This window comes from Poromitra crassiceps (assembly GCF_964638095.1).
Source record: "Poromitra crassiceps genome assembly, chromosome: 6".
In the NCBI taxonomy this organism is placed as follows: domain Eukaryota; kingdom Metazoa; phylum Chordata; class Actinopteri; order Beryciformes; family Melamphaidae; genus Poromitra; species Poromitra crassiceps.
Window position 1 is genome coordinate 45,389,428 of NC_139627.1, and position 72,089 is coordinate 45,461,516.

At 44.3% G+C, this 72,089-nt stretch overlaps 3 protein-coding genes across 3 annotated transcripts; 2 read left to right on the plus strand and 1 right to left on the minus strand.

Annotated features, from left to right (window-relative positions):
• The first annotated feature begins 16,166 nt into the window (after window positions 1-16,166).
• Window positions 16,167-22,245, plus strand: fkbp7 (FKBP prolyl isomerase 7). The gene is made up of 4 exons (XM_083638590.1): window positions 16,167-16,398; window positions 17,396-17,547; window positions 20,288-20,415; window positions 20,884-22,245. Exons 1-4 carry the CDS (start codon window positions 16,181-16,183, stop codon window positions 21,043-21,045), a joined length of 660 nt encoding a protein of 219 aa, XP_083494716.1. The 5' UTR covers window positions 16,167-16,180; the 3' UTR covers window positions 21,046-22,245.
• A 796-nt stretch (window positions 22,246-23,041) lies between these two features.
• On the plus strand, window positions 23,042-50,834 carry wdr75 (WD repeat domain 75). The gene is made up of 21 exons (XM_083638464.1): window positions 23,042-23,151; window positions 23,509-23,638; window positions 24,603-24,668; window positions 24,853-24,952; window positions 26,122-26,246; window positions 28,398-28,468; window positions 28,877-28,993; window positions 29,655-29,743; window positions 31,255-31,413; window positions 34,835-34,894; window positions 36,158-36,273; window positions 37,025-37,209; window positions 37,519-37,676; window positions 41,375-41,555; window positions 44,533-44,627; window positions 44,779-44,874; window positions 45,090-45,259; window positions 46,721-46,780; window positions 47,808-47,948; window positions 48,201-48,292; window positions 50,564-50,834. The coding sequence occupies exons 1-21, from the start codon at window positions 23,066-23,068 to the stop codon at window positions 50,763-50,765; spliced, it is 2,499 nt and encodes an 832-aa protein (XP_083494590.1). The 5' UTR covers window positions 23,042-23,065; the 3' UTR covers window positions 50,766-50,834.
• A 6,907-nt stretch (window positions 50,835-57,741) lies between these two features.
• slc40a1 (solute carrier family 40 member 1) lies at window positions 57,742-68,950 on the minus strand. The gene is made up of 8 exons (XM_083638902.1): window positions 68,638-68,950; window positions 68,427-68,494; window positions 67,648-67,807; window positions 66,755-66,870; window positions 64,502-64,628; window positions 63,751-63,996; window positions 62,844-63,491; window positions 57,742-61,167 (listed from the first exon to the last, which is right to left on the minus strand). Exons 1-8 carry the CDS (start codon window positions 68,666-68,668, stop codon window positions 60,851-60,853), a joined length of 1,713 nt encoding a protein of 570 aa, XP_083495028.1. The 5' UTR covers window positions 68,669-68,950; the 3' UTR covers window positions 57,742-60,850.
• Between the last annotated feature and the right edge of the window lie 3,139 nt (window positions 68,951-72,089).

Consider the following 72,089-nt stretch of genomic DNA (forward strand, 5'->3'; position numbering starts at 1 on the left):
CAAGGCACACTCAGCCAGTCCAGTATTGTAACACAAGGCACACTCAGCCAGTCCAGTGTAACACAAGGCACACTCAGCCAGTCCAGTGTAACACAAGGCACACTCAGCCACTCCAGTATTGTAACACAAGGCACACTCAGACTCAGCCAGTCCAGTATTGTAACACAAGGCACACTCAGCCAGTCCAGTGTAACACAAGGTACACTCAGCCAGTCCAGTATTGTAACACAAGGCACACTCAGCCAGTCCAGTATTGTAACACAAGGCACACTCAGCCAGTCCAGTGTAACACAAGGCACACTCAGCCAGTCCAGTGTAACACAAGGCACACTCAGCCACTCCAGTATTGTAACACAAGGCACACTCAGCCAGTCCAGTATTGTAACACAAGGCACACTCAGCCAGTCCAGTGTAACACAAGGCACACTCAGCCAGTCCAGTGTAACACAAGGCACACTCAGCCAGTCCAGTATTGTAACACAAGGCACACTCAGCCAGTCCAGTATTGTAACACAAGGCACACTCAGCCAGTCCAGTATTGTAACACAAGGCACACTCAGCCAGTCCAGTGTAACACAAGGCACAATCAGCCACTCCAGTATTGTAACACAAGGCACACTCAGCCAGTCCAGTGTAACACAAGGCACACTCAGCCAGTCCAGTATTGTAACACAAGGCACACTCAGCCAGTCCAGTATTGTAACACAAGGCACACTTAGCCAGTCCAGTATTGTAACACAAGGCACACTCAGCCAGTCCAGTGTAACACAAGGCACACTCAGCCAGTCCAGTATTGTAACACAAGGTACACTCAGCCAGTCCAGTATTGTAACACAAGGCACACTCAGCCAGTCCAGTATTGTAACACAAGGCACACTCAGCCAGTCCAGTGTAACACAAGGCACACTCAGCCAGTCCAGTATTGTAACACAAGGTACACTCAGCCAGTCCAGTATTGTAACACAAGGCACACTCAGCCAGTCCAGTATTGTAACACAAGGCACACTCAGCCAGTCCAGTGTAACACAAGGCACACTCAGCCAGTCCAGTATTGTAACACAAGGCACACTCAGCCAGTCCAGTATTGTAACACAAGGCACACTCAGCCAGTCCAGTGTAACACAAGGCACACTCAGCCACTCCAGTATTGTAACACAAGGCACACTCAGCCAGTCCAGTATTGTAACACAAGGCACACTCAGCCAGTCCAGTGTAACACAAGGCACACTCAGCCAGTCCAGTGTAACACAAGGCACACTCAGCCAGTCCAGTATTGTAACACAAGGCACACTCAGCCAGTCCAGTATTGTAACACAAGGCACACTCAGCCAGTCCAGTGTAACACAAGGCACACTCAGCCACTCCAGTATTGTAACACAAGGCACACTCAGCCAGTCCAGTGTAACACAAGGCACACTCAGCCAGTCCAGTATTGTAACACAAGGCACACTCAGCCAGTCCAGTATTGTAACACAAGGCACACTCAGCCAGTCCAGTATAGTATTGTAACACAAGGCACACTCAGCCAGTCCAGTGTAACACAAGGCACACAGTATTGTAACACAAGGTACACTCAGCCAGTCCCGTATTGTAACACAAGGCACACTCAGCCAGTCCAGTATTGTAACACAAGGCACACTCAGCCAGTCCAGTGTAACACAAGGCACACTCAGCCAGTCCAGTATTGTAACACAAGGTACACTCAGCCAGTCCAGTATTGTAACACAAGGCACACTCAGCCAGTCCAGTATTGTAACACAAGGTACACTCAGCCAGTCCAGTATTGTAACACAAGGCACACTCAGCCAGTCCAGTATTGTAACACAAGGCACACTCAGCCAGTCCAGTGTAACACAAGGCACACTCAGCCAGTCCAGTATTGTAACACAAGGCACACTCAGCCAGTCCAGTATTGTAACACAAGGCACACTCAGCCAGTCCAGTGTAACACAAGGCACACTCAGCCACTCCAGTATTGTAACACAAGGCACACTCAGCCAGTCCAGTGTAACACAAGGCACACTCAGCCAGTCCAGTATTGTAACACAAGGCACACTCAGCCAGTCCAGTATTGTAACACAAGGCACACTCAGCCAGTCCAGTATAGTATTGTAACACAAGGCACACTCAGCCAGTCCAGTGTAACACAAGGCACACAGTATTGTAACACAAGGTACACTCAGCCAGTCCCGTATTGTAACACAAGGCACACTCAGCCAGTCCAGTATTGTAACACAAGGTACACTCAGCCAGTCCAGTATTGTAACACAAGGCACACTCAGCCAGTCCAGTATTGTAACACAAGGCACACTCAGCCAGTCCAGTGTAACACAAGGCACACTCAGCCAGTCCAGTATTGTAACACAAGGCACACTCAGCCAGTCCAGTATTGTAACACAAGGCACACTCAGCCAGTCCAGTGTAACACAAGGCACACTCAGCCACTCCAGTATTGTAACACAAGGCACACTCAGCCAGTCCAGTGTAACACAAGGCACACTCAGCCAGTCCAGTATTGTAACACAAGGCACACTCAGCCAGTCCAGTATTGTAACACAAGGCACACTCAGCCAGTCCAGTATAGTATTGTAACACAAGGCACACTCAGCCAGTCCAGTGTAACACAAGGCACACAGTATTGTAACACAAGGTACACTCAGCCAGTCCCGTATTGTAACACAAGGCACACTCAGCCAGTCCAGTATTGTAACACAAGGCACACTCAGCCAGTCCAGTGTAACACAAGGCACACTCAGCCAGTCCAGTATTGTAACACAAGGTACACTCAGCCAGTCCAGTATTGTAACACAAGGCACACTCAGCCAGTCCAGTATTGTAACACAAGGTACACTCAGCCAGTCCAGTATTGTAACACAAGGCACACTCAGCCAGTCCAGTATTGTAACACAAGGCACACTCAGCCAGTCCAGTGTAACACAAGGCACACTCAGCCAGTCCAGTATTGTAACACAAGGCACACTCAGCCAGTCCAGTATTGTAACACAAGGCACACTCAGCCAGTCCAGTATTGTAACACAAGGCACACTCACCCACTCCAGTATTGTAACACAAGGCACACTCAGCCAGTCCAGTATTGTAACACAAGGTACACTCAGCCAGTCCAGTGTAACACAAGGCACACTCAGCCAGTCCAGTATTGTAACACAAGGCACACTCAGCCAGTCCAGTATTGTAACACAAGGCACACTCAGCCAGTCCAGTGTAACACAAGGCACACTCAGCCAGTCCAGTATTGTAACACAAGGCACACTCAGCCAGTCCAGTATTGTAACACAAGGTACACTCAGCCAGTCCAGTATTGTAACACAAGGCACACTCAGCCAGTCCAGTATTGTAACACAAGGTACACTCAGCCAGTCCAGTGTAACACAAGGCACACTCAGTCAGTCCAGTATTGTAACACAAGGCACACTCAGCCAGTCCAGTATTGTAACACAAGGCACACTCAGCCAGTCCAGTATTGTAACACAAGGCACACTCACCCACTCCAGTATTGTAACACAAGGCACACTCAGCCAGTCCAGTATTGTAACACAAGGTACACTCAGCCAGTCCAGTGTAACACAAGGCACACTCAGCCAGTCCAGTATTGTAACACAAGGCACACTCAGCCAGTCCAGTATTGTAACACAAGGCACACTCAGCCAGTCCAGTGTAACACAAGGCACACTCAGCCAGTCCAGTATTGTAACACAAGGTACACTCAGCCAGTCCAGTATTGTAACACAAGGCACACTCAGCCAGTCCAGTATTGTAACACAAGGCACACTCAGCCAGTCCAGTGTAACACAAGGCACACTCAGCCAGTCCAGTATTGTAACACAAGGTACACTCAGCCAGTCCAGTATTGTAACACAAGGCACACTCAGCCAGTCCAGTATTGTAACACAAGGCACACTCAGCCAGTCCAGTGTAACACAAGGCACACTCAGCCAGTCCAGTATTGTAACACAAGGCACACTCAGCCAGTCCAGTGTAACACAAGGCACACTCAGCCAGTCCAGTATTGTAACACAAGGCACACTCAGCCAGTCCAGTATTGTAACACAAGGCACACTCAGCCAGTCCAGTATTATAACACAAGGCACACTCACCCACTCCAGTATTGTAACACAAGGCACACTCAGCCAGTCCAGTGTAACACAAGGCACACTCAGCCAGTCCAGTGTAACACAAGGCACATTTAGCCACTCCAGTGTAACACAAGGCACATTTAGCCACTCCAGTATTGTAACACAAGGCACATTCAGCCAGTCCAGTATTGTAACACAAGGCACATTCAGCCAGTCAGTGTAACACAAGGCACACTCAGCCAGTCCAGTGTAACACAAGGCACACTCCGCCAGTGCGTAACCGTAACCCTTTTCAAAATGAAGACCAAACACAAAGTTGTCACTTCCTGGAAAAGTCTTTACTTCAACATTTCAAAACAGTCCTCACAAGTGTAGTAACACAAGTAGGCAAATACAAGGTCATGTTTTACTGGAGCCTCTTATTTGGTCCCTGTGTTGTCTTGTCAACCTGGACCCGGGCAAAGTATGCTGAACCATTTGAAACGTAGTCAATTATTTGACAACTCGCGGAAGGCTTGATTTATTTATCCAGGCGCTCACATAGCTTTCTGTGTCAATGCCATCATGTGAAGCAAAGTCAACAAACTTGAACCGTTAAGTCCCAAGTCTTTAGTTAAGTCCCAAGTCTTGGTAGTGCGTTCTTTTGGATGCTGGATATTGGAGTTTGTAAGTGCCTTGACATTTGAAGGTCATGGATGCTTTATGGGGAAATTCATCCTCTGCATTTGACCCATCCTCCACTAGGTAGCTACCTACCTAGAACCTAGGAAACAGTGGGGCAGCCGCAGTACAATTTTGCCAGTGTCAGTGAGTATGAACCCTAACACATGTCTTTGATGGTGAGAGGAAACCGGAGAACCCCCGGAAGAAACCCACACAAAAACCCACACAGGGAGAGCATGCAAACTCCACACAGAAAGGACCCATGGGACGGAACCCGGGTTCGAGCCTTCTTGCTGTGAGGCAGCAGTGAGCCACCGTGCCATCCCATCTCATGAATGAGATATCTCCTGTCTCTTCACAGATTTTTGGTTTTGCTTTTTCTTTCCTGATGCAGTTCAGTTTTTAAAATGCCGTTTTCGATAATCGATCCACTATTTGGTTTGGGATCTTCCTTCAGTGAGCTGTATTTTGCCCATAATCTGTTTCCTCCTATTAATAGATGTCATTGAATCAAACTGAATTTAAAATGATTTGAATTGAACTTAATTGTTTTGACTTGACTTGAAACAAGCCCTCGTTCTGTATAGATATCATCCTTACTTGCTTGTGCTGAGCCAAAGAATAATCGACAATACTCACAATACTCACAATACTCACTCACTCATCTCACAGAATTTTACCCACATCTAATTTGATACAATCCAGGACATAACAGTTACATGTAGTTATGATTCATTATAACTGAAGTTCGGGAACAAGACCACGCCTCAAGCACACATTCAATTTCCAGCTCCACCCTACTTATACACGCCTAACCACGACCTCTCCCTCTCTCACGTCTCAGTTCTCTCATTCCACCCTCCCAACCCCTTGCTCTTCTCCTTCAGTACAGGAACCAGGGGGTTAGGATGGGGTCAAGAAGAGTCCCCATCTGCAACGATGGAGTCGAGAAGAGACCCCATCAGCGAGACAGTACCCCCACCCTGAGTCTCCATTCCCTGGTTCCTCGAGAACAACCATCGACCCAGACTCATTCAACCCCCCTCGATCATCGCCTAGTCTATCCATCCCTCCCCCTCGGTCATCGTTACCATCCCACTATCGATCCCTATCATCCCTCCACCCTCCACCCCCTTTTCCGGCAATAAATAATTTAAATATATTTGATTGTGCCATGGTCTTTGTTAGTGAAATGGTACACGCTTTTAGACCACTGAGCCACCAGGACGTCCCCATCAAATCTGATACTTTTGGCATCTTCTCGTCACCAGCACACCACTGATTTGTCAGCTCAGCTTTGGTCTCAGATGGAGATATCTTTTTTCATGTCGCATAATCCGTTTCGGATGGGCCCGGCCTGGCTGTGGAAAATCGACCTCTGGTTATCTCGTGGTCAGGGCCATTGTGAATCCGCCCTGTTGTGTTCCAGTTTCCCCCACACTTCAGAGGTGAAATATGGAGTGTCTCCAGGTGCGTCCAGCCTACTGCAGTCCTCCGGCGGAGCTGGATTTATTTGGGGTTTTATGACAACGATATTTCTTTTTTACGTGTTTAATCCCAAGGAATTCTCCATCTCACAACTTGCATGACAAGCAATGTAAAAAGTGGATACAATATATACCGTCAAAAAAAAATCTATTTCCTCTCCATAATGCTTATTGATCCAGTGTGCGCTTTAAGCTGTGTATTTGGTTCATTTCAAACTGGAAATATTTACACCTCATGTTATATATTCTCTGTCTGTTTCTCTCCCCTGCATTTCTCTATTTCTGTGGAATCACAGCAAACGTAAGTTGTAAATTAGACATACACATACAGAACACACTGCTATATTTTGTCAGAGTTAAATTCCATGTAGAGGGGCTCTATTGATAGGTGAAGCAGGGCCTGCCCGTAACAAAATGAGAAAGTCATGAAAATTGAGTTATCACTCATTGATCTATAAATAACTGCGGCATAGTTGTGAACATGACGATGACAACACTACTACTCTTTGTACTGCACATCCCTCTATTTCTCTATGTCTCTCAAACACCTCTCTCTCTCCCCATCTCTCCCTCTATATGTCTCTCTCTCTCTCTCTCTCTCTCTCTCTCTCTCTGTCTCTCTCTCTCTCTCTCTCTCTCTCCGCCGGGTGGGTGAGTGTGTTTTTTTAGGGAGGGCTGATTCTTCATACTTGGCCGAGGGTTTATGGACAATAAAGATCTGATTTCAAAGTCCGGCAGGGTGTTGGGCCTGGGGGCTTGGCTCACAGCTATAGTTGCCTGCTGGGAGGAGACACTGCACAGCCCCTAACCAGATGGCTATCAGCCTGCATACAGTAGATACATATTGTCCTGTATGTGTATGGTTCATCCACCGTTACTTCACCAGCACATCAGTCATCATGGCCAGAGACAGACACACTGACCTGCTCAGGGCCGGATTGACCATATGGGCAACCTGGGCATGTGCCCAGGGGCCCTTAGTATTAAATAAATGTTTTTTGTTTTGTTTTTTGTTTTTTTGTCAGGTTCATGTCGGGCTCCACAGAACTATGACACAAATAAGACCAATCAGAATGAAATAAAAAATAGTTTCCAAGAAGATTAAATCACATGATTGAGTGTCATTGGATGGCTGTGGTGAGTGACGGGTAAGCCATTCATTTTTCCATAGAAACTTTGTAAAATGCTTATGAAAAATAGTTTTACTTGGTCAAACAAAGCGAATCAGTTCTATGTAGAATCAGGTGAGACCATACGCCATTTTACTCTCCAAACCCCCTCCAGTATACTGTTATGGGGCGGGTGGGTTGGGGGTAGGAGGCCCTCTGGGAGCCTCAGTGCTCAGGGGGTGGAGGGGGAAGGAGAAGGGGGGGTGCTAATCTGGCCCGCACTGACTTTCTCCAAATGACTGTGGCGTGAGCCTCAATACAGTCACACGTTCACATTGCATTCTGTATGTAGCATCGCAGCAGAGCCACGGCTGGAAACATTCAGAGGACTATCAGCATGCAAAGAGGGCCACGTGTAATGCTGTGTGTGCCTGCCGGGGGTTTGAATCCCATGCAGTCCACATGCAGATCTCTGCTTCTCTGCTCTGACTGACTGGGAGGTTTTTCAGTAGCTACATAAGACAGACGAAAAGATACAATTCATATAAAAGAAAAGCTAAATGCATTGCATTAAAATAATCAAATCAAATCAACTGCCACGTTTAGATGCACTGTGAGTTGACAACCACAATGGAAACAAGTCATGGACTGTATTGTATTTTATTCCTTGGCAATTTGGATTTTATCTGTTCATTTGCATTTTATAACAACTGTCGAAATAAGTGCATTCATTCGATCCAACCCAAATGTTTTTCTTTAATTTGTCCTTTTCCTCTGTCCTTCCTGATTCTACTCGAGCTGATATGTACATCAGATCTCACTGCCATCCACAGATGCAACTGATGAGAAAAGAGGAGTACACAGGATGAGAATCCCTCATACTCTTGGTCCGACAATAATATTAATAAATAAATACTATTGATCCTCGCGGGGACACTTTGTTTTCACTTGTTTTCCTCATTGCAAATTGACTGAATTGAAAATGAACTTAACCCAGTCATTATGCGTTGTTTTGATGTTGAGCAGATTAGAGGTGATCTTGAACAGAGCAGGGGAGCTGGGGGACTGGAGAGTGTCTTGCGGTGGCAGCAGGGCACATACAGGGTTTAAGTGCGGTCTCCCTGCTCTCCTCTCCCTCCCATGCCTTCCTGTGCCACCCTGCTGGACGGATGCGTATTCCCCTGACTGTGGCATCTTACGCACACATGCTCATGGCTGAGATATGTCACATATGTGCTGCATGGGTGTTCCAGCCTGCACACTACATCTGCTGCGGGGACTTCATTCATTGTTGTAAGGAAAACGCCCTGATAGATACAACTGCATGCCTCTGTCTTAAATTGCTGTGTACAAATTCATATACCGCGTTAGCCCGAGGGTTCAAATCTCAACACCTCTTGGCTAGGAGCTATCAGCAGTTATTTAAAAAGATTGTCCGGCCATTAAATTAAAAATATAAGAAATGTATTTAGCTTGATATGATATTGTTTAGTGGAGACAGACAGGAGAGACGGGGGAGAAAGAGGGATTTAGTTATGATATGAAGTGGAGACAGCGTGACTTGAACTCACAGAATAGCCGCGATGCATCTTAGCGCCGTGACACAACAGACGTCTTGCAGTGTTTCCTTTGGCAACGCTGCAGTGAGACAGTTTCTATCGGGGCATGTCCAATCACAGAGATGCATTTAATTCAGATTTATCTCGGGTAAGTTTGGCTGAGCACGCCGTTTCTCAGCAACGCCCAGGTTTGCAACACGTCCACACCTGGGAGTCATGGCGTGAGTTAGCCTTCTTCTCCGAGCAGGAATAATAATAGTGAAGAAGAGGCACTCAGTTAATTTATTTTTCCACCTCAATTTTCTTTAATTTGATTGAACTGAATTGATCCCAGTGGTGAAAGTCTGCCCACCAACCCCTCCCTAACAACCCCCCCCCCCCCCACCCTACCCCCACCACCACCCCCCGCCGCCCTTCTCCACCTAGGAAAAGCCAACAGGCCTAACCCCTGTCCTACCACACCTATCATACACACACTACACACACATTCCCCTTTTCACACTGCTTGCATCTGGGCGTGAAATGGATTCCTACTGTCTGCCAGAATGCACCTCCTATCTCTGGATGCGAGTCTCTCTCTCTCTCTCTCTCTTTCTCCATCTCTCTCTCTCTCCCTCTCTCTCTTTCTCCATCTCTCTCTCCCTCTCTCTCTCTCTCTCCCTCTCTAACTCTCTCTCTCTCTCTCTCTCCATCTCTCTGTCTCTCTCTCTCTCTCTCCCTCTCTCTCTCTCTCTCTCTCTCTCTCTCTCTCTCTTTCTCCATCTATCTCTCCCTCTCTCCCTCTCTCTTTCTCTCTCCCTCTCTCTCTGTGTCACACATGTGCCCCCTTCTTCATTTTCAGAGAAAAGTGCCTCTCAATCCAAGGGAAGTGGCCTCGCCTGCGTGCGCTGCAGAGGCCATGAGATGCATTCCCGGGCGATTATCATCGAAAATGATTAGAAATCCCATCAGACATAATATTTTATATGACGACTTGAATTAGGTCTAAATCAGAAACACATGACGGCCCTAACCTTTTTAAAACAAACCACAGTCATCTCTGGAATCCCCAGGAGAAAGGCATGTTCATGAAATTCCTCCATAACTGGCATACACACACACACACACACACACACACACACACACACACACACACACACACACACACACACACACACACACACACACACACACACACAGAGAGAGAGAGAGAGAGAGAGAGAGAGAGACCAAGAGAGAGAGAGAGAGAGAGAGAGAGAGAGGTTGTAGTATAAAATATTGATACCTCCCGTTGCCACATGATTTGACATGTCCAGAAGCAGAAACTCTGTTTTGAATGAAGTTATGTAAAATGATGGTCTTGTTAGAGCAAGTAATGAGAAGACAAAACATTTTCCAGAGAGCTGTTCGCCTGTTACTGAGAATGCCTGTAATCTGTCAGCAAAAGACACATAATTTAGTGTGATATATCGATACACATCTCTCTCTCTCTCTCTCTCTCTCTCTCTCTCTCTCTCTCTCTCTCTCTCTCTCTCTCTATCTCTCTCTCTCCCTCTTTCACATACACTTGGCCCAGGCTTGGCTTGGTGCCCTGAAGAACCCCTATCAATCATAATTGGACAAACCCTTCCTCAGAAGTTCTGAGTCAGAACAATCTACAGACACTTGGACTTGACCAATTCACCAATTACCTGTCATAAACTGTGGGTTCTCCTGGTGGAACATGTACTGATAGTCAAAGTAATATGGCTCAGTGGTTAGCACTGTTGCCTCACAGCAAGAAGGTCCCGGGTTTGAACCCTGGTCCGTCCCGGGTCCTTTCTGTGTGGAGTTTGCATGTTCTCCCCCTGTTCGTGTGGGTTTTCTCCGGGTGCTCCGGGTTCCTCCCACCATCAAATACATGTATGTTAGTGTTGATACTCCTGTCAGTGCCCCTGACCAAGGCAATGGCAAAAAGAACTGGAGTTGGTCCCCGGGCGCTGCACTGTGGCTGCTCACTGCTCCTAGCTCTAGGAAGGTTCCTAGTAGAGGATGGGTCAAATGCAGAAGATGAATTTCCCCATGGGGATAAATAAAGGATAAGTTAAACTTAATATCCAAACCCATATGTTCTTATAGCAGAGTATGGGTTGAAATGCCAGAGACATTTGAATGGTTATAGTTCTGCCTCTGCTCTCCCCCTGCAACGCCATGCCTGTACACACGTAGAGGGGCAGTACAGTAGTGGGTGTGGCTTGGGGATCAAGAGTTTTATTGAAGTGCTTTAAATAGGTATATTTCTTGGGATCTATTTCAGAAGGTTGATTTCATCGCAGGCCTAACTGTAAAGAAAATACGAGGCGGCATTTACAAATCATGATGGGAAACACTTACATTCTCAACCTGACCGAGCTCATGAGATCAAGTTGGACTGCGTGAAAGTGCTTGCACTTTTAAACTGATCTCCATTCACTCAAATGAACCAGTTTTTTTTACTCTGAAGAGTTCCAGGAAGTAAGGTCCTGGATTACGCAGCACTGTTGAGTTGCAGCAAAATGGACAGTTTGTGTTGTACTTTCAAAGTTTTTATTTTTTTTATTTTTATCAAATTGAAATATCAGCTTTATTTCAGCATTCAAAAGTAGCGCGAGACCCCTTCCTGGCTGTTCATTGGCTATTAATGAGTCACGCATTTTGGTCCTCCGCTGACGCCACTCTCTCTCTCAATTGCTCTGACTGAGTCAGACTAATAAGCTAGGCTGCGGGTCTAAGCTCTGCCATTGACTCCGACCATTTCAGTCGGAGCAGAAGGGAAATCCCTTTTTTTCGCTCGCTGTGTGATCCGCTCACAAATGCCTCAGCTGCTGTGAAACAACAACAACGCTAGCTAGCTAGCAAGCTAGCAAGCTACACGCTGAAAATGACAAGTCTTGACAAAGATTTGGATTGTGCAATAAAGCAGGCCCGCTTGGTACTTTCAAGGGATGGTTGTAATTTAAGATAACGGAGCATCTCCCCCGCTATAGTGAGAGTGACTCTCGGAGTTAGGGTTAGGGTTAGAGAGAGCTGTTGGAAACACTGATACACTCTGAAAACCTCATAACTTCTATATTAATGTTTTATCTTGATTCCTTGTGCTGTAGATGGTCCTTTAGTGTAGCACGTCTCCTGACCCTAGCTCCCAGGGAAGCCATTCAAAATGTCAAGTTAAAAAAAAAAAAAAAAAAAAAATCCATGAATATCATTGTGGATAGCGACCAGAGTTCCTTGAATTCCCAGAAAAGCTAACCGTTTGGAGATAGTTATTTTTTATTTAATTTTTTTTATATCCAACAGCAGCAATAATTCAGGCAAGACGGGGACAGCATATCTTCCAAGTGCGTCACATCCAATAGCGCATAATGATAACATCATTGCTGAACTTTTGGTTATTAGATTAGATTTGGCCAAAGCGTGGTGTGCTGTTGTTCCCATACTGTGTGTATGTGTGTGTGTGTGTGTGTGTGTGTGTGCACAACACATGGATGCATGTGCTGGCGTGTCTCTCTGTTTGTGATTTAGTCACGATAAGAACATTTTGCAACATGTGTATTTTGTCAATTTCACTTCAGCACATGTGAGGGAAGCTCTCTGTAGTGCCAGACATCACTCTAAATCTATTGACAATGTGTTTAAATGCCCCAATCCTTCATCCAAACAAAAGTTATATTCCAAAGTTATATTCCAAAGTTATATCCCTGCCACAACAAGCATGGGACCAGACCTCAGGAGACATTATTTTCATATTGTCACGGTGCCCCAGCTAGTGGTTATAACTTCTAGAGTACCGCAGGGAGTGAGTCTGGAAGAGCTGGATGTTAGCATCTCTTACGAGATGTTGCATCGTGTTGCATCATTGACTGCGTCATCATCCACCGACCTGACCTGAAGGGGGTCCAGCAGGTGTCCTGTCGTGTCCTTCAGGTGGGCCAACACCATGTCTCTCAAAGGATTTCATCACCACAGACGACAGGGCAACAGGCCTGTAGTCATCAAGTCCTGTGATGGAGGCCTTCTTTGGATGATAATGGAGCGTTTGAAGCAGGAGGGGACTTCACACAGCTCCAGTGATCTGTTGGAGATCCGAGTGAAGATAGGTGCCAGCTGATCAGCACAGCTTTTCAGGCAGGAAGGAGACACTCCATCTGGGCCTGGAGCTTTACCGTTCTTTGCCGCTGGTGGTGAAGAAGAGATACTCTCACTCAGCGACCCTGGGTTACAGTGTAACACACCGCTCTCCCAGGCTTAGCCAAACACTATGAATTTTGAGTTTTTTTTTACTGATGTTTGATCGTTAAATCAATGAATGGGGAAATAGAATGCCTAATGTCAAACACTGGCTTGAATGACAAACACTGGGATATTGTTGGAGTCGTGGATAGCTCACTGTGACCCTTAAAACACAGCGAATCAGAGTGACTGTGCAGTGTGAATCATCAGCATTACCGGCAGAACAACAGTCACTTTATTATAACAGATTTTCTCTAGTCTGCCCTATACTCACCATGTGTGTGTGTGTGTGTGTGTGTGTGTGTGTGTGTGTGTGTGTGTGTGTGTGTGTGTGTGTGTGTGTGTGTGTGTGTGTGTGTGTGTGTGTGTGCGTGCGTGTGTTCCAACGCATGTCCGGAGGGCTTGTGGTGTCGCTGCTCATTGCAAAGAGATAGAAGGGAAGCAGCCAGACGGCTCACACGCACGCACGCACGCACACGCACACGCACACGCACACACACACACACACACACACACACACACACACACACACACACACACACACACACACACACACACACACACACACACACACACACACACACACACACACACACACACACACACACACACACACACACACACACACACACACACACACACACACACACACACACACACACACACACACACACACACACAGATTGTCTTGGAGAGATAGAAGGTGCAGATGACTCTCAGGTCAGCATTCATAGACTACTCTTATCACACACACACACACACACACACACACACACACACACACACACACACACACACAAACACACACACACACACACACACACACACACACACACACACGGGAGAGATACATTACAATACTGCGCTTGTCAGAATTTATGCTTATCACAAAGGTAAATAAAGGTCAATTTCCCCTAATCTTTTATGTTTCAAGAAACTCTGTATCACTTTTTTACATTTGTTTTTATTTATTCACACCAAATAAACAACATCTATTACTGGTGGTCTAACCAAATTAATTCTTCTGATGATCAGGGCAAAATGTCTCTTATTTCGTTTAATAAAGAAAGAAACTTAAGCTACTGCAATTTCAGCTTTTGTGATTCCATGATGAGGTTCTGTAGATGTTTCTGGGGTCTGAATGAGTAAGTGTTATAGGCTGTAAACGTGTGCATGAGTTTAGAGCTCATACCTATTATGAATTTGCTCCTGGTGTGAGCTCAGTGAATAGAGGTCAAATGATCTGTGTTTGTTGGTATGCAGCACCATCTTGTGGACAACTTTGAAAGTTGTCTTTAGATTATTTAATGATAGAATAGTCATCTGCAAGGCAGTGGTGGAAAGTACATTTACTCAACTACTGTGCTACAGTAGTAGCCTACAATTTTGAGATACTTGTACTTTACTTGAGTATTTCAATTTGATACTTTATACTTCCACTCTACTACATTTCAGAGGGAAATATTGTACTTTCTACTGCATTTATTTGACAGCTTACATAATATGGTACTTCTCAGATGGAGATCTGACACAGTGAACAATATAACAACCTTTTAGGCATACTTAAAATACAACACATTGTTAAAGATTAAACCAGTGGTTTAACCTTTTTTGGCTTTTGACGTCTTACAAAAAAGTATCGTCGGAGTCACATTTCAGATGTCTATGAGATACTATGTGTCTACTAATCATTATGGTGTTCATGTTAACCAGGTATTAACTTGTGCATTATTTAGTTGAGGTTTAGTTAATGGTTTGGGTTAGGGTTAGTTCATGGTTAGGGTTATAGTTAATAAACATTAATTAAGCAGCATTGCATAATGATTATTAATGCTTATTAAACATGACCCTGATTGTAAAGTGTTACTCATGGACTTATTACATGGACATTTACATAGGCTCCAATGTTGCCAAACTTGTATCAGTGATAGGATATGACGTTATTATGTGATTTCCATGGCAAGTTGGCAAAGGTGGACTGATCTGTGTAGGAATGTCATTGGTGTAAGCAGGTGAAAGTTCAGAGAAATGCATATGTCTGGCCATGTATGGGATTTCGAGGGGAGATTTCTCCACTTTGCTACAGTAAAATGTTGCCAAACTTGTATCAGTGATAGGATAGGATGTGGGAAAACCCATCAGACAATTATTATTCAAAGTAGAGTAGGTTATTTTATATAACGCTACATCTTAAAACGTGACTTAGGTGGTCTTTCATGATATTTTTTAATGAATGGGAAAGGCATGTGTAGGTAGCCTAGTAGTTGTCAGACAAAGACTAGACATTACAGTGTGTTAACACACACACACACACACACACACACACACACACACACACACACACACACACACACACACACACACACACACACACACACACACACACACACACACACACGTATCGTATCCACCCCTGGGCAAGCCCTCAACATGGGTTGCTGCAAGTACCATCTACACAACGCCGTTACACCTCCACTGTGTCCCTGTATGGTACCTCTCCTCCGCCCTGCGTCGATCCTCCTCCTCCTTCTCTCGTCTCTTCTGCTCCTCTCTCTGCCTCCCCAGCTCCTGGAGCTTCAGCCTCCTTCTGGGTCCTCCTTTTCACAGTCAACTCACTCAGGAGCTTACCGGTGTCAAAGGTCACCTGGAAAACACACACACACACACACACACACACACACACACACACACACACACACACACACACACACACACACACACACACACACACACACACACACACACACACACACACACACACACACACACACACACACACACACACACACAATTATATCACATTAGCAACCTACATCCATCTGGCAGTGTCAGGTTATGGAATCGCACCCATAATAAAAATAGAGGCGGTCCTGTCTGTTCCTAAGCGAAGACGGAAGTACCCTGGAGGGACAGCTCCCGCTTTGCCATGCTTCTCTCTGATCGGAGTGGGCGTGGTCACGTTGAAGCGCAACTCTCCACGTCCTCCACCATTCAGCGTCATCAGTCAGCTTCAGAAGTTGCCACGAAAGCACAGAGGCAAGATGTGGAGGTTTGGCTGCATACTGTGCCTGTCTGCTTTCTTACACCTTAACCTCCTGTTTGATTTGGCGACGGCAGAGGAGCTGAATGGCGAAGTGAAGATCGAGGTCGTGTTCAAGCCCATGGGATGCGACAGCGCGAAGAAGAGCAAGAGAGGAGACCTGATGAACGTGCATTATGATGGGTACCTCGCCAAAGATGGTTCCCAGTTCTATTGCAGGTAGGCCATATGAGAAAGTTGTGCTGTATGCTTTGTTAATAAATCGGAGGAAAGGCAGAAACCATGCACTTTGATGTTGTGAAACTTCCCCACCCCCCTGAAAGTGATCACTATATAGGCCATTTGGAGAGGAGCACTTAATTTAAATCTTGGGAGCTGTATATTATTCCTGCAGTCTGGTAACTTTAAATGAATCTGTGGAATAATCCAAATGGTAGGGGATTAGCTTGTTTCAGCTCTCTGTCTATATGCTGGAGTCATTTGTTCCTTTAGACATTAAAACCCACATTCATTGATAGGATGTAGGTACCGGCTCATATACTGTAGCCCCAAAGTGACCCTACTGTACTCTGTATACTGCATACACACGTGCAGTATTATGGTCACATAACCTTCCATAAGACAATAGGGGGGAACGGCTGTTCAAAATGCTCTCCTACCCGTCTCCGACGTCCGATTGCAGATCCGAAGATATGATAGTCCTCCTACGGAAGCCAGTAATTTAGCCGGGGCGGTTAAAATTATACTGCTGCGTGAAACAACCGTTTAAAAGCAGTCTTTCCACAGCCTGTGCCGTATTTAGGAGAGGAGAAGCTTCCTGTTTTGCTTCCCAGGTGCGCTGGATTTGATGATTTGATCACTGACTGAGCCGCCGTCTCCGTGTGACTGTATGTGTGAGAGATCAAACACACCCTGCTGTAAATTCAGCGCAGGCTGTGGAAAGACTGCTTTTAAACGGTTGTTTCACGCAGCAGTATCATTTTAACCGCCCCGGCTAAATTACTGGCTTCCGTAGGAGGACTCTCATATCTTCGGATCAGCAATCGGACGTCGGAGACGGGTAGGAGAGCGTTTTGAACAGCCGTTCCCCCCTATTGCCTTATGGAGCAGAGTGTGACCCTAATACTGCACGAGTGTATACAGTAGTATACACAGTACAGTAGTAGGCTCACTTTGGGGCTACGGCTCATATTTCTGCGTGTGCTCTTCCTTTCAGTCGATCGGACAAAAGCGGACATCCTCAGTGGTTTGTGTTGGGTGTGGGACAGGTCATCAAGGGCCTCGACTTGGGAATGGTCGACATGTGTCCTGGAGAGAAACGGAAGATAACCGTCCCGCCAGAGCTGGGGTTTGGATCAACAGGCAAAGGTGAGCAAGCACAGCAGTGATTTCTGCCTGCAGCTGAAGGAGCAGCTATTATACCACAAAGTCCACATAGTGTTTATGATCAATGGATCTATACATGATTTGTCTCTTACATACCTGTGTGTAGTACATAGGGAGAGAGAGAATAGTGTCTCCTGAGTCAGCTGACCATTGAAACAGCGATCTCTGTTGCCTCTTGCTGCTAGCAATGAGTCCAAATGGGGTTTGTCAAAATATCTCCAAAAAAAGACGGGAGTTGAGAGTAAAATAGAAAAACTGCCAAGTGCATCAATTAAACTAGAAAATGTGCTCAGTAGACCACAGACCTCTGCCATGTCCAGGAGGTTATGCAGCTTTTGGTGATAGGCTATGCGACCTTTCCACATGAAAATTGTATCAGTTCTTTCTTGACCCATACTAACTTTTGTGCAACTCCGGGCCTAACTTTTTGAGATGGACGGACAAACACAGACTTGGGTGAAAACATTACCTCTTCGACATTGGTCGCCATTATTGTTTCCCTTTATATATATATATACTAGTGCAGTGGTCCCCAACCACCGGGCCACGGACCGGTACCGTGCCATAACGCATTTGGTACCGGGCCACGAGCCCAGTCAAAAAAAAAAATATATATACAGTATATATATTTTTTAAATAAACATAGGCTATAACATTAAAGGCTGTGTGTGGTAGTTGAAACATACGGTAGTTTCAAGTTGACGTTTATTTATGTTTGTAGTTGAAACAAAAACACAAATACTGTAGGCTACATACAGTACAACACAAAAGGCTGTTATTTACCCTTTGTCGCCACCTGGTGAGTAAATATATATGTAACTAAAACCATTAAAATTGACAACCGGTCCGCGACTTCTTTTCCCATGTATCTACCGGTCCTTGGCACAAAAAAGGTTGGGAACCCCTGTACTAGTGGACCCGTGGGAGCTAACCCTGGCTGGTTTCCCCTCTGTTTCACTGGAACGCAGTCAACTCGGGCGCGACATCACTCAACTGGTATATTCTTAGTTCACAATACAAATGGAATTAAACCATCAGCTGAGTCAGCATCAAATATTGTCCTATACAGATATATCAGAGACAAATTATTTGTAGGCCCAACATCATTGACCTTGTGCTTTAAATAATTGAAAAACAATATTGTGTAAGGTAACATTATTATATTGGTTCTGTGGCAGAAGAATTGCCTTCATGCTGTCTTGTCTTCTTTTCACAGCACTTTAGTTGAAAAGGCCTCCCTCGCAACTACTCATCTCCCCACGGCATGTACTGTAAGCATGCAGAGGTTCATGTACTGTAAGCATGCAGAGGTTTAAGCTCTCCACTTTTCTCTTGCTTGCATGGTAGCACGTTCAGAAGACTAACAGGATCAATGAGCATTTTACCTTGATCTTCTAGTTCTGGAAACCTCTTTCTTTAGCTGTATTTAGTAATGAGAGGGTTTTGCTGAGCATGCATTGTTTTTTCCTCCTACCGGGTTGCTTCACATTTATACAACACTCACTCACTAACAACAATGTTGAACTGTCGCCCACCACTGGGCGGCAGCACTGGAGCTGCTCTCCTCTTGGTTTGTCTCTCTTTCTCTCACTCACAAAGAATGAACTACTTCAATTACAGTATATATTCACATTCTCATAACATTGTCTCATACCTTTTGCTCTATTTAGTGTATGCCATCTTCTTGCTGGATTCGTATGTCTTTTTACATTTTGTAGAATTGTCTTCTAAAAGCCATTATTTTACTTGGAAAAGTACCTGCCGTTTTTACTGATGTTATTATATTGAGGATTCATTCCTCAAACAGTTGTGCAGTATCTTTTCCGGTTATACTTTTCATGATCTAATAGAGAGCCAAAGTGGAACGTCACTTCCTGCTTCAGCACTGTACCAGATATTTTCACCCGCCATTTATTCTCCCATAGCCATTTCATAAAATGCTTATAAAAATTATTTTACTTGTTCAAACCAAACGGTACAGATATGCTTTAGAAACAGGAGAGGTGGCATAACATTTCACTCGGACAAAAACGTAAAAAAATTTGGGTTTAAAGAAAATGTTTTTTCAATGTTTTTTTTAAGTTTTGGTCCGAGTGAAATGGTCTACAGTCTCTCCCGATTCTAAATCCGTTTGGTTTGACCAAGTAAAACTTTTTATAAGCATTTTACTAAATGTCTTATGGGAAAATAAATTGCAGAAGAAAATCTCTGGTACAGTGCTGAAGCAGAAAGTGATGTTCACTTTGCCTCTCTATGGGAAACTGATTTATCACAGGGCGTGAAAATGTATCTTGACCGTCTTTAAAACCCACTAAACTGGAAACATTTAGACATAGAAATCCAACCCTGGAGATTCAGGTGCCATCCTTCTCTGAAATGTTGTGAAACCAACTTATATTAACAAAAAGTTTGTTTTGATCAACTGATTAGGGCTTCATGTGCGAAATTGATTTGAGTTCTGAGAATAAAGTCAGGATTTTGAGATTAAAGTCAGAAGAATTCTGAGAATACAGTCGGCTTCAAATTCTAAGATTAATCTCAGAACTGAACTCAAATACATTTTTCACTTGTGGCCCTAATCTTCTTCTGCAAAGCCAGCCTATTAGAACGTACTGCATGATAAACATTAGTCTGAAATGATCAGTGTTGATTATGGCATTATTAATAGGCCTGGGGTCTTTTTATTTTTTAAATCTTACCGTTGTGTTTTTTCCCCCAAAAGACCCAGTCCCACCCAATGCCACTTTGATCTTTGAGGTGGAGCTGTACTCCGTGTCTAGGGGCCCACGCAGCATGGAGGCCTTCAAGGAAATTGACCTGGATGAAGACAGAAGTCTCACTAAGGCTGAGGTAACTGTGATCCACTGTTACGTGTGAGACAGTCATTACCACCTCAATACAAGCCACTACTGGGTAGTGCAGTGGTAGATCCCCTGCCTACTAACGCGACGGTCGCAGGTTCAAGCAGCATGTTACCTGCGGCTTGATCGGGCCTACATACATGTACAGGCACAATTGGCCATCTCTGCGGGTGGGAAGCCGGATTAAGGGTATGTGTACACCAATAGGGAAAAAAGTTTTAGGGGATAAATATTTTTGGCATGGCAACAGAATTCTGGACTGCAGAGGGATTTAATTAGATGTGAAACAGCGCTTTGTTATTCATTGACCAATAAGAATTGGTATAACCATAATAATAATAACAACAACAACAACAACTGTGTAATAACCAAATGAGTAGGATGTTGTGATTTCTGCCTTACATGTAATCATGAAGTATGATGATGAGTTTGCTCATGAGTGTTCCTTTATTTTCAGGTGAAAGTATACTTGAAATTGGAGTATGAAAAAGGCGGAGTGCCGCGCGATGAGCCTTTCTACGAGAAGATTCTGACTTCTATATTCCAGAAGAGCGACCACAATAGAGACGGGCTGATAACTACCACAGAGTATAATGTTTATGAACATGACGAGCTCTAGTGCCAGAGACAGACTTTTTAGCTTATTGGCTTTATTCAGTCAGAGAGCAAACCTGAAAGGCAAAGATATCGTTTAAGGGGAAATCTACCCTCAGATACATTGATGTTTATCATCAATTTGTGATGATCAATCCACCCAGGATTTAATTTACTTTTTGTCTGCTCTCACTTTCCTTCCACCTGCCTTGTCTACTTCAGTTGTGATTTCCTACGTTTCCCAGAATGCCTTTGGACAACCCCCAGAGAAGGGGCCTGAACGTGTTGCTTTCTTTCAACGGTGGGCATATGGGGCTGTGATCGCGGCTTCGCCTCCTTATTCAAAACGCTGCGTATCTTGTGGGAACAATGAATTCTGGTCTACTGAGGCTACTGTCACAAGACAGCTTGTATCTCTGCCTCTTCCACGACTGATTGATATTTGGCCATTTATTCACAGAATAAGAAACCTACCACTAAACAACAAGATGGGCCCAGAAATGCAAAAGTACATCACCACAGCTGTTTTTCTAATGTGTTTTAGGGTGGATTTTTCTTTAACAAACGTACTGACTGGGAATGCACTGTGGTTGGGAGACATTAGTCCTTTGCATTCAAATGCGTTGAAGAACTTTTGTAACACAGTATCAGGTTGACTTTTACGCAAATACCACTAAATTGACCTTTTGAAATATCTTATTCCTACATTCTCATCCTAGTTTTGTTTGTATCATGTCAGTGAACAAACTGTCTGTCACAGTGGCAGCATGCAGAACTAGAATGTAACGTGCCACAGCATTCCATTTTGTGCTTAGAAACCATGTTAGAAACTGATAGCACTACTGTAATATAGAGCTCATTTGCGTTTAAACAAGCACATTGTATAAGACCACTAAGTCATATTTCCACTCGCTGTTTAAAGTCCTGTGGCCAGGTTCACAAAAGTGCTCTTAAGATATATCCTTGTTAAGAAGAAACTTTAGGAAATTCATAATAAGAAGACTCTTTGCTGCAATTCCCCCAGTATTTTTGTAAGAGTAGTCTTTTGCAAAATTCTGGCCTGCTATGTAAACAAGGATGAAAGGGGATTTTCCTCCCAAGCTGCGATCATGTAGGGTGGCTGTTTGACTTCAGTAAGTATTCTAGGAAAAGGCTCAGACACTGTTTACTGCCCTTTGGCGTAAGGACTGTTAGGTGTAACTGTCTATAAATAAAATAAAATAAATTAAAACGTTCTGAAGTTCTGTATTATATTCTGTTATCAATGTCTTTGCCATAGCAAGTGTCACATTTTTCAACTGATGGCTGTCTAATTTTGGAAGAATAATTCTTCAAATGTTTAATTAGCATATTACATGGAAAGAACTGTTAATTTTAATCTACTGTAGGCTATAGCTCAGCTGATCAGCTATAGCAAACAAGAAAATAAACGTGTGAATTTGAGCGATGGAGAGAAGTTCAAATTGAATTCTAATAGGCTATGTTATAATGTGCTGTGATTTGTCAAATGTGTCTGATTTACGACATACATCAGCACATCAGTTGCATTCAACTTCAAGCATTGATGGATGTTTTGATTTAAACTTTTTAAGTAGGCCTATGCAATACCAATATGTAATATCCAACTCCAGAACCTACAATTTACTAATGGTTTTTCTGACCTACAATCTAATGATCGATGACTCGCTCACTCTTGACAATTTGGCATGCCAGCCTTTTGAAAATTAACAGTAGAGGGAGACAGATTGTCTCATAGCAGAATAGAATAGCGACTATGCCCACCACGCAGCACAAGCACAGGTCAGAAGGGGAAAAAGCGTTGGTCAGAACTGAAGTACACAGATGGGGGGGGGGGGGGGGGGGGGTTAAAATCAGCTTTAGATTAAATTAACTTTAGCATTTTGTTTGATTTTAAAAGAGTGATTACTAGTAATGACGGGGGTTAGTGATTTGTGAAACCACTAGATGGCAGTAATTCAACGATCGAGGACGTCGACCGACGGCAAAGCTAGCCAAGAAGAAGAAGAAGGGGTGAAAGTTGAAACATGGTGGAACACGGTGATATCCGCGTGGTTTACCGAGGTGGTAGCAAAATAAACTTTAGGAAGCCCGTAATCACTTATGATTCAAGGTATGTCTGTATTTTACAACCGACAATGTTGTGTCAAAAGAGTGACAAAGACTTGCGCTGCGCTGCTAGTAGCTAATGTTGATATTCCTCCTTGTTTTATCAAGCCGGGTGTTAGCTTATCTTAAATAAATGTCGATAAAGAAGACCATTCCTAAGTTGGTTGCTTTTATCATTTTTGTCACACTATTTTTCAAATGCTTGGAAAAAATTCAATTAGCCCCTGTATGTATGTATGTAACGTTACTTGATGGTTTGGTCTGTTTGAATTCCTTCAGCCAGTCTATATAACGTTACATTTTCTATGTGTATTTGATTGTGTTACTGTAAAATATTCCCTTTTGTTATTTTATGCGCCAGGTTCCTGTTGTGTGCTTCGGGCGAGTGTGTGAAAGTGTTCAGCACCTCTACAGAGGAGTGTATCCATGACCTGCAGGGACACACAGGCCTGGTGACCGGTGTACTGCTCAACCCCTCTAACCACCTCCAGGTACCCAACATGACCTCACTACACTGTATCAGCATGCTTAGATTAACCCCTCTAACCACCTCCAGGTACCTAACATGACCTTACGACATTGCCCCATAATGTTCCGCTGTTCTCTGTTCCTCTGCGATCCACTCTAAATCAGCGTCACATGGTGTTCCATACGCAAATTTGGGGGGGTTGAGCTGTTGAAACGCTCTCCTACCTGTCTCCGATGTCCCATCGCAGATGCGAAGATGTAATAATCTCCCTACGGAAGCCGGTAGTTTAGGCGGGGGTGTTAAAAAAATGATATTCCTGTGTTTAAAAGCAGTCTTTACACAGCCTGTGCCGAATTTAGGAAGGGAGAAGCGTCCCAGTGCCAATAGGGACCGTAGCCCTTGTTCACACAGGACGCCAAACGTAGCAGAGCTGAAGCTTGAGGCAGGCACAAGCTGAACTGACGCCTCACCGTTCACACAAGAAGCCTTCTCTTTTCCTCTCAGCGCCTCCTCGGTGCGCCTTGAACCCGCCCACAACTCCCATTGACTTCATGCCTGGCAGCTTCATGCGTCAGGCTTGGAAAATAGGACTGAATCCTGAACGATCGCTTGAGCAAGGCGTGGGCATGGCTTCAGCGTGACACGCGCGCGGGTGGTGTGAACGGCCTCGCCTGTTAACAAGGACGCCTAAATGAAACTTGTGGGTTCAGCATAGGTTGAGCGTTGCTTCGGCGTATAGTGTGAACAGGGGCTTAGCCTTGTGTGAAAGGAGTATTACACTGTTGGCATGTTTAGCTCCTTGACTCTTCATACATCAAGTAGGATTGCCTGGGGTCCAATGATTGATTGTACGGTGCAGATTTTACGTGTCTGTGCCTCAAAGTTATTCAATACATTACTGAAGTAAAGGTGCTGCAGATTTTTGAGTTTAAGTGGAAAAGTTGACCTTACCCCTGTGTTAATGCATTAGTCCTACTTTCTTGCAGGTCTACTCTTGCTCAGCAGATGGCACTATCAGACTTTGGGACTTCACAGACGGCATCCTTATCAAGGTACAACTTGATTCTCTCCAAGTTTCTCCATAGCCTTTGAAATCACTGTGTTGTGTTTGTGTATCACATGTTTTAAGAGACACCTTTACAAAGGAAGGAATTTATTCACAGATTGGCCAAATGTCTGATAAAATGCCCTGACTATTATGTCCTGGCAGTGTGATAGCAATGTGATCTTTTCCAGACTTTGGACTTTGGATACCCCATCTACTCCTTGTATGCCTCCGCAAACCATGGTGGAGTCCTCTTTATCGTTACGCCTGTGCAAAATGACAAGAGATCTGGTAAGTTTGAGACCCAAACTTTGATGGCTACCCACATCAGTTCAACTATGACACTAGTCCCATTTCCCAGGGGCGATGGAACAAAAAAGGACTTTGATGCTGAAAAGGTGTAATGTTTCTGCTATTGTGGAATAATGCTCTAAACCAGCTAGGTGCTCTGAACGTTTTGATGACTGAGGGCCAATTTAGGGACCCAACATTGGATTGAGGACCGCCCAAGAAAAAAATTGAATCCAAAATAATTCCAAACCAAATTTTTTCTTTAATAGCCTATTCTAAACAAAAATCCATGCAAGTAGTTGTGAATCATGTGAGAAACGTATGTTGTATCCATGTTGTGTTTTATAGAAGGGGGGAATCCCATTTGTCCAGCTGTAGATGTTTACACACACACACACACACACACACACACACACACACACACACACACACACACACACCTGCCAACATCAGGCTGTGAAAGCTGACACACACACACACACACACACACACACACACACACACACACACACACACACCTGCCAACATCAGGCTGTGAAACCTGTGACCCCTTTGAAAATGTGTATTTCCTCATTGCCAAAATTTAGCCTAACTTTGGGCGTTATTTCGACCCCTTCCAGAGCACACAGTTGCAACTCTTAACAGAGCCCCCATTCTTATTTTCAGAGCATGACCCTGTCTGAGCATTCAATCATAATGCATTCTAGCCACATCCTGATCCTATCCTATAATAAGATTGCAAAGTCTCTCTGTGTGTGTGTGTGTGTGTGTGTGTGTGTGTGTGTGTGTGTGTGTGTGTGAGCGTGTGTGTGTGAGCACCCAGAGTCTATCAGTCTGACCACTAATATGACAGACAGCCAATATTTCGAGGTTTCAGCTTTTTCCACTTGAGCTACAAGGGCCACACGAGTGTAATCAATAAGTCATGCAGACCACAACTCACCAGAGCCTTTTAAATGATAAGTCAATGATTTATTGACGTTTGTGACTATTTAGTGATACTTGAGCATCATCACATGATCTCATCTGTCTTGTGATATTGTTGGTAAGTCTCTTGACCTTTTGTCCCTCTCACTTTTAAAATCGATCACGAGGTTGGTTTGAATGGGTAAGAGAGGTCACTCGGGATGTAAGGATCTCGTTTTGGACGGTGTGTGTTTCTGTTGCAGAGATATTCCAGCTGGCTGCGTTACATCTGCCACACGGTGGAGATCAGGTGATGGAGGCCACAGAGCTTTCTGCTGTGCTCAGTGATGTCAGCTCCAATCCAGGAGCCACCGCCTTCGGCCAAGGGGTGAGTAGACAAGAGTAGTACACCACAACTACTGTCAACGCCAGCAGTACCTTGAATATCAAGATTCTTTTGTCCCAAATGTGATATCTGCCACTTGAAAATGACCAGTGTTCACCAAACCAAGCCATGGTCCTTATTTGACAAAATGGTCCAATCTAATCTAAAAACCCAATCCTTTTTTTTAAATCATTTTGGAGATATTGAATGATTATGAACTGACATCGTTCAGTGCTATCAAACTTCTACCCCATTTCAACCATTAAAGGGACACTCCGCCGATTTTTCAATGCAGATTTATTTTTGCAAATAATCTCACACATACTGAAAACGGTTTAACAGGCATGAATTTAGTTTGACAGTTATTTGAGTGAAGTTGTGGACCGGTGATGTCATTCATGCACAAATGACATCGCTGGTCCACAACTTGACTCAAGTCAACTCTCAAATAACTGTCAAACTAAATTAATACCTGTAAAGTTTTCGGATATACTGCAGATTTTGTAGTGACACAAAGCTGGTTGAAAATCGGTGGAGTGTTCCTTTAATATCACGACATGACAGCTGTCAATCAATCTTCATTGCGACAAGAAATTTCTGAGCAGGCATGATGGCTGCCTAGTACCTACATGGACAGACTTTTCTGGCCCATACAAGTTAATATATTTGGCCAATAAGTATGCAACATAAAAAAATAAAACAGTAATGTCTTCATTTAATGTAGAATGCAAAGGACTGGCTCGTGAAACTCGCATTCCATGAATATTGTATTAACTGTGGCTAGTCGACGCTCCAAGCCGGCAGGCAGCACTCTTGCCTCGGCTTGTCTGCACGGAGACAGCCAGCTGCCCAGTTCTATCCAGATCCCACTCGCGTAGGGGCAGTACCCACTCCAATCCCACTCCATTTGGGGGCAGAACACGCCATACAAGCGCCAGGATTGGCCAATGTGAACTCCAGTCCCCAGAACGGTAAAATCATCCACAAGTGAATGTCCCGCCTCTCGACCCTGTTCCAGTCAAAGCAATGTTTCTTTTCCCTGGGTTACGTCATCACAGACACTGAGATGTCACTTCAGCCCGTCTTTCAAATAAAATCACATTCGAAAAAGAGAAAAGCACTCACATCCAGGTGCAGAGCTACAAGTAGACAAACATGGAAAAATGAATCAAATAGCTCGCACACTGCAGGGCTCCAAGTTTACTTCATTTGATTGCACCTAGGGATGTCAACGGTTAACCGTTAATCGATTAACCGTCGCTAACGTCGTTGTTCGGTTATTGCTGTCGGTCTATCAGTTCATATTAATTTTTTTTTTTTTTTTTTTTTTTTTTTTTTTTTTTTGTCTATTTACTCAATGAGCTCATGCCCAAACAAGGCGTGTCTATTTAGATGCTGAAATGTTAATGCTTTTTGTGTTAGAAATTCTAACACAAAAAGAATTTGTGTTGAAATGTTGATGCTTTTTGTTAATGCTTGTTAATGCTTTTTGTGTTAGAAATTCTAACACAAAAAGCATTAACATTTCAGCATCTAAATAGACACGCCTTGTTTGGGCATGAGTTCATTGAGTAAATAGACAAAAAAAAAAAAAAAAAAAAAAAAAAAAACATTTTTTTTTTTTTTTTTTTTATATTAAAAAATTATGAATTAACCGATAGGTTAATCGATTATTAGCGTCGGTTAATCGAAAGTGAAATTAACCGAAAATTGACATCCCTAATTGCACCGTAACATTTCCAACTGTTTGTGGCTAATCTGTACTACATTAGGGGGCGATCACAGCATCCTACAGCGTTCCTACAGCATCAAACGGCATCAAAACAGGAAGGAAAGCCCGCCTTTGCTTGATTTGATTGACTGCCGCCTGGGCCAACTGACATTGAGGAGCGGCATGACTCGGTGCCTTGCGCTGAAAAGTTGAATATTTTGTCACTTTTATGCACTCCTAAAAACCTTGAGAAAATCGATGATCGCCCCCTTAGGGGTCCTTGATATCAAAAGAGTTGAGAATGACTGATAAATGACCCAAGAGCAGGTTTCAAATACAGTTAAGCCCAGTCTTCACAGGCTCGCTCCTCCTGACTCGTGGTCCTGTTGCTGCTGCTGCGTACCGTATGTGTGATATTAACCCCACAGTTGTCGTCCGCACAGGGGGAATATATTGCTTCAGCGAACGGTTTGCACCTGGATGTCTACTTTTTCAAGAAGCAGAAGCCATACAGGTGAGCCATGCTATCATCATTTGAAATGTCTGACACCGAGACACATGTTTCAGTTATGGAGTATAGAGATAATTATGGGTTTTACTGAATGGTACGACATGCTGATCAATAATAATCTCTTTGCAACTTTTCAGATCCCATCGTAAGTGAAAATACCAGTCCACATTTTGCTGCATGTCTCTTCTGATTCGGCCTTTACCTTGCACTGCATATTTAATGTTATTAGACGCTATACAGTCAACTACAGACACCAAGAGAGGGGTTGATATTATAGATGACTGACAAAGGTCATGAATCGGTTCAAATATGTGACGTTCGAGAACACACGGTGTGCACCCTTACCCCGCTGAGCCAACAGGTCTTCCTGTGTTATTAACACATTTGGGTCCTTGTGTGCGTTGCAAATAGGTTTTCCCTGAAAGAAGATAACAAGAAGGGAGGCAAGAACACATTCACATGCATCTCCTGTCACCCAAAAGACGACTGCATTGCTACCGGCCATGACGATGGCAAGATCCGCTTGTGGTGAGTGGAACTGGATGACCTTTGTGTCTTTATAACAGCGAGCATGGCAAAGTCTAAACATCTGCTGTTGTGGCTCATCTTGTGCTCTGCATATTTTTTTTTTCTTGTCCAGCTGCACCATCAAATAATTGTATTTTCTACCTCTGCCTCAGTCAGTGGTGTTATACCTTTTAATTTTGGTGCAGGAATCTATGAACTAAACCATTTTACTTTCATCTTTCATTATCTTTCACGTCTGCCTGTCCAATGCGCGGTATTCTATTTTCATTGTATTTACTTGTTTGATTCTTCTGTAATTCTGTTTCTAACTTATGTTTGCCATTGTTATATACATTTTATCCCGATTTTCAACCAGCTTTGTATCATTACAAAATCAGTAGTATATCAGAAAACTGTAAACAGTTTTGCAGGCATTCATTTAGATTGACAGGTATTGAGAGTTGATTTGAGTTAAGTTGTGGGCCAGTGATTTCATTGCATCACTGATTTTGTAATGATCCAAAAGCTGGTTGAAAATCGGCAGAGTGTTCCTTTCATTGTTTATAAATTACTTTGTAAATCTTTTCAATGGTGCTGGAAATCTTTTCAACAATGCTTTACCTATAAAGTTATCTATTGTAGTCTGAAAGGGCTGTGATTATTATTTTGTGTGTCCCTGCAGGAGAAACTTCAACCACAAGAGGGAGTACACATACTCCACCCTCCACTGGCACCACGCTCCAGTCGGCTCACTGTGCTTCACCCCAGAAGGTACATGGATGGCTACTATTATTATAATCACAACAAGGTTCCTGGCCCACGCATCCTGGAAAATCTGGAAAACATTTGACCAATTTTCCAGTCATGGAAAATGAGAGAAATTGTGAAATGTCATGGAAAACCTTGTGTTGTCCTGGAAAATTATTCAACATTCTCCTATTTTCCTTTAGTTGAGGTTGAAGTACTAAGCTATCAGAGCTCCCAAAAATGGATAACATTTCCATCTGAATGAGCTAATTTATGTTCGGGGTCATATTAATCTTTCAAATGATAGGTTATGGATGAGAGTATTTTCAATAGGCTCCTCTGGGTTATGTTTTGGAAATGCGTGTGAATGCACCCTGAAGTCGCACATACAGGTTAGGTGACAATGACATTACAACGCGAGTGGCCGAAACTGAATAATATAAGTTATATTATCCTTCAAATGTAAATATTAGTGGTAACTCTGGCAGTTTTTATTCGCTTTACACAAGAACACATCCCATCTTAAAAGTATACATTCCATACATTACATGTACATCCGTAGGTGTGTTTACATTATGATCAATTTGTCACAATGTCTTAAGCATGTAAGAGATGGTTTCATAGATAAGTTATAGCCATAGACTGCACGTCTTTTAATCAGACTTCCACAGAGAGAATATTAGTGTTTGGTGTGATTCTTGTCTGTCATACCAGCTAGATCGTCACTGGAAATGTCCTGGAAAATGATCTCTAGAAAAGAGTGGGAACCCTTTACAAGAAGCTGTGATTTTTCATCATCAACTAAACAAGCTATTCTGGTCCTGTGCAGAATCCTCAGGCTACAAAATCACTTGCACATTGTTCATTCCATAATAAGAACAAAGCCTCGGCAGTCGGCATTAACACCTGCAGCTCATGAACCCCCCTCATTGTTGTATCAGTGCTCTAAAAACAAATTATGCAGAGGTAGCTATATGCAGATGTATCACATTTTATCCAGACACATATAATGCATTCCTAGTATAAAGACAAGATAGTCTTGTAGTATTGTACTATATTGCACCTAATCTTCAGTTTAATTTTAAATCAATCCAAACAAACCTGTTTCCCCACACAATAATAACTCGAGTAGAGACCCTCTTGCGATGGGATGGGATCACACCGGCCATGACTTAAAAGAAAATGTGGCCAGGGGCGGGGCCAATGTGCTTGGATCACAGGCATCTCCGGCCTTCATTTTCATGTCAACTACACACCTACACTATCGTGGTGACAAAATCTGTCCACAGACAACACCTGGAAAAGTGCTCTAAACAGCTTCTGTGGTAGTTCCCACTACAATAGGTGTCTCCAGGACCACATTTTGCCATGACACACACACACACACACACACACACACACACACACACACACACACACACACACACACTCACAAGATGAAAACAATACCAGCCCTGCTGCACCCACCCCCCTCCAAAGTGGCTCGTGAATTTTTGCCAAACACTTTCATTCCCTATCTCTCCATGTTCCACCAGGCACCAACCTGCTGAGCGGAGGTGTTGAGTCAGTGTTGGTGCAGTGGAGATACGACCAAGAGAGCCAGCGGGACTTCCTGCCCCGTCTGGGCGCCGCCATCACACACATCGCCGTCTCGCCTGACGGAGCGCTGTCCTGCACCTCACATGCAGACAACAGTAAGCTATCCTGCACCTCACATGCAGACAACAGTAAGCTATCCTGCACCTCACATGCAGACAACAGTAAGCTATCCTGCACCTCACATGCAGACAACAGTAAGCTATCCTGCACCTCACATGCAGACAACAGTAAGCTATCTTGCACCTCACATGCAGACAACAGTAAGCTGTCCTGCACCTCACATGCAGACAACAGTAAGCTGTCCTGCACCTCACATGCAGACAACAGTAAGCTGTCCTGCACCTCACATGCAGACAACAGTAAGCTATCCTGCACCTCACATGCAGACAACAGTAAGCTATCCTGCACCTCACATGCAGACAACAGTAAGCTATCCTGCACCTCACATGCAGACAACAGTAAGCTGTCCTGCACCTCACATGCAGACAACAGTAAGCTGTCCTGCACCTCACATGCAGACAACAGTAAGCTATCCTGCACCTCACATGCAGACAACAGTAAGCTATCCTGCACCTCACATGCAGACAACAGTTAGCTGTCCTGCACCTCACATGCAGACAACAGTAAGCTGTCCTGCACCTCACATGCAGACAACAGTAAGGAGCTGTGACCCAATGTAGCAATATTGTCCATTTTAAAGCGGTCCGCGGTGCAAAAAAGGTTGAGATTAGAGTACTAACTGGCCATGTTAGTTTTTCATTGTAATCTGTTATAGTAGTGACTTTACATAGAATGTCGTTACTCACTGATTTTTTCATGTATACACGGAGATTTTACAAAATGTTTGATCATGGAAATGTGGTTAAAAGTAATGGAAAGCCATTGGTCAGATGTGTATGTATGAACCCTGGGACCCTCCCATAGAGACACTGCATGTAATAAGCCACGCCCATCACGGGGGAAGAGCTCCGTTCATTTCCACACACCAGCGTCATTTTCCTTGAATTAAACATAGCTAAAAGCTGTTGTGTGGTGGGGCTGCGCAGAAAACAAATGTAAAAAATCGCCAGTTAAAGTTTTTTGTACTCCTGAGCAAAACAAGGAAGCCATTGAGAATTGGCGAGAAGAAAAATGTGGATCTAGCTGTCAAGAAGTAAGTTGGAGTGTTCATCTTCCGTATATACAATCTTTTGGTGCAACACGCAACCATGCACGTGACATAGGAGAACGCCAGGATTGGACAGGAGTTTGTGTTTTCCCCCGTCTTGGGCGTGGTTTCTGAATGATGGCGCGTTACGCAGTGTCTCTACGTGTTCATTCTGCTATCATGAAAGGGCTGTCAATGTATTCTCTTGGGCTTTGTTCCCTCCGGCCTATCTGAATTCTGTTGTATTGAATTCAGTGGTCCATAGATATTATCACAAACTAAGACTGTTTAGTTTTGCAATCTCAAAATCAATGTATAGTAAATGTAGGTTAAAGGTGTGTCGCTGATCTGACGAAGTGGCATTGGGGTCTTATATTGAAAAGGTCTTAAAAGGTCTTACATTTATTTATTTATTTTTAGCATTCTTTTGCATATAACCCTGTAATAGCAGTAGACTATTGTCAGGTGGGTCACGGGAAACAAAGTGTACAGTGCTGCTTCTGCCAACTATGCCTTTAGACGACTCTTGCACTTAAAGGAACACTCTGCCCATTTTTCAACCAGCTTTGTATCATTAGAACATCACTAGTATATATCAGAAAACTGTAAACTGTTTTGAAGTCTGTCATTTAACTCATTGAGTGCCAGCCACTTTTGGAGAACGGACGCTCCCAGTGCCAGAGTTTCAGAGCGTTTTCAGTGATTTCTCGAGGCCCACAGAATATTGTGTGATATTACTATGTAAACACCGAACACGCACAAAGAACGATGAGACTCTCTTCTATCATCTGCAAAAAAAAGTTTATTGATACCATTTTCCCTTCTTTAGTTATGAGCCGGAGAAGATAGGTTGTTTTGAGCAAAAAGACACGTTTCAAATTAGAAGCTGAGTTATTCCGCCTTTTGTGAAATGAAGCATTTCAAGCACATTCACTGACTCTGAAGATAATATTTTCTGATGTAGTGACGTGGTGTGGTGCCCTGCGTGCCCCACCCCCCTCTCCCCCCCTCAGCTGCAAACTCCTCCCCACACTAACACACAGCCTCACGCAACCAGTCTATTTTCGGAACGCTCCGTTTTTGTGCGCCGGCTCCCAGCGCGACACGGAAGAGCCAAACCGGACTGCAGAGAATGGTTTGGCCCTTCGGCGTCGGGTGCTGCTTTTCTGGCGGCTAATCGTGTGGAGAAACTATGCAGACAGACAGACAGAGGCAGAGGGGCTCAGTTGTGGGCGCGGATTGACTGCTGTTCGCAGCCAACGTCAGCTGCAGACAGAGCCATCTATATGGCTCTGGCTGCAGCATGAGCGGTTTCTCTTTCATCACGGGGCTTTTTCCTGCTGTTTTCCTGACCTGTCTCTAATCTGGAGAGCACTGTCGCCACCTAATGGGTCTGTAAAATAGGTTATACACCTTCAATAGCTACCATATTTTTTATAGGAGATGTAATAGGCTTTGATCCACGTCCCACCGTCAAAAAACGCAATTGACGACAATCGTCGTCATTGGCACTCTACGTCACTAATCGAATTGACGACGATTGTCGTCATTGGCACTCATTGAGTTAATTTGACAGTTATTGAGTGTTAAAGTGTGGACCAGTGACATCACTGGTCCACACTAACTCAAATTAATAACTCATTAACTCAAATCAACTCGCAATAACTGTCAAACTAGATGAATGACAGAATGTTTGACAGTTATTGAGTTGATTTGAGTTAATGAGTTATTAATTTGAGTTAGTGTGGACCAGTGATGTCACTGGTCCACACTTTAACACTCAATAACTGTCAAATTAAATGACTTCAAAACAGTTTACAGTTTTCTGATATACTACTGATGTTCTAATGATACAAAGCTGGTTGAAAATGGGCGGAGTGTTCCTTTAAGAGGTTTTAGCTAATGAGATGTGAAAACGGTACCTATTTTTTTGTACAGGCCTAAAAAAAATATTTTCTGGCTTGTAAACTTCTCCCAGGACTTTGGCAACATTTGCAAACAAAACTCACTTCCCAAATCTTGCAAAACCAGTTTTACTATCCAAGGCTCTTGCTATGATTTAAGAGTGAGTTCTTTACTCATCATGCCTGGTTAAATAAAGGTGAATTCTGCCTATTGGAACTGACTGAACCCCATAAGCTTTATGTTTGCCAGCAAATGTAGCTAAGAGCTCAAGGCTGTCTGACTGAAAGGGCTGAGCTGCATAACACTGATTGTCATACAACATATTTTATTTTGTGTTTTAAGTTGTTTCTCATACATTAATCACGGCAACTGTGAATCTATATAGATTAAATCCATTGCTTCAAATATTAATTGAAGATTCGGATGACTAACTTCTGTGTGTCTTTCCCTCTTCTCTCCTCTAGAGGTCACCATCATCCAGAGCTGCGTTAAAGTGTCTGCTGTCATTCAGGGCCTGGTCAAAGGTGAGTACAGACTCCATAGGTGGCGACGGCACATACTGTACATGCACCATAATCTGCCTGAGTGGGCCCATAAATAATCTCAAGACCTTCCGCAGTTCTTGGAGAACAATCTTGCTTCTCAGATAAATCGGCATTATGTGAAGAAGTTTGAATGTGCATGAATGTATAAGCAAAAGCAATAAACAAGTACAGATTCTGTACAGTGTCATGATGTGTAGTGTACAGTGTGATGGAAGTTAGATGTTTGAAGTTTGCACAGCTATGAATGAGTGAACGGTCTCACCTGTGACTGGACTGACTGACTTAAATGTGATTCATTTGACCTAGAGATCACAGTGCAGTGGCAAAAGTGTTGTGATTTAAACCACCATCACAGTTTGAGATGCGGGGACAAGCAGTGGCATAAGACACAGAAGAGCTTTCAGTTTTGGTGTTCACTGTCTGCCCAAACTCATTATGGGTATTAGTAGGGATGGGCATCGAATTTCGAATTTTCGAATAATCGTTGTTATTATCAAGGTCGACTTTTATTATTGAAATTCGAAATTCGAAAAAAAAAAAAAAAAAAAAAAAAAAATTTTTTTTTTTTTTTTGAGTGAAATGTTGCATTGTCTCCCCTGATTCTAAGTATAGTCAAATCGCTATAAGCATTTTAAGCAAGGTTTATGGAAAAATGAATGGCGGATGAAATCCCATGAAGAGGGAGAGGGGGTGACTTTGGCACCCCTTTGGCACTCAGACCTGAGCCTACTAAATATTTAATGAACCACAACCACTCATGATTGTCAAAACTGTTTTTTATTTTCGAAAATGTCAATGTAAAAAAAAAAAAAAATGTAAAAAAAAAAAAAAAAAAAAAAAAAAATCTTTTTTTTTTACATTTTTTTTTTTTTTTTCGAAATTCGAATTAAATTCGAATTTGGCCAGCGAATTTCGAATAGTGTTTTTGCTAGAAATGCCCATCCCTAGGTATTAGAAGTGACCTATTGCTCAGTCAGAGGCAAGCGGTGGCTGGCAGCCTAACCTTTTCATACCCTTTTGCTGGTGGAATGCTGTATCTGTAGACGAGACACCACGAGTGGACCGAAATATTCTGTTAACTGGTTTATTCAAGGACATGGAGACTCAATAGCATGCTATCCAAAGGCACATGTTAAACAGCTCAATATAACCCAAACAAAAGCCTAACTGGCGTATGACCCACAGCCCTGGCCTGTATATAAACGTTGCGAGTGACTTCCCCTCTTCTCTGCCCCCATCCAGGAGAAAGTGTCTGGACAGACATGATGGTGGACCCTCGCAGCAAAGCTCTGGTGCTCAACGGGAAACCAGGCCACCTGCAGTTCTACTCCCTCACAAGAGACCAGCAGCTGTACAATGTAAGCACTCTCCTTTCTACGCCACTCTATCAGCAGATCTCCCACCACTTGTAAACCTGACCTAGTGAGTTTGTGGATCATTTGTAGAATATCACGTGTATCACTTATCGCTTGGTGAAGTGACCTTTCTGTCTGTGAAAATGACTTATTGGAATTATGATGCAGTTCATATTAAATTTACAAGGACAAAAGGTTGAAGCACATGCGACATCGCCCTTCAGACCCACAAGCAGGCTTAAGCTGCGTTCACACCGACCTATTAAAGTTTTTCGCTGGCGTCGAGTTTACATACAAAGTCAATGCAAACGAGCGATTGAGCGTATATTCGCCCGGGAGAAAAATCGCTGGGCGTCCGAGCGACAGAGACAGAGCGATAGGGAGAAAATACGCTCGTCGCCCCAGATGAAATATCCCAACTCGAGTGAAATTACGCTGGCATCAGTCGCTCGCTGTTCAACGCTGATTGGCTGCCGTGTGAGAGCGAGTCAAGGATCACACTGGCTTGGAACAAACCGCTGGTTTATTGTGTGGCAACAAACCGCATTGACAGGCTGACAGCTGACATGAAGTGAAGTCTGTACTACCGGTATGGAGCTCGCGTTAGGAGCATGCTGATAGGCTTACCTTGTAAACCTCTACGGTGGCTTGTAGTGGACAAACATCATGACATTGCGTAACGTTATGTTGTATGCTTGGATTGAGTCTGTAGAGTTAAACACTTTCGGTCACCCATCTACTGTGTTTCCTGTAGCTGGACATCGTGCAGCAGGAGTACATTCACCAGTCTGGCCTGGAGAAGTTTTCTCAGTTTGAGGTGGTCAAGGCGGCTTTTGACGCCCGTGGAAACTGGCTGGCTACGGTGGAGGAGAGGAAACAAAACGACTCGGCGCTGGAGGTTAATTTGAAACTGTGGGCGTACGATGAGCAAACCCAAAGGTAACCTGCCTAGAAAATATCAGATGCTTCCATTATCCTGTTTCTTCAGCCAATCGGTAAAGACAAGGAATGGGAATGGAATTTTGGCTGATTTTGGGAGGCACTGTTTAAGTGATCTGTAAAGGCATGTAGCTGACTAGTAGACTGATCTAAAAGTGTTTTCAGGGCAGAACCCTAATGTGGAAAGCTCAGTCCAGATGACCACTGCTTGTTGTATCCAAACAGATGTGTCCTTAAACCTACTTCATGACTTCTCCCTCCAACCCAAACGGTGTGCCCTATCTCACACTCTTCCCTCTCCCCCTGCAGTTTTGTGCTGAACACCACCGTCTCGGCGCCCCACGAGGCCAGGATTACAGCCATGTGCTTCTGTTGTGCCGCAGACAGCCAGACCACCATGCTGCTCTCTGCCAGCAAAGACGGACACTTCAAAGCCTGGCAGCTGGCCCAACCAAGCCACACAGAAGGTAAGCAGTCCAGTCCAGTAAGCAGTCCAGCCTGGCTCCTGCACTTCAAACAAACGGCAAGGTTTGGCTTGAGTTGTCCAGCTGTTTGCTGTGCTCACATGTATTGATGTGTCCTCCTCGTTCATTTTTTGGCAATTCTGTGCTGTTGGGCAACTTTGTGTTTGTCTAACCTCATGTTTTTTTTTGTTTTGCAAATCAACTTTCATGAAGTGTGCGAGAGGATGATGTGTGAATGGGGGTGGAGGGAGGGGAACGGGCGCTGCACTAGTTGGCCTAAATCACCAAATGGAGCTGCCACAGAAGAGCGTCTCATCCCTCCTAATTGAGACCCCTTAGATCAGTGGTGCTCAACCCTGCCCTACCCAGGAGCCACATTGACAAACAATACTTTTGCCAGAGCGACAATCCAAAAGCGTCTGTTTCCTCCCTGAAAGCAGTCGGCTTCTGCTTGCGTCTCGCCATCTTTTCAGCCCTTAGCTTGTCCACCTTTCGGAAAGTTGGTACTGAACCTTGGGTGCTTTGTTTCACGATGGCGCTTTGTTTCATCATGGCGCCGTACATTGATGGACCCTTTGAATTGTGAAATGACGTTATCACAAAGCAGACGGATGCATTTTCCCAGTTCCCAGTCCTCTTGAAATGTTTGATATTCCTCTTTATATTATTCTTACATTCTTTAGCAATTTTAGGTTCATGCTAAGCTAGTTTTCCCAGTGCGATTGAGTCTTGCACACCTGCAAGCGCGAGACCTGAGATAAATTGTGATTGTCGTTTGAGGGAGTTGGGGGCGTAATAGATTGATGTGACTTGAGAATAAGAATGAAATATTGAGTAATTCTGCTGACAATGTTCCCCGCCCCCCTATATTTTTATATTTATTTATTTATTTATTTATTTGAGTGGGACTTAAAAGAGCCACAACTACCCATACAGGAACCACATGTGGCTCTAGAGCCTCGGGTTGAGTATCATTATTCACCTTATTATTTGCCCATAGAACGTCCACGTCATTTTGTAATGGTTCTTCCATTTTAGACCCGGAAGTACTAGTAGATTACTCCCACCTTTATCATTTTTAGACTTGCCAAAACAAACCGTTATAAAGTTTTAATACTTTTTCGGATGAGAACGTAACATTCCAAATATGTGACCAGTTTATCAGAATAACGCCTATTTGGAAATGTTTAACGAGCAGCTAGGAGCGCGATGGTTGTGTGACCAGTCGGACTACGCTAGCTAGTAGGCTATCTGTCAACCCTACTGGCAGTGAGAAAACACTGTTGACGTGCTTTTGTAACTAACGTTAAATGCCGACCGGGTACAGCCATCGGCTCCCTGCAGTAGTAACGCTATGAACATGTAACTGAAGTTGGCCGGAGTGTAGCTGCTGAATGTTGCCAAACTTCATTCATAGTTCAGTTTATCGAATGTTTACCGGCCGGCTCACGCTGAACCGGAAGAACAAATACAATTGCGTCATACACGGAAGAGAAAAAGTGGGCGTGGCAACATAAGGTGAATAGATTCACCGTATTTGCCCAAATTAAACTCTGGCATCTGGTATGGTCTTTTGCCTCTCTCATCGCTTTGGTATCCTTTTTTCTAAAGTGATCTCACACTGGCCAGATTAAGTGTGCTGTGTTCAGTTTACTGACATGTTACATGATTTAATCATGCACAATTACAAACAGGACAAATTGTTTCATGAAAATTATAACCATAGAAAAATAAGCGTGCATTTGCAAGGGAAATGTATACGTTTGATCTTTCTAAGTTTGACACTTTGAATGTAACCATGTTGGTTTGAATTACCGTAAATTCCGCACTATAAGGCGCACCGGAGTATAAGCCGCAGCAGCAAAATTGCCTGTTTGTTACATATATAAGCCGCACCGGACTATAAGCCGCGGGTGTTTTAATGTTTTTTTTTTTTAATTGTGTTTTAATGTTTAATTACCATATGTAAGGGTTCATGCACAGAGGGGATTGTCGGGAAAGAGATGGCTGTTTGGGGAAGCTCCCATTTATTAACTCATTAAGTGCCATAGACGACCTAACTCGTCTTACATAATCCAGCGCTTAAGTGCCAAGGACGGACTAACTCGTCTTACATAAAGATTATTTTTTTTTGACGGTGGGACATCAATCAACCCCTTTTACATCTTCGAGATAACTATTTGGAGCAAGAGCATGTGTGTAATCTATTTTACCGACCACTAAGTGGCGACAGAGACCGAGAGAAGTCACAGCCACGGGACCCAAAAGCCACAAAAGCAGCCGCCTCCCGCGGAAATGGCTTGGCGATTTTACAGTCAGAAGCCCGGACACACACACACAGAACGGACAGAGATCCCTTCCCCCCAGAGCCGCGCAGCAACGCGCGAACACACACACACACACACACACACACACACACACACACACACACACACACACACACACACACACACACACACACACACCGCGGGAGCAAGCCAGCCATTCAAGGAAATGGCGACGCGATTTTACAGTAATCCATTTCAGACTCGTCTTGCCCGACAGGCAGACAGGCAGGCAGGCAGCAGCAACGCGCTTCTGACACGCCCGCTGTTAGGAGGAAGGAGGAGAAGACACACGGAGGGAGGAGTTTGAATGAGAGGGGTGTTTCCTGTTGTTATGGAGGAAATTACTGTTCAAAACTATTGTTTAGAATGTCTGACGGTCTTACTGATGCCAAAAATGAATGGTTAAAGTGACTGTTTCACAAAAAGCCATTTATCTCTGAATAAATTTCCAGACGCTGAAACCATGCTGTACTCAACGGCTAATATCTACATAACTACTAACTCTGCAAACTAACTCTTTTAGACAGAGAAAGCACACATTCTATTAGTTATTTTTAGATGATTGATGTTCATGAATTCTTAACAGAAAAGAATCCTCGGCTGTTCTAAAATGAGCCAGAATCGTCAAAAACACCCCTGGCACAACTTACCTACAGGAATGAAAACATGGCTGGCATTCAATGTGTTAACATTTCAACAAAACAACATAACACAACACCACCTTTGTTTTTTTTTACAGTGCACACAGTGTCCGCGGTGTGGTGAAAAGAGGGCAAGAGAGGAAATTAAAACAGAAGTGGATTTATAGTTAGAAAGAGTGCTAAAGAAGAGAGATTTTTATTTTTTATTTTTATTTTTTTCTGAAAAAATCCATAGATAAGCTGCACCGTTATATAAGCCGCAGGGCCAAAAAACGGGGAAAAAGCCGCGGCTTATAGTCTGAAATTTACGGTATTCCTAGACCATCTCAACGCCACATCATCATGTTTTAATATATGATCCATGCAGTGTGGTTGATGCTTTTAAAGCGTTTTGCACGACGGTGAAGGCAAACAATATTAGTCTGGGACCTGGGTGGCCCCAGTAGAAATCTTTGCCGGTGCCTGCAGGCTCGACTCTTTCAGCTTCACAGACTGCTAGTGTGAAATGTCAAATGTTTCAGGGTTACTTTGAGCCAAAGCAGGCAGAATGTATATGTTAACCCAACTCTCTCTCTCCCTCTCCTTCCCTCTCTCTCTCTTCTTCCCTCTCTCCCTCTCCTTCCCTCTCTCTCTCTTCTTCCCTCTCTCCCTCTCCTTCCCTCTCTCTCTCTTCTTCCCTCTCTCCCTCTCCTTCCCTCTCTCTCTCTCTCTCATTCTCGAATGGGCTGGGCAGATGAAGAGCCATCTTGGTCATGTGATTTCGTGGGAGCCTATCACGACCTGGTGCCCGACTGCTGCTGCTTCTCGGCCGACGGCTCCCTGTTAGCCGTCAGCTTCCGGGAGGTGGTGACTGTGTGGAGCCCCGCCTCCTGGGAGCTCCTGACAACGCTGTCCCAGCCGCCAGGGGCCATCAGGTTAGAGCGAGCGCACACACACACACACACACACACACACACACACACACACAATCAGTAACACACGCATAATCAGACAGACAAAGCTGAAATGGAAACGGGACGTTGACTCCTGCTTCACATAAGGCATCACATGTTTTGCTCAAATCTAGAGGAATGTGTCTCGTTGATATCGGCGTAGACTGGTTGGACTTCTACAGGGACATCAAGGCCCCACATTCAGTGGGACAGTGCACGACATACAATAGACAGTACTTCGTTAATACGCAGCGCACACACACAGATTCACTTGGCAACCAGCTGTTCAGAGTTGTGTTGTTTTGTGTCGAGGCTCCTCGGTGGTGGGAGTTCTTTGAGCGGTGAATGACCCTTAACCCCTACTGACAGGAAGCCAAGATCCTCACAACGGACGGGGGATGAAACCGTCTGGCAGAGTAAAGGAAGTGCTGCGCGCCTGCCAGTTGAACAGTGGGGATGGACTGTAGTTCTGCAACCTTAGTGGCGCCTCCCGAGATGTTGGCAGATGTCCCTGTCCTCCTTAAGCAGAGGCTCTCGTGTCATTGAGCATGGGGGGAAAGTGGCAAAGTGCTCCTGCTAGTTTCTGCATCTTTTCCCCTGAAATGAACCCGCATCACTGAGTCAGCCCTTCATACATTTGCCTGAGAAAAAAGAGTAGCTATGGGCCTGTGTCCACCTAGCGTCTTTTCCTCAGGTCCAGCGTCTTTTTTCAGTTGTTTCCAATGGGGGGAGAGCGTATGCGGGCGCACACGGACGCACACGGACGTCTAGAGAAAGTGCACAACGCCCAGCGTCTTTTTTCGGCGTTTTTGTGCGCCCGGCTCCCAGCGCTTCCAGCTGAAAATATTTTAACTTTCAGAAAGACGCTGGTGTCGGCTGCTCCTTTTCTGGTAACTAATCATATGGAAAAACTATCGCAACAGAGACAGAACGGCTCAATTGTGGGAGCAGATCGCTAGACACTTAATATTTCTGGCGAGTGTTGTGCTTACTGCTTTTAATAGCGTAGCCTACCTGTGTTGTTAGCATGCTAGCTGTCAGCTATCAAGCTGAACTAACGTTACTTGCGGACTGCTTCCTTGTATATTGTGCGCTGGGATCAGCATTCCCCAGCGCACTCCCAGCGTTTAACGTCGGAAAAAGACGCTAGGTGGACACAGGCCCTAATGATGTACACAGTCCCTGAGTGATGAGTTGATAGAGGCATCTATTTTTTTGTACCAGAGATTTTCATCCGCCATTTATTTTCCCATAGACATTTCGTAAAATGCTTCTAAAATAGTTGTACTTCGTCGAACCAAACGGTTCAGCTAATGCTATAATCGGGAGAGACCATAGAACATTTCACTCGGACCAAAACTTTAAAAAAACATTGAAAAAATATTTTTCTTTAAACCTGCATCTTTTTTACGTTTTGGTCCCAGTGAAATGTTGAAATGCGATCTCTCCCGTTTCTAAATATATCTGTACCGTTTGGTTTTGAACCAGTAAAACTATTTTTATAAGCATTTTACGAAATGTGTATGGGAAAATAAATGGGCGGATGAAAATCTCTGGTACAGTGCTGAAGCAGGAAGTAGGCGGTCACTTTGCCTCTCTATATAAACTTGTCTGAACTATTGAGGCAGAACTGGCTGCTGATGTAGCTGTGCTGCGGAGACTCAATCATGGCATTCAGAAATCCACTTCAAGTGAGCAGACATTTTCTGTGTGGTTTGGAAGCTTGAAGGGAACCGGCGAGTAATAAGGCTGGCGAGGTGGAAGGGAGGGACTGAGCACTGGAAGGAGTCGATTGTGGGCTGTTTTCACAGCTGCCCCCCAGCGCACCTTGTATAACTGCCTCCTGTGGATGTGTACAGCTGGGTCATCTGCATGGAACCAACTTCACATTCCTTTTGAATGGCTCACCTGCAAACGGACTGGTCAACTGGAAGAAGAAGAAGAAGAGAAATCACAGAAGATCATTTGTACTGGCCAAAAATAATGAATACACATTTTTTTATTTCAACATTTCTGTCACCCTGCCCGCCACCGGCGCAGTCGGTAGCGCTGTCGCCTCACAGCTAGAAGGTCCTGGGTTCGATTCTCGCCTGGGACGCTGTGGGTGCTGGAGTTGTGACCCCCCCCATATCTTCAGTGCCTACTGCCCAGGTGGGCTATCTCGTCGAAAGGGCCTTTCTGTGTGGAGTTTGCATGTTCTCCCCGTACCCCCCAGGGGGTTCCTCCGTACATAACCCCCCACTAAAAACATGCAGAAGATCGCCATCCGACCAGTGACGACAACATCTGAAGTTGGTCCAATGATGGTCCCCGGGCGCTGGAAAGAAAAAGCGACCACTGCCCCTGGCCTGCCCCCTGGAGGAAAGGACAAGCCTGGATGGGTCAAATGCAGAGGACATATTTCACCGGCCACTGACAGCATGAGTGTGTGTTGTGGCCGCATGCATGTGTTGTAGTGTCCGTGTGACAATAAAGACGGGCTTCCGTCTGAAATCGTGTTTAAAGGATATCTAGTGTATACTGAAATCAAGTACAGTGTGTTAATTAGTTAATTTAAAACTGGCTCACTCACTTATACAATGGGTCAAGTTTGTCATTCATTGTGATGTGCAACATAACTCAAATGACCAGAGAGCATCTCAAAAAAGCATAATTTCAAAGTTTGAGAACGGGCAGGGAGAGACTTTATTTAAACCAGGCACTTGAAGGTTTGTCGTCTCAAAACACTTATGGATTTGGATTAGGTGCTTGGCGGCCGTTTGTTTCGGACCCTGCTTGCATGTTTCCATTTGTAGCTCCCAAACGCAGGAAAACTCCTCAAAGCTAATCCTGTGAAATATGTGGTGTGAGAAGGTGGTTTGTGTTGTGGAGGAGGAGGGGGCCTGAACATAGCTGGGATCCTTCACAGTCACAGGAAAAAGAGGGCTGAAGCAGTCTGTTGTTGTCTTTCCTCCACTAGAGACCTTTGTTTTGGGCGGCTAAGCTGTTCCAAGTATCTGCTGGGAACGACCACCAAGAACCTACTCTGCTGCTGGAACCTCCTCACCTGCTCCTGTAAGCTGTGTGTGTGTGCGCGCGCGTGTGTGTGTGCGCGCGCGCGCGTGCTTGTGTGTGTCCAATTGTGTTGCAGTTTTGTGTTGGTCATAGACCTAACCATAAATGTTGTTCGTCTTGCACCCTCTTCTCGGTCTTCTGTCTCTGGCAGTGGAGTGGAGCACCTCCGTGGATGTAAGCCTGCTGCTGTCCGACCCCCTCTCTGAGAACATGGCTGCCTTCTGCTGTCAGGATGGAGCCACTGACTGTAAGACACACACGCGCACACACACACACACACACACACACACACACACACACACACACACACACACACACACACGTACATACCTTTTGATTCAAGCAGCTTGTTGTGCTTCATTAAAGGAGCATCAGCTCAATACAGCTAAATATAATCCACAGTTTTGCTCCACACTCAGATTGCTGATGTTTTTCACGGTCTTCTTCCTTCTCTGTCCTCAGTGTTTGTGTTTAAGCCCAGCGAGCCGCGGCCGCTCTTTTCCCATGAGGCCGTGTGCTCGGGGAAGGTGACTCGCGCCGTCTTCGCCCCGAGGGACGAGATGCTGGAGGCCTGCGAGGAGAGCAGCCAGTGGCTCAACCGCTCTCGGCTCTACTTCCTCACTCAGTACATGGTAAACGCCGCCATCAGCTGCATGCTGCTTTTTGCAGTAAAAATGCATGTTAAAAAAAACGACAACAAATTGCACAAGACAGCATTTGTGTTCCTCGACAGAAGACAAAATGACAAAAACTTGATGTAGAACAAAAAACACAATAACAATATTATTATTATTGTTATTGTTATTATTATTATTATTACTAGAAGAGACTGGAGACCCCCTCTCCAATTATAGGGTGATTATTATTATTACAGTATTATTATTGTTATTACTAGGGATCTCACGTGCTATGTGCGCTCGATTCCTAGGCTCGCTGAGCTGGCCCTGCAGCTCGTATACACAGCTTGGCCGCTGCGCGGCCTCGCCCGCAGCTCAGGCCACGCCTGCCCTTTTGGCGTGCGCACAATGTCTCCCTCTCTCTCTCCCTCAGTCTCTCCAGTCTCCTCCCTCTCCCTCAGTGTCTCTCTCCCTCGCCTCTCTCTCCCTCAGTGTCTCTCTCCCTCTCCTCCCCAGTCTCTCTTCCTCTCCTCTCTCTCCCTCAGTCTCTCTCGTGTATGTGTGTGTCACTGATGACATCACACAATGATGTCACAATGCCTATGTATGACATCACTGATGACATCGTCAGTGATGGTATGACATCATTGATGACAGGTAATTAGGGCAATCACCTAATAATAAAAAAAATCTGGCTCCGTCAGTTTGCCAATAAAAACACAAACGATCATTCTCTCTCATTAATCAACTCAGTCTTAATACTGCCGACTTCCAAGCTTGCATGCTTTTGAAACATTGCTGTGGTATGACAGGTTTTAATTGGCAGGAGGAGGCAATTCCACAAACTGGTCTGGGAGAAGCAACATGAGCAACATTTCCTCCTTTAGAATGAATGGGTAACACGGTTAGTTGTTTGTCCCTTAAGGCCACATGATATGTTAAGATATGTCATGATATGTCATGATATGTTAAGCACCGCTGGTGAGCTTTTTCACATTCTTTTGGAAATGATGCATCTCACCTGTGTTCTGGCATTTGTAAAATGACGCAAAACTTACAGGTCAAAACTGAAAACTGATTGGCCCAGAGGAGGACTTCATCTATTTGTTTAGGGACTCATGTTAACTTAACTGATGCCTTTATTTGCATAGTGATGCAGATGAACCATAGAATACAATGACCTTCAAAAGGGATCTTTTTGTGTGTGCATGAGAACAAACCCAAACAGCCCCTCAAACAAAATGCCAGAAACAAACCGAACATCATGATGACACGCAAAGACTGAATTCACTCATACATACACTAATAAATGGATACAGGCCAGTTTTGTGTCTCAATTTGCTTTCAAAAAAACTATGGAACAGTACTTTTATCATACTAATACAAATATGACTTCATTCCACTGCAAGTTTCTGTATGTTCTGTGTGTGTGTGATTTTGGTCTTCCTGCCAACTGATGCCGGCTGTCCATTGCAGGATCTCATGACGTTGAGCACCAAGGCAGAGGACGACAGGCTGATGGCCTCCAGCAAACAGGTAGGCTCCTGGATTAAAGACAGGCTGCTTTGTTTGGGTAGGTGAACAATGCCGTTTGAACTCAGGTGTCACCAAGACTGTTGAAATGCCGGTCTTGGTCCTTTGGTTAGGACTAAGAACATAATCTGGACCAATCACAGGGAACAATCCCAAAATGCAATGTTTTATTAGTCTCTCAAGCCAGTGTATCTTTTTCACAATCTTCGAATGCAGTCTGTACTTCCTCCCATTAAAATTTGGACAGGAAGTTGTGATCTTCCAAATTAAAAACAATTGTATATACAATTTATATCAACAGCAGGAGCTTTAATTTTTATATCGTGTTACTTCCTGCATTTTCAACACAAAATGGCTGCTTTGGCCATGTGAAATAGGCAGCGAGGGATAGGAAGGTCGTAGAGAGTTGTGATTTGAGGGGTGGGTAGGGGGTGTGGGTGGTGGGAAGGGGCGTGGTGAGGGAAAGGGGCGGGGCTAGGGGTAAAGGGCCATAGCTAGGGATAGGAAGGTCGTAGGGTTTGAGGGGCGGCTAGTCGAGAGAGTGGCTAGGAGGATGTGGCTGGTGGGAGGGGGGTGTGGGTGTGGGGGTCAAGGAAGGGGCTGTAGCTAGGGATACAAAGGTCAAAGATTGAGGATTTGTGGGGTGGGTTGGTGGAATGTCTGGGGGATGTGGGTGGTGAGCTGGGGGCGTGATCAATAAGGGGGTGGGGCTAGGGGAAAGGGGCCGTAGCTAGGGACAGGAATGTCAGAGAGTCAGGGTTCGAGGGGTGTTTAGGGCGAGTGGTTGGGTGGATGTGGGTGGGTTTGTGGTAAGGGTAGGACCGTTTTCCATGTTGAAAACGATTAGCCGTGTTGTTGAGGTGCTCCCAAACATTGCCTTAAGGCTGAATGGCCACACCACTGTGCTGTGGGCTTCAAGGTATTTGGGCTGGATGTAGACTGCTCACTTGTTGGCAGAGGCATACATCCACAATGCGATATTAGTTTTCTGATATTCCTTGTGTTTCTCCCCCCCCCCCATCCCCTCAAGCTGGTGATCGATGACAGCGTTGCCATGACGCCGTTCTACCTGTTGCTAGGGAAACACCGGCAACAGGACAAGCAAGACCCGCTGACCAGCCTGTCTGCTGAGAGGACCCAGCTTCCACAGGGATCCGTCGCTATCAAGGAGGTTGGTGGTGTGGCGTTTAATGGATTGTGTGCACATTCTACTGTGTACCAGTTGCTTTATTGTCAATAATTGTTCACTTGAAGATATTAGTCCTCAAAGTTGGAACACAGATAAACACCTCTCTCTCTCTCCCTCTCTCTCTCTCCCCCTCTCCCTCTCCCTCTCTCTCTCTCTCTCTCTCTCTCCCCCTCTCTCTCTCTCTCTCTCTCTCTCTCTCTCTCCCTCCCTCCCCTCCCCTCGTCTCCCTGACAGCTCCTGCACACCCCGGCCCACGTCTTGCCCTCCGCCTCCTACCTCTGCTCCATGTTTGTTCGCTCCCTGCTCATCTCCGTCTCAGACACCAGGTGAGTTGAAGACCCCCATCGGGGGGAACTGAACGTGACAGAATTAGCCCTTACTAAAGGTTTTAGCAGCAAGCTTTAAAGGTCTCAGGGGCCGGGTGCACAAAGCACCTTAAGTTAAGATTTTCCTTAGGGTCCGATTTAAGGTGTCCATAAAATAAAATTGGTTGCACAAAACTCCCTTAAATCTTCTCCTTAAAGTTAAACATTTGAAGGAAAACGTAAACACAAGATTTAAGGGTGGTTTGTGCAACCGATTCTATTTTATGGACACCTTACCTCTGACTCTAAGGACAATCTTAACTTAAGGTGCTTTGTGCAACCGTTTTGGAAAAGGGATTTTCCTTGCTTCTTTGATTCTAGAGGAGTTGGATGTGCTATCTAAACAGTGTGAAAGTATTAATAAAATACTCTGCTGGCAACTAAGGGCCTAGCGTCTTTTTCCGACGTTAAACGCTGGAAGTGCGCTGGGAAGCGCTGATCTTGGCGCACAATATAACAAGGAAGCAGTCTGAAACTAACATTAGTTCAGTGCGGTAGTAGCTTGATAGCTGACAGCTAACATTAGCAAACAACACACATACAGTGATTTAGCTCAACACACCAGAAATATTAAGTGTCTAGCCGATCTGCTCCCACAATTGAGCCTTTCTGTCTCTGTTGCGATAGTTTCTCCATATGATTAGTTGCCAGAAAAGGAGCACCCAACACCAGCGTCTTTCTGAAAAGTTAAAATAATTTCAGCTGGGAGTCGCACGCACAAAAATGCCAGAGCGCTGTGAAAATAGACGCTGGACGCAGCGCACTTTCTCTAGACGTCCGTGTGCGCTCGCATACGCTCTCCCCCCATTGGAAACGACTGAAAATAGACGCCGAAGCTGATGAAAAGACGCTAGGTCCTAAGGCCCTAAGGCCGAAGATATACTTGCTTTTAACTTGGTGTGCGCATGGTGGCTGCCGCGTATACCCTGCGTCCGTTTGGAGCGTCGGTGTAGTTTTGCACCAAACAGATGCAGGATACGCACGCAATCACACTTGTTGAAAGCAAGTATATCTCCGGCCTACAATCCATATTAGAAATCCCAGCCTCTAAACAAGCCATTGGATTTTCGTAACTTTGTGGTGTCACAAAGGTTTGCTCATTTACATTTTTGTAAGAAATAATAGGCTAAGTGTTTTTTTTTCTCTTCCAAAAGCAGTTGAGCACTTGTCATTGTTAATTTACCACGCTCACTGCCGGGCTGCGGTGTCTCATGTTTCACTCTTGAAACGGTTAGCCAATCAGAACAGAGGGGTTGTTAATATTAATGAGCCTTAAAGGCACAGCAGTCGAAAAACAAAAGTAGAGCACGCACATCATCCACCCAGCGTTGCAGGCGATCAGTAGCAGCTCAAAAGTAGTCCGCACACTGGGTAGACCACTTTATTTGAAAAGTAACAGAAACAACATTCTGATGAAGGTCGCTAATACTCTACTTTTGACTTACAGCACTAGACTTACAGCCTGTTCTGGGAAAGGCACAGAGAGATGCTGTAAAGTGTTTGAGTGTTTTTGGTACATGACGCCACACAAACCACAAACAAGATATAGGAGCTTTAATCGGGGCGTTTGAAAAGATAGCAGTACATTCTGAAGTCATTATCAAATGCAAGAATGCCAAGTCAATATGTGTGTTCTTGTGGAGAACGATTCCAAGTTGTCTTGGAGAGAACAAACTTTTCAAGAAACAAGTCTTTACAGTCTGAGATCATCTGTATCTTTGACATTTTGTGATCAGTTGAGACACACAGCTTATTATTTTCCAAAATCATTAATTTGTTCTCATCAGCCAAGTCCCCATCCGATGCATCCATCCGATGCAACTTCCTGGGTGTTTTATTCGTTTTCCATGTTCTTTTGTTTTGGAATTGTGAAACTACAATTCCAGTTTACAGCCAAACTGTTTGACTGTTAGATACTACTTCAAATTCATCACGGAGGACACAAGAGCAAGTATTGAGAAAGGTTAACACAGTTAAAGTAATTCCCTGAGTCATGTGACAATTTATTACACAAATACTTAGTTATCACAAAACTTTGATAATGTCCACCACACAATACTGCTGGAAGTCAGGGACTTCATGTGACTCTGCAAATCGAGACACCAGCTAAAGAAAACACGGAGAAAAATGCTGAGTTTCCTGTTTGTCTTATATGCAGAGTCATTCCAGCCCACTGAACTCGTGTTTTTTTTTTTTTTTTTTTTCTTCCCATGTGTGCTCTCGTGACCTCAGAGAGGAAAATGAAGCCGCAGAGGAGGAAATGGAAAGCGAGAAAGAGGAAGAGGACTCTGAGGGGGAAGTGGAGCCCAGCTCCTCGAAGCAGGAGAGGCCAGAGGCTCCGGAGCCCACAGCTCTGACCAAAGCCCAGGTCAGGGAGCTGAGGAGGCTGAAGAGACTGGACCACAGCTGGCTCACCAACCTCCTGGACTCCTAAACATGACATGCACAATAGCACAAACACACACACACACATGCACTCACAGATGTGCTATCAGTTTTCTATACAGCGAAATGTAATAAACAGATTTAAGTGTTTCATTGCACTGTGTCAAGGTTGTTGATTTTGTTCTACACAGGGTTTGGGGTCAATTCATGAATCAGCTGAGTCGTTGGACTGTGAAAAAACACTCAAGAGACAGAATTGGAAGTGAACTGCAGTTTTAAGAAGGGAAACAAACAATATATTAATATATACTGTATATATATTTCTTTGTTCTGGTCTGAGTGAAATGTTCTATGGTCTCTCCTGATTCGAAATATAGCTGATATGCTTGGTTTGACCAAGTAAGACTATTTTTCTAAGCATTTTATGAAATGTCTATGGAAAAATGAATAACTGTATGCCGAAACTGAAAGAGGGTGTGATTTGGCACTCTAGCCAGGTGACACTAACCTTCCAATTAAAACGAGAGAACAAGAATTGAATTGGAACGTACCCTGCATTCTCAATTCATGAATGGCCCCGGCCATGGTTCTACAGGTGGATAATTATATCGTTCAACTTTTTACACAACTTCGTCTATATTCCCGAGAGTCCAAGCTTGCCTTTTTCATTTGCCAGTATTGAATGATGTAATCCAGTATATTGGCTCAGGAGTGAAGGTTAGAAATCTGCATATGAAAACCTGCTGAGTCATTATAATTGTTGTATAAGCAGTTGAACTGTGACACATCATAAACTCATTGCCTTCAACAGGGATTGGGATTAACAATGAATCCGCATAACTGAGTGAAACAAGTATGCATAGGCCTACTGTTGGTCTTGACGGCCACACTGCCCATCTACATTGCCTCAAAATCAACAGCCATATTTTTTTAAATTTATAATATGGACTTCTGCAGTCTTCAAATAATCACAGAGGCTGCAAAGAAGCATCCAAAACAGGTTTTTGAACAAGGTGTAGAGCTGGAGGTCATCTTTGATCCATGGATCAAGTTGTGCACTCATCTCTTGTGCCACGTGCAGTTGAGCAATTGTGTGCCGCCGGCTGTCTTCTTATAGATATTGGTGAAAACCTTTCATCATACTCAAACTTCAGACATCTAAAGTATTAAAACATTTTTTTTTAAGAAAACCTTGATGTGAATCGCAGTTGCGAATGCAATATTTGTGGTCAGTGTCTTTTATTTTTATTTTTTACAGCAACGTAGCCAGTGTTGGGGGTAACTCATTACAAAAGTAACATATTACATGTAATATATTACTTTTAGCAGTAACTCAGTAATATAAGTTATTACTTATAGGATTTCAGTAATATTATACCAGTTACTTTGTCAAGTAACTCAAGTTACAAATTGAGTTACATTTGATTAAATCAAAGCAAATATTTAAAAAAGATACAATCATTTCCATCATCAAACTGTGTTTTTATGCAAATAACCACTATAGATGACAATAACAAAGGAAAATAATAACATTTAGAATTTTGGATTGTTTACACTGACTTCAAGGTGGTTGAATTTTTTGGGGGGGATGGTTCCGGGGCAGCGATGTCATTCTGCTGCTGCTGTTGTTTTGGTAAAAGTAATGCAAAAGTAGTGTAATAAGTAACGAGTTACTCTACACAGAAAGTAATATTGTAAAGTAACTTATTACTTTCAAATGAAAGTAACTAGTAATATGTAGTATATTACATTTTGAAAGTAACTTGCCCAACACTGAACGTAGCCCTGCTCAAAATGTTGGACATGTCATCATTGGAAATTGCAGCAACAGTTTGCTTCCTTGGATACTACAGCTTCAGCAATAAAAACGGTTATACTTTTCCTACCAATCTAAGAGCATGAATCAGCATTCGTACTATAAAGTGTGCAGAATGCAGCATTAGTCTCGATTAACGACCGCTTGAAGCCCTCAGCAGTAAGCTTAGCTGTCTTTTTAAAGAGGGAGTCACGTTTTGTTCCCAGCGTTGGATAAGTGAGTGTCCTTCCCTCTCAGCATTTTTCACTTCCTTTCTGGATCAAGGTCAAGGTCTCCATACAACCCAGAACCATTATGTTGCTCTTTCAAGATCCTGCTTTTTGACAACATCGAGATGTTACCAAAGCACTTTGTGAACTTGCGCTGTCAGGTGTTCAAACTGGGTCACCCTCCAAACCTTATCGACTTGTAGGCTGTTCATCGTCAACTTTTATTTGCTTAATATCAGCTGGGACTGTAAAGCTGATCCTGTAAACCTGAAAATAAAAGAATACACGCACAGTAGCGTTAGTTAAAAATGTGATCAGTTGGCAGATTTCCTTGTCATTTTACCAATGTTTTTGCCCACTGAAGTACAGCATTGTGCACTGTGTGGTGAGGTGTACAGGTGTAAAATCTTTGTCTTCCATATCACCAAAGTGAGTCCAGTCAACAATGTTGCAGTAAATAGTAAACTTTGCTCTTTGTTTTCTGGTTGGATTGATTAAAATTGTTTCCGAGGACACATTTCAGAAACTACTGTCCTGCCTGTAGGCTAGGCTTACTTCAGTGCTGGCAACCAGATTTTACCTATTTGTTCAATACGGATCCTGGGAACCAAAATAAGTTGATGCACAATGGTGAAGGGTCTCGTGTACTGTGGCCGCTGACCGCTGCTGGCTGCCATGCTGCTCTTGAGCAAGGCACCCAACCCCAGAATGGAGCAGACGGCCCTGCGTGCTCTGATAGAGGCATGTCCAATCAGACAAAACAATCAAAATGTAGGCTACTGCCTCTGGATTCTCTTTTGCAGCGATCCAGTCTGTTTTAAACAAAGTCTGTGAAACAGAGGTTACATAAGTTGGAAAATCACTTTGCAGTGTTGAGGTTCTCTGTGTGAAGAGAGGATTTGAAACTTGACATTTCTGTGCACGTGGATCATCATTTTTCACTTCTCTACTAAGAAGCACGTTTAAACCGTCTGCCAGGGACGTGCAGAAAACATTAGAGGGGCAGGGGCTCAAATTCTTAAAAGGGCACTTCGGCGGTGGCGAAAATTTCAGGCAATTTGATGTGCCCTGGCACATAGACACAGACTTTAAAGCATAAAAAAGCATCGAGGTGACTTCCATGTTTTGGAAGCACATGAAGGCTGAGTTTGGTGCTTCACATTAGAGAGCTGCGCGGGCCTGAAATTTCGGCCCGAGCCCTCCCCGGCCCATGACATGCAGACCCGTGCCCGATCCGGCCCAGATGAGTTATAAAATTAATTGGCCCGAGCCCATTGCGAGGCCCGAAGCCAATATTACGATATAATGACACATCTCTCTCCCTCTCTGTTCCGCGTGCTGCGTCGCCTGCCGGCCGTCCTGCGCAGCCTCTCTCTGTCTGTCTCTATTTGACTCTCTCTCTCTCTCTCTCTCTCTCTCTCTCTCTCTCTCTCTCTCTCTCTCTGTGTGTTCGGGAGCTGTCCGCTCGCTGTACATGGACGGACACGGCACAAACGGCTTATTTCTCTCTCTATCTCTCTTCGGGAGCTGTCTACAGCTACTAACGTCACGTGAGGGTCTGTGTGTGACTGTGTGGCTGGGGGAGTGTCTGTGCACTCCTCCTCTTTGTCTGACTGTGCTCTGCTGTGTAAAATCAAGCGAGTAATACAACATTATTTAATTGAATTATTGAAACGGCCCGACCCCGGCCCGGCCCGGACCTATTAATTAAAAATAAATAAAAAACAAGCCCGGCCTCGGCCCATTTTGGTCGGCCCGAGGGGCCCGTGAGGGTACCCTCGGGTTTGCAGCTCTCTACTTCACATCCAGGTAGAGGTGATCTCGACATCTCGGGGCTGGCGGGGTGTAAAACGGCATTACAGGCTGCTGCATGCCTGTCTGCACCGCCGAAATTTCAACATGAAACTGAAATGGGGGGGGGGGGGGGGGTTTGGGGGGGTGGCTCTCTGTATAATTCTTTGTTTTGACAAACATACAAACCTGATTCACGTTGACTGATATATCTGTCAGTGTGCGCCTGTGAATGCTGCCTTCAGTGACAGCATGGAAAGGGCAATTTCCATACAAAGCACCATTAGAAAGGCTGCATTCATGGTCAGGAAAGGGCACTTTTTACAGACTGAAAAAAAGGCAGGGGCTCAAGCCCCCTTTGATGTCTATGTGTGGACGTGCCTGCCGTCTGTTACGTACTGCTCAGATTGACTGACCCCATAAATCAGTGTTGTCAGTAATAATTTGGCAAGGTACAGGTGAGCCCAGTGTTTCCTACTGTTCACTGATGGCACCTAAAGCTGTTTGCTTCATGTTGTCTGAACTTGAGCAATGTTGTCAGTGACAACATTGTCAGTGACAACGGTGTTTTCCAGGAATAATAGTCTCTCACTGTAATTTCAAAGGTGACAAGTTGTCACCTTTGAATTTACAGTTAGAGACTATTATTCCTGGAACCTTCCACAAACCCATTTATTTTTTTCCTATCAATATAAAGCTTTGAAAAGAGATACGACACAACTGGTGTTAGTGTGCAAAATTAAACCTTTAAAAAATATTTATTTGATGAGCATTCGCTCAAAGTGACTTGAGATCGTGAACATCAATAGGATCTGGATCTTATCTCCTCTGCACACTTATCTTGCATCCTAGTTCTTTTTGTAGACGTTGGACTTCCTCAACTAAGTGGCCTTTTCCCTCTCAAGCGTGCAGTTCCTCAGGGGCTTGAATAATGGCTTTGATTTGTTTTTACCCCTCCCAAGATTGCTGAATGCTATCAGCTAGACAGTGCTTCTCCTGTCTAATTGAGCTGTGTTGGGCCCAGAGATGGGGACTTGGTTACTTGGACTCAAGGCCCTGTTTTGATGACTTGTGGACTTGACTTGACAAAAAACATTCATGACTTCAGACTTGACTTGGACTTGCATGACTTGTGACTTAACTTGAGATGTAATGACTTGGAGGACTTGTTTGTGTTCATCAGGTTAAATATTAAATATTAACATGTTCAACGTTGTCAAGTGTCTGTGTAAAGTTATCCGGTATCAGAGTGCAAGATGGAAATGGCACTGTTATGATTGGATGGCTCAGTCACGCGCCTCCTTATGGCTTTGTCATGATTGGATGACTGGCTGTCAGTCACGCTCCTTTAAGTCACTGGATGGTTTTGTTTTTTCAAGGAGAAGGCACGTTAGTAATTTAGTAATTTAGCTTGAGTAGTTACCATTACCGTTGCACCCTCTCGCTCTAATGTTAGCCTATTTCATAGTTCTGGTCGGACGTTAACGATAATACACAGTAAACGTATCATCAGTATCACTATCACTATTAGACAGGTAATAAAGGAAGTTAAGACTGCAGTGTCTTGCGCGGCGGGGGGGAGTGACTTGACTTGGGACTTGATTTGGCTTAACCTAACTAAGGACTCAACTTGACTTGACATAACCCTTGACTTGAGTTGACTTGAATTGCCCAAAACAAAATTACTTGAGACTTGGACCGAAGTCTGGTTGGGCCTGCCTGAAGAATTCTGCCTGCATCATAAATATAGAATGCACATAACGGAAAGAGACGGAAGAGTTATGAAAGTGTCATGTCAGTTGTCATACTGCATCCTCAGTGTTACCGATACTTCATGTACTAAAGCTTCCAATAAATTGCCATATTAATAATAATAATAATAATAATAGATGGGACTTATATAGCGCTTTTCCATAGCTCAAAGACGCTTTACAGTAGGCTACACAAAACTAAACACTGGGGGAGCGGGGGAAGACGTTAGTGAACATATAACGACAGAGATTACACTAAACACTGAGTACTATGTGGGGGGGGGGGGGGGCGATAGTGGTGGGACAAGACAGTAGACAGAGACAGCACACAAGCAAGGATGGGGGGAAGGAGCAGAGGGACTAAGAGAAGGCGGTGGAAAAGAGATGGGTTTTGAGGCGGGAGTGGAAGACTGTGAGGGACTCTGATGTTCTGATTTCTTGGGGAAGGGCGTTCCAGAGTCTGGGAGCTGCCCGAGAGAAAGCTCTGTCCCCAAAGCTGCGGAGTTTGGACTTGGGGGTGGAAAGGAGGTCGGCTGAGGAGGATCTGAGGGACCGGGAGGGTTGGTAGGGGGAGAGGAGGTCTGTGAGGTAAGGGGGGGCCAGTTTATGAAGGGCTTTGTATCAGCAAATAGTATTAACAATTAACAGGGTTCCCACACCTTCTTAAACATCAAATTCAAAGACTTTCCTGGTCCAATTCCCTCAAATTCAGTAGTAGTTTGAGACATGGATGAAGGTTGATCACTGTTCCAACACTGAGAATTGTTATAATGAGGACTAGCAGGCTTTACAGAAACTCACAGACAGCAATTAAACATAGAGAGGCTTGAATGTGTGACCACTTCTCAACGCGGTGCTGTGTTAAACCTATTCAGTAACATTAAGTACAAAAATAACTTCAAAAATAACCAAAGTTTCCAAAAACGTTCAAGGCCTTGATCCTTTACCTCCAATTCACAAATTTTCAAAGATTTCAAGGACCTGTGGGAACCCTGAAATAAAATGTATTGTATAACAGAGCAAGTTAGTGGTAAAACACAAAGCACAAAGAGTAATAGAAATCATGAGTGTCGGGGGGAGGGGGGGGGGATCAGGCAGCGGTGACGTAAAAACCACGAGACCAAGCCAAGGCTAAAGTGTCTCCTGTCAGTCCTGCCGTGCAAAACCAGGTCACTCTTTGTCTTTTCACCAAGCATGCGAGTCCAGATCATCCAGCTGAGCTTAAAGTCAAGTCTGCTTAACACTGGCTGCTTGAGAAAACTGGTTTCTGGGGGGAAATTACCAGCTGACCCCACTGTGGTATGTAACCTCACACAGCAGCAGTCAGGCCCAAGTCAAAGAAACCATTAGATTATGCTGCTCACACTCAGAGAGCTCCTCACCTGTTGCAAACTCTTATTCTATTACATTGCGTAAAAACAAACAAACAATACTGAGACAACCATTGATAAGGTTTTCTTCTTTATTTTTATGAGACCTCATGCAATACAAGCTGTATCCATGTCCACATATCCAATGGAGTGCGATTGTTACACAATGTTATATACAAATTAATTTGACTCTTCCAACACTACACGCTTTGATTACTTGATTTAATGCTTTTGTCAACTATTACATGTATCCATTTTAAGCGCTATGATACTTTTTGAAAGAGGATTTGTACACAGGAGGCAGAGAAAATTTCACAAATCTTTCAGAAAACCTCAAATTAACACAAACCCTTAGGTATATAAAAACATGTAAAAAAAAAAATCAAAATTTCAAGACAACAGCATAATTGACTCTTCCAACACTACACGCTTTGATTACTTGATTTAATGCTTTTGTCAACTATTACATGTATCCATTTTAAGCGCTATGATACTTTTTGAAAGAGGATTTGTACACAGGAGGCAGAGAAAATTTCACAAATCTTTCAGAAAACCTCAAATTAACACAAACCATTAACACTAGGTATATAAAAACACATGTAAAAAAAAAAATCAAAATTTCAAAACAAAACAGCATAATGTGACAACAGCATACTTTTTTTTGTTTACATTTTCTGATAGAATTTATATAAGTTTTAGTTGTTTATCTTGATTGATAGCTTATTTACATTAAAAAATATATAGTATGGCCATCTGTCATATTACTGAATCAGCAATCCAACTAATGAGAGATGTGTGATTCTGTTCAGATGTCCAGACTGCTGGTGAGTCAGCACACCTGCAGATCAAGAGGTTTAACGGGAACCCTGGGCTGAAAAACGCCATACTGTTCTCTACATCTGGTGCGGCTACTTGTGTTTCCAACCCAAATATTTTTGCTCCTAGTCTGCAAAACTTTGGCTCAGACTGGCTGTGGTTTTCATGGGAGGGGTGTGCGAATAATAACCGCTCTGTCGTAGCCAGTGTGCGCGTGTAACAGCTGTCAAGGCTAGTTTGGAATAAGGCGAAACCGTTGAAGTGGTACTTTTAAGATCAGAGGTGGATAGTTAATAGTTACTGTCCTTGAGTACATTTTAAAAATACTAGTTTAAAAAAAAAAGTGTGTGGTCTACTTTTACTTGAGTACGTTTTTCTAGACGCATAAATACATTCTGTACCAATACATCCCATATCCCCAAATTTGGGTTGATAGCAAGGACTATGCCAATATTTAGATGTTCATTTTGGGAAGAGTATATAGTACATGTAAAAACTTGTCTCTTTTAGCTTGAGTGAGATACTCTTTTACTTAATTTTCTAGACAAAGTACTTGAACTTAAACTCCAAAGGGGTAAAATTGAACTTAAGTGCCAGCACTTCCACTTGTCTAAAATGTTTCAGTACTTTCCACCTGTCCTCTGTTCAGGTTAAGAGCATTAAAAAGAAAGAAAACACATATTTCTGTTTAAGGTCCATGGTTTGTTGGCAGTCTAAAGCAGTAAGCTGAGATGGGGTGGAGGTTGCTGACTAGGCTTCCTGGCTGCTCGCTCAAGAGGAAATGGGTGTCTGAGGTAAACTTGGACGTTTTCAAAGTTATTCACAAGAGAAGAGCTTGTACAGTTGTTGCTGAGCGTTATAATATGTGCCTGTTTGAACCACAATCCCACCGCAACTGACCAGACAGGAAAGCCAACTGAAACTGGGGGAAGGGGAACACGATTGTGCGTGGGACGGGGATATACGGTCAGGATTTCAGCCTTGTGCAAAAATATGGATGAAATTCCTGATCATCCATTAGGTTTAATGACAGATTTAAATCAATCTTAAAGTGCCTATGTAACAACAATCATGATTGGAAATCACCGTGGAGAACTCGAACACAAAAATCAAATGGCAACAAAACGACAGTCACAATGTAAACTACCGGTCAAACGAAATTTAAGTACAATCTCAAAGTGGGTTAGAAATATTCTCAGGGAGTAGGAAAAGCATTAGTGAACCTACACCACTACTGTAGCCTGACGTATAAAACAAGAGATATTTGGAATGTCCAGACAGATTTTTCCCTCACTTCCTTTTATACCGTATAAAAACGTCCACTTTGGTAATTGAGTTATTGACGAGGGTGCATACGATTTTTCATTTGATTGCTATAATGGCACAACCGCTAAGCGCAAAAGACAATACTGATGAGACATTTCTTATAAAAACCACCGTTTGAATAAATAATTTGCATAACCCTTATAATAACCATGCATTAAAAGACTTGATCCCAGTTTTGTGTTTGACTAAATAAAGAGTGACCGTCCCCCTGGAGGAGGTCACTTGCTCATTTGTCTAAAAGCTGACCAAACTAAGGAAGGACAGCCTATTAGAGCAGTGGTTCTCAAACTGTTTTACGCCAAGGACCCCTAAATTGTCATTGTGTTACTATGGATGGAATTATAGTGAACATAAATGATCCCCCTTTTGCTGGGGACCCCCTGCAACCCCCTCAAGGACCCCTGGGGGTCCCCGGACCCCACTATGAGAACCACTGTATTAGAGAAACTGCTCGCAGAAATGGCAACAGCACCAATGAAGTCACTGAGAAACAAACAAGTTAAAATGTCAAAACAATGAGCAGCGTTCTGCCTGTCGGGATCCGGGACGGTTGTGCCCCCTCACTGGAGCCGCAGAGCGCACTTGAGGAGCCAGAAGCAGCTGTTCCTGCAAGATCTCTCCCTCATTTTGCCCTTTTGTTAGCTGAAGCACCTTGTGAGAAGCTTTTGCAGCTAGATCAAGGCTGTTACAGTGCCTTATCCCCTGATTTGTGTCATCATGGACCAGGACCCAAAGCACCGTCGCAGGCCTACAGCCGATGGATCCTCCCATGAAAGTACTTCTATTTTAAAGAGCCTGGAGCCACGGGTGAGAGGCTAAACATCTCATCTGACCCCCAGGCTGAAAACGAAAACCTGTCTTATCCAAACTGGTTAAGGCAGGGTTTTACAAGGGATTAGTTTTCTGTGACTGCGACCGTACTACTCTCTCTCTAACTTCTAGTAGCATCAGTATCCTGGCGGCTACAAGCAAGCATGTTAGTTGGATAAGTAGGAGCAGGGGGAGCGGAGAGGCTTTAGGAATATGTACCCGGGGACACGGTCTCGTTAATGGGGTTAGACGGTGGTAGGAAGTGAGGGGCTGTCCGCCGCCTCTGCCTTCTGCTCCGGCGAGCAGCAGAGGAAGAGGCGGCTGCCCAGGCTCTTGAAAGCAAACCGAAAGTACATGATGTGACCCATGGCCACGAAGGAGACGGAGATGATGACCAGCAGGCCGAAGGCTTCGGGGTTGGGAGCCAGAATCACCATGATGAAGTGCAGCAGGTCTAAGAGGTAGTTCATGGAGTTCTGCACGCCGTTGATCACCCCCCGCTCCGATTCCATCACATTCTCTTGGATGAGCTGGGTCACTGTCAGGTCAAAGGACCACAGGCCTTCAGGGCAGATAGTGAGAGAGAGAGAGAGAGAGAGAGAGAGAGAGAGAGAGAGAGAGAGAGAGAGAGACAGACAGACAGACAGACAGAGAGAGAGAGAGAGAGAGAGAGAGACAGACAGACAGACAGAGAGAGAGAGAGATCAACAGTCATTCACAAAGTATTTTTACAGCCACATTAAAATGACTGTAGAAAACAATCTTTGGCTCCGGCTGTAATTATCAGGCAATATTATTGGCATCAAAGGTTGCCAATATTGCTCAAGATATGCATGGCAGATCCGAAGAGGCCGCCGCCTTTCCGCTTGATGCCGGAGATGAGTGTAAAAGTTCAACCTGTGGACCTGCTTTTACTCACCTGAGACAACCTTGGAAAGTCGTTATATATATACGGTATATGTATATATATATATATATAGATATATGCCTGCGCCAACAAGTGAGCAGTCGACATGCATGACTGTCCAGACTTTGACGTTTGAGCCAAATGTGAAGAAATTTCGCCACGGTGTTACTGAGATATGGCGTTACCGAGCTTGAAAATGGTGTTCGTGAGGTCACAGTGACCTTGACCTTTGACCACCAAAATCTAATCAGTCCATCCTTGAGAGAGTCCATCTGTGTGGAGTTTGCATGTTCTCCCCATGTTCGTGTGGGTTTTCTCCGGGTGCTCCGGTTTCCTCCCACCACCAAAAGACATGTATGTTAGGTTAAGACTCCTGTCAGTGCCCCTGACCAAGGCACTGGCAAAAGAGCTGGAGTTGGTCACCGGGCGCTGCACTGTGGCTGCCCACTGCTCCTAGTTCTAGGAAGGTTCCTAGTAGAGGATGGGTCAAATGCAGAGAATGAATTTCCCCATGGGGATAAATAAAGGATAACTTAACTTAACTTAACTTAACTTGAGTCCAAGTCGACGTTTGAGCCAAATTGTAACAAATTCCGCCAACCTATTCCTGAGATATCACGTTAAAGAGCTTGGAAATGGGGTTCGTGAGGTCACCGTGAGCTTAAACTTTGACCTTTAACCACCAAAATCTAATCGGTTTATCCTTGAGTCCAAGTGGACGTTTGAGGCAATTTAGAAGAAATTCCGTCAAGGCATTCCTGAGATATCATGTTAACGACCTTGAAAATGGCGTTCGAGAGGTCACAGTGACCTTGACCTTTGACCACCAAATTCTAATCAGTTCATCCTTGCGTCCAAGTTGAGCCAAATTGTAAGCAATTCTGTCAAGCCGTTCCTGAGATATTGCATTAACAAACTTGAGAATGACATTGGTGAGGTCACAGTGACCTTGAACTTTGACTTTTGACCACCAAAATGTAATCAGTTCATCCTTGAGTCCAAGTCGATGTTTGAGGCAAATTTGATGAAATTCCATCAAGGCGTCCCTCAAATATGGCGTTAATGAACATCGGACGGACGGACAACCCGAATCCATAATGCCTCCGGCCTGGCTATCTCGCCAGCGGAGGCATAAAAATAGCCTTATACAACAGTTACCTTCCAAAAGAAAATGAATTATACAACAAAGCCTGGATACTGTCATCCTTCCACCCCAGCCCCAAAAAATAAAAGAATATCCTCAGGTGAAATCTGAACCGTTTATCCCAGTGCTACATACTGAGCCATTTTTCTAGAGCGTAAATCAAGCTGTCTCTAGAACTGCTACTCACCAACTCGAGCAGCAATGACTCCAGCAAACAGCAGACTGACGGATATGTAGGACGACGCCCCCCCCGCCCCGGCCGGTGCAGCGGTGGCGTTCAGAGACGGGCTGCTGGTCGTCAGCATGCCGGTCAGGGTGTGCTCGGCCTCGGGCAGCGGGCTCTGCTCTCCAAACAGGTGGCTGACTATGTCCTGGAAGGGCCAGACGGTGAGGTCCAGGGGGCTTCCCTTGGCAAAGACGGACACCACACACAGCATGAGGCAGGACAGCTGGGCCACGCCCGAGAAGAAGCCCGTGCGAATCAGGCCGCACTTCTTGCGGACCCAGGTGAAGGCCACGGTGCCGCAGATGCCCGCGATGGCCGACGCGCCCATCAGCAGGCTAAGCACCGAGCCGTTGAGGCCCTGCGTGTAGGCGTAGCCCGTGGTGATGCAGTCAAAGCCCAGCACCGTCATGTAGAGGAAGGCCAGCGACATGCCGGCGAAGAAGATGTTCTGGTTGTAGTAGGACACCCACCCGGCCTTGAAGGTGCGCACAGGTTCGGCCACCTGGTAGCAGCAGCCACGCTGCTTGGGAGAGTCGGGCTTGGCCACCACCGAGGTTTCATTCATCAGAGGCTGAGACGACTCCTCAGGAACCTGGCCGTTCTCCAACTCTGCGAAAGGGCCGACGGAGGAAAAATAGAGGTTAGGATTCTGTCAAGACCGCCGCACAGGGCAGAGCGCCAAGCTCCATGAACCAAACACCCAATTTGTAAAGTTGGACTAAGACATTTCCATCAGGATTTCTTGTTTTTGCTCTGAACTCTCAAATACATTTAGTCTAAAATCAAACATCACAGTTCTTCTTAGCTATTTGGAGAGAGGTTTTTTTAGGAAGGACTGAGGTAGAATAAGCATGAACTGGCCCGCTACCTTTCTGGGCGCTGAGCTGTTTGAGCTCCTGGTCCTGCTGCTTCTGACCCGCTTTGACTGCCAGCGCCGGAGTCTTCTGGTAGACCTTCCACAGCAGAGCGTACTCCAGACACATGGAGCCCAGGTTCCAGCCCGAGATGAAGCCGCAGCCGATGAAGTGCGAGCCAAAGGACATAATCTGTCCCACCAGCATGGGAGCCAGGATGTTGGTCAGCTGGTCTATGATCCTCACTGTGGCGTTCATGTCTGTTTGACAGAAGGTACAGTACAGCGTATGAAGTTTTAACGCCAATGTCAACTTAACCAACTTCATGCCATGAAAAAAGAACAAAACAAAAAGATCAATGCACCTTAAAGCGCAAAACCAATATAACACTATAATCCTCTTATTTTGTCATTCTTACGTGAGCAAGATTTGTTAGCCCATGAATTTTGCTAATATCACAGCAGATTGATTTAAGGTCATCAAGTTCACAGCCTCCAGACAGCCAGTTATTGTCTAACCTTATTATATAAATATAAGGGGTAACTTCTGGGAATTGTTTTATTTTCGCTGTGTGAGAAAATCTGCTCAGCGGACGATCAAACCGGATGAACTTGTGAGGCCATAAAAATAAAGGCCAAAACGGGAGTGATTCAGCGAGGGTTCAAAGTTTGCCCCACTGAACAGAGCTGATAAGCGCTCATGTGAGGCCTAAATCGATTAGGAGCTGCTACAGGACGTGTAGCTGCTGTTGAGTCACTCACTGACCTGCCAACTTGCTGCTGTCCTGTCCCGCCACAACCACCACCCAGTCCCTCTGGATGGTGATGGAGGTCGCCGTGCTGGCCAGGTTGGCGATGTTGGCGATGGTGATCACCATGACGTAGCAGGCCGTCTGCAAAACCAAATCATTTTCTCTCTCATTTTGATGCTTTGCATAATGAATCTACAAATGAAGACTTAATCTAAAGTGACTAGTGTGCTCCTCTTTTTTTTTTTTACATTCAAATGTTATTGTTAAATTGAAATTGTCTCAATGTTGTATCAATAATCATATATGAACACATGCTGTGATATACACTCATACATTACACATTACATATTGTCCCTGTCAGGTTTAAAATGTAAATGTGAAAATCACCAAAATTGGAGATGCAAGGTGAAAACCTACCTTGCATCTCCAGTTTTTGTGGTTTTCACGTTTACATTTTGAATTGAAAAATCACATGCTTCTCTGTGGCTTGAGAAAATTCTCCAACTGTTTGTTTGTTTCCCATTCAAACCCTATAGAACAACAACAATGCATTGTCAACAATCCAAAAATAAGGCTGTTCCTGATAAGTGTACATTCTGGCCAGCGCCGAAATATAACCAAATACAATGAATGATCCAGCACTACAATAACCTCCAAATAAATCAGTGTCATTCCATGTAAAAAAAAAAAAAAAAAAAGGAAGAAAAAAACATATGGAGAGGGGGGTGGTCAACATTCTCTATGGAAAAATTACTTCTCAAAAGAAAGAATTGTTTTTAATGTGGTTGGGCATGGAAGCTAATCTAATCCTCAACATGTGACTTCAACTACAGCAGCAGGAAAGAAGTACTGGACCAAAGAGGGGGGGAGAAGCTGAGCATATTCTGTCTAGAAACGGCGAACACGAGAACGCTCGCCAGCCGAGGGCCAGCGATGACTGTCAAACAAACAAAACTGGGCCCGCTACTTTTGTTTGCGGCCTGTGTGATCAGTGTAGGGGCAGCTGCTCTGTCCACATCTCTCTCATGTGACGGGCCCAGAAGAACCTGCTGACTACACAGCCGCGAACAAGACACTCAATCTCCTGTTTCACCCCCACCTCCACAAACACTCAAATACCAGCCATCGCTCTCTCCCTCACGTGACGAAAGTCCCCCTTTCACCTCAAATCGAGGGCGTCCCGCAAAGCGAGAGGACTCCAACGCTGCGGGACGTTTCTCCCAACAGAAGGTCTTTTGTGTGTTTCAGATAACCCTGACAGCCTCGCATGACAGATAGAAACATGTCTGTCTGCATTCTGCAACCCGCCATGTCCGTTTTCCAAACAGCTTTTTGGGGGCGAAACACAATCTGACAGACTCTTAACTTTGGAAACAGGTTCAGGTGGAAATATTTGTGATGAAGGGCTTTCTTCTAAAAGCAACACAGCCCGACAAGCGTAAACAAGCCTTTTGCTGCTGCTTTTTCTTATGCAGCTTTTGACAATAAAGTGAGCGTTGGTGTTAAGGGTGTCAAAAATAATCGATTATAAGATGCATCGCGATGCGGACGTGCACAATTCTGCATCGATTCGCAAATGTCAAAAATCGATTATTAAAATAATAATAATAATAATAATAATAATAATAATAATAATAATAATAATAAAATAAAATATAATGGAAGTACATGCAGTTGTTTATTTTAATTATGGATCATAATACAATGCAATTCCAAATGCACTTTTATTTTAAAAGTAGCCACACAGTGAGAAAAAAGAAAGTGAGAAAAAATAAATCATGTATTCCGGAAAAAAGTGATGCATCGATTTAAGATGAATCGAGATGCATCGAGATGCATCGATAATCGTTATCGGATCGAATCATAGCCCTCTGAATCGTAATCAAATCGAATCGTGAGGCCAGTGAAGATTCACAGCCCTAGTTGGTGTGAATGTAGGTTAAACAGGCAGAGGTCTTCCAGGACGTGCGCAACACTCCACTGGCTGTAAAGCAGATTCAACACACTCCACTGGCTGTAAAGCAGATTCACGTGGAAGTCCATATCAGCAGTGGAAAACGGCCGTTTGAATCTGGGGTCAGAGTTCAGAGTGTTGTTGCACTTGAAGAAAGTAGGTAAACGATTTCACTGCAAATTCCCATGAGATTACATTTACCGGTACAGATGTAATGTGTGTGTGTGTGTGTGTGTGTGTGTGTGTGTGTGTGTGTGTGTGTGTGTGTGTGTGTGTGTGTGTGTGTGTGTGTGAGAGAGAGAGGGGATCTTACCAGAATCCATCCATTGTAATGGATGGCGAGCTGTTCTTTGAACTGGAAAACGACCATCAGGAGGATCCCACACAGGATGACGCAAACGTTCTGGACGACCAGCGAGGTCTGGGCCACTGGGAGGAAAGCGGGAGGACGCAGCATTAGGGCCAGAAATCGGATCAGAACCGATCTGTCCTGAGAAGCCAGTCCATTAGAGCTCTTCCACGGGCTGGTCGGACATATTTCGTGCTGCCTAATCTAATCTAATCTAATAGTGTCCCTGCCAAATTCCTCTGGATAAACATTCCAGGTGCGTTTAACTGCAGTGGTTTGGAGAATAACCCATTGATACCTGATGAAGCATTTGTGTGCGTATCCCTTTAAGACCGCGAACTGCGTTAACGCGGTTCGCGGTCGTATTTGATGTTTTTTCAAGTAGCTACTCTTTGGAAAGAAATTCATAGATTAGCATCAACTTTACAATGTATGTGCAACTAATTCAAAGCTATTAGATCAAAATGGCTTAAAGATAATGAACAACATTCAAATCGGGTGTGTTCAAACTTTTGCCTGGTCCAGAAAGTGCTGCATAGACAACTTTGACTTTCCACAATCAATATCTCGGTCTGTACAAGTGTTGTCACTTTACCAGGAGCTCAAATGACCTCGATCCTTCAACCACCGAGCGCTACAGTTGCCATTGATTTTGTGTTATCTAATCATTTCATAGAACCAGGTGCCACCTTTGGCAAAGCGTGTGACACACCACACCACGTCTTGGACTACATTAGTGAATGGGTGTTTACAACATGACACACACACACACACACACACACACACACACACACACACACACACACACACACACACACACACACACACACACACACACAGGACAGGGGGAACACTACCTTTCAGTCTAGGGTTTTTGTCCACCCAGTCCCCGATGATGGCCCCCAGCAGCAGCACGGACCCGGCCACCACCAGGCCATACACGGCCGTGAGCAGAAGGCTGTTCCCGTACAGCTCCACCAGGAACACGGCCACCGCAAAGTTCCACATGCGGTCACCCTGTGGTCAACACGCATATTTAGGTCAGACTGGTGCTGAAGGTTGGGTTAGTGGGAGAGTTGGATGTGTTTTGGGTGCTAGCTGCATTAATTATATGGACCCTATCTGCTTTCAAAGACTGTTATACAAGAGGAAAAACTGATAGACTCTTTTCTGTTCAGGATTAAGCCTATATTCACACTTTGAACTATTAAGATAACTATAAAAAGAATAGAATGGCGAGCTACAACTCTATAGTTATAGCTGTGTTATAGCTTAGTTGTAGTGTGAACACGGTCATTCTATTTAGTTATGATTTAAAATGTTTTTAAATTTATTTTTATAGTATAGTTTTAAGTATGAATGGACCCTTAACCATGGATTTGTGGAAACTATTCTTTGGGATTTGGGAGTGATGCTGTATACTAGGCTAGCATAGCAGTTTATGACTGTGAGAGAAAAGCATGTCGGGTGTTATAACAGTTACGTTATTTCAGTCCTAGTTTGACATGGAAAAGCTAGATTATGAGCATTTACAAATATACAAATATACAAATATACAAATGTGTCAATTAACATTAAACAGTGTACAGCCACTAATATATTAGGCTATTTATGTGAATTGTCATATTTCACTTACCCATGTTGACAGAGCATGCCCCATGTAAAGAAGGAATTTTGCTGATGTGAAGAAGTCTTGGACAGACCCTGTAAAGACAAAAATTCAAAGTGGGGGGGGGGGGGGGGGTTAAAAAAATAGCCTATTAACGGCGCTAATTTCCATGTTTTGTGCAGAATGTAAAGCATCAAAACCACTTGAAAAATGCGCATGCAATAAAACAATAACCTACCAGCGCATGTTTTCTTAGGCCCGTTATCCATTGTAAAGACGTCCAGAAAAAAATAACCAGGTCAATATTATTTGTAATATCCCCTTGTTTCGTAAAGGCGGTCGACGCGCTATAACACTGCATGTATCGGCGACACGCACGGCTTCTCTCCCTATCCTCCTTTCCAAACTTAGCTATCACTGTAGCTGAAGTTGGAAAGAAATGTTTTTAGCCTGGACGGCCGGTTAGAAGAGACAAAGCGATCAAAATGTATCGTGTGCCCCTCTGACTGCAGTGCTGCAGACTCGCTGCTGCCTTCAGGTCTTCACAGCTGCTCTGCTCTGCTCTGTGTTTACAATACGTCCATCCCGGATATATAGACCCTGTCAACATTGGAGCTGCGCGCGCATCGTGTAGGCAAAAAGCCGTGAGCCCAGCATTGACAGACAGAGAACTGTGTAAAAGCCCCCTGTCAGGACTGCTCTGTGCCCATCTGCAACACACAGTTAGATTTTAGTTTTAAAATGCAGTTCTCGGCTTACTACCACTGCTTATCGCCTAGTGATGAGCAATGTTATGCATCGAAATTAACGTTGGTTAATGGGATATGTCTTACAGAGTCTGTATGGGTATTACAGACCCCGTATGGGTCGCACTGGCGCTGTCAATTGGACAAGCCTAGTGGCCAGTGTGCATTCCTTTATAACTGGGGATAGCGTAGATAATTATTCTGTAACTTGCAAAGATATAGGCTATTGTTATGTTGATAATGCACACAACTCAATAATTACATTATGTAACGTTACTTGGTTGTTAACTAACGAGCGATGTGGCTGTTAGTAGGCAGATATGAAATGAGCGAGCACTGCAAAGTCGGGCAACGATTTCCTCTTTCGGCTTGCAACCAAAGACACCTACGGTTAGTGTAGAAAATGGTCCGTAATGGCCCACCATCAGGCCTGTTCTTGGGGCAATTGATGCCCACGAAGCAAGGCACCAACGACGTAATGATGCTGACACCGCCGTGACATCATCGATGATGATGTCAGAGTTCACCTGTGAGGTAATCAGCGATGTCAGACGGTCTAGGCTGACTGTGATGGCAGACTGACTTTATGAGGTCACCGATGATGTCATACCTCCCCGGACGCTGTGACATCACCATCATCCAAACCTCCTTACAGTTAGCATTAAAAGCAGTATGAGTTGACGGGATTTGGTAAAACTTTAGTCCTTGCTTTGTTGATAGTGTAACAGACTGTTCAGTGTTGTGTTGTGTTCTATTGCGTGTGTGCCAGGCTGTGTATGTTCCCTCGAGTTGCCTAGAACAGGATATGTGGGGAGAAGCTTGTTATAACGTTACAGCCTGGCTCTATCGTTTATTATTTTATTAACCAAGTGTGAGTAGGCGGACCCGAATACTCTGCTACAATAGCTTTCCGATTCTGGCATCGCACTGCACAAGACGAAGACATGTCTTGCTCGAATAGTTTCACAGGCACTGGAAAACTACTTGACAGGGCTGTGCGGAGTCTGTCTTTCTGCCTCCGTCTTGCGCATCGACGCTGCGTGATGTCAGTGTAACGTAGTCGTATAAGGGGTGGGCTGCTGTGACGTCACACTGGCCGTCACACTGGCCATTATTTACATTGGCTGGTAAACAAAGGGCCTGCACCCTCCATGCCTGCACCCTGCATGCCTGCACCCTCCATGCCTGCTGCACCCTGCACTGCTGCACACAGACCAGCTGTGACATGATTATAAGCTCTTGTGATCTGACTGTTTGAGTTTGGCTTTTCATGCTCCGCTGCATCCTGCAACCTCCTGCAACACACACACACACACACACACACACACATACACACAACTGCTGTAAATATGGATGTTAGTCACCGGCCTGCCTTGGTCGAATACAAATTCAAATGCATAACAGAATGGTCCAACAAATAAGGTGTGTGTGTGGGGGGCACGCGTGAATGCATGTGTTTTAATTACAGGAATGATGAGAAGCAATTACCACCAATCAATAGGCTAACTGATAAATGGGGTCCTTGATATGAAAAAGTTTGAGGATCACTGGGTTCTGGTATACTAGCGGAATCTACCTCTCCCCACACAAGACATGGAAGTATGTATATGTAGGCTACAGTAAATGTAATTATTTTACCATTACAGTATAACTGCTCAGAAACCTGTTAACCTAATGCACTCACACTTTGCAAAAAATAAAAAAATAAAACTCTTCAGGTAATAACGCCTACTAGGGCTGAGGTACCGAGGAATCAAAACAAACTTTAAATTCCATCAGTAGGCTACAGGGCGGACTGAGCCATAAAAGATCCCCGATCCCTTTCCTTTTTTTTTTTTTTTTTTTTTTTTTCTCGATTTTTTATCCCATTTTTATCCCCCATTAGTGCTCATTTTTGGTTTCAATCCTGGTTGCTACTCCATCCTCTGCCGATCTTGGGAGAGCCGAGACTGGCTCCATGCTTCCTCCGATACATGGGCAGTCACAAGGCCGCTTCTTTTCGCCTGATAGAGGGAGCTTCACCGGTAGGACATAGCACGTGGGAGGTTCACGCTATTCCAACCAGTTCCCCTCCCTCTGAACAGGCGCCCTTAGCGATCAGAGGAGGAACCACATTAGCAACCAGGATGTTGCATGTTTTTGTGAAGGGGGTTCCTATATGAAGGAAACCCCCGGGAGGCACGGGGAGAACATGCAAACTCCACACAGAAAGGCCCTTTTGACGACCCCACCCCCGATCCCTTTCCTGACATCCCTCATCAACAATTGTGATTGAAAATGTGCTCATGCACTGCATGCTCCTATTTTAAACTGTTTTTAAAATATTGTTATCAATTGTCTTAAAATCATGAAATCATTAATTATTTATTTAGACTCAGATGCTTTTATTGCTTGTTAGTTCTTCATTATTATAATGAATGAATTTCAGTGTCCTCTGCCATGTGGGTAATAACTTGAACTTGAATAAGAGATGTGTTGTTGTCCAGAGAGATCCTGGCTGTCTCGTTACATATATGTATTTCAATCATGAGGGACCGGTCGGTAAGGTTTAACAAGATACTTTATTTAGCAAATGGCATGCATGAGTACTTTGGCGTATGACTCCATTGTAAGATGGTGCTCCTCTTTAGGCGAGAGGGCAGCATCTATTTGGGCTAGAATAGAGAATCCCCCCCCCCCCCCCGGGATTCTTCAGGAGTCAAGACTCGTTGGTGGTGGACTGGGGAGGTGGGTGGGGTGAAATGACATGATGGTTTCAGGGGGAATGAACAGTCGCGATGCCAGCTGCTGCTATGATCCGCCAGAGTGGGGGGTGACGTAGGTAGAAGTTCATGAACTGAGGACAACTGATGACTGACGTCATGCTTGGGCTTGACTGACGTCACGGGCTGATCAGGTAATACAGATATGACGGCCTCTCTCTCTCAGCTTGAAATTTGGTATG

Excerpts from the sequence above, each read along its gene's own strand:
- fkbp7 (XM_083638590.1), top strand. The coding sequence starts at position 16,181 with ATGTGGAGGTTTGGCTGCATACTGTGCCTGTCTGCTTTCTTACACCTT. Across the intron at positions 16,399-17,395 it reads GGTTCCCAGTTCTATTGCAG|TCGATCGGACAAAAGCGGAC; the intron begins GTAGGCCATATG and ends TCTTCCTTTCAG. Across the intron at positions 17,548-20,287 it reads GTTTGGATCAACAGGCAAAG|ACCCAGTCCCACCCAATGCC; the intron begins GTGAGCAAGCAC and ends TTCCCCCAAAAG.
- wdr75 (XM_083638464.1), top strand. The coding sequence starts at position 23,066 with ATGGTGGAACACGGTGATATCCGCGTGGTTTACCGAGGTGGTAGCAAA. Across the intron at positions 28,469-28,876 it reads AAGAAGCAGAAGCCATACAG|GTTTTCCCTGAAAGAAGATA; the intron begins GTGAGCCATGCT and ends CGTTGCAAATAG. Across the intron at positions 41,556-44,532 it reads CAGCCGCCAGGGGCCATCAG|AGACCTTTGTTTTGGGCGGC; the intron begins GTTAGAGCGAGC and ends TTCCTCCACTAG.
- slc40a1 (XM_083638902.1), bottom strand. The coding sequence starts at position 68,668 with ATGGATAACGGGCCTAAGAAAACATGCGCTG. Across the intron at positions 67,808-68,426 it reads GGCATGCTCTGTCAACATGG|GGTGACCGCATGTGGAACTT; the intron begins GTAAGTGAAATA and ends TGTTGACCACAG. Across the intron at positions 63,997-64,501 it reads GGACAGCAGCAAGTTGGCAG|ACATGAACGCCACAGTGAGG; the intron begins GTCAGTGAGTGA and ends TCTGTCAAACAG.